This window comes from Cyprinus carpio, chromosome A3, assembly GCF_018340385.1.
Source record: "Cyprinus carpio isolate SPL01 chromosome A3, ASM1834038v1, whole genome shotgun sequence".
Classification (NCBI taxonomy): domain Eukaryota; kingdom Metazoa; phylum Chordata; class Actinopteri; order Cypriniformes; family Cyprinidae; genus Cyprinus; species Cyprinus carpio.
In genome coordinates, this window is record NC_056574.1 from 27,425,230 (window position 1) to 27,497,318 (window position 72,089).

The following is a 72,089-nucleotide window of genomic DNA, read 5'->3' on the forward strand; positions in this document are numbered from 1 at the left end:
TTCAGCAGTCATTACTCCAGTCTTCAGTGTCACATGATCCTTCAGAAATCATTCTAATACATTGCTCAATAAACATTTTGGTATCACTTTACAGTAAGGTTCTATTTGTTTAGATTAGTTAACATAAATGAACAATGAAAAATATTTCTAAAGCATTTATTAATCTAAGTTCATGTTAATATCAACAATATATATCTGATATCTGTTAACACTATTTAATGGACATGAGCTAATGTGAACTAATAACAAACAGTTGTATTTTTATTAACTAACATTAACAAAGAATAATAAATACGATAACAAAAAAACTGCTCATTGTTAATGCTAGTTCTTAAAGTGCTATCAACATTTCTTATTATTATCAGTGTTAAAAACAGTTGTGCAGTTTAATATTTTTGTGGAAACCCTGATTTATCCTGTCTATTCAAATGGATCAATCTCAGTGAAACTATTTGTGAAAAATAGAAAAACTGGATGCTCTTCTTTTCATTCCATGCCATCGTTCAGAAAAGGGGCATCAGATGAAACTAAGAAAAGAAGCAAGAATAAAGCACTGATGAAGCCTGATCCTCTAGAACGTAAAGAGAAGTGAACTCGACCTCTGCAGGCCAGCTCTCTTCCCTACTCTCCTCTTACTGACACTGCAGTGCTTTCATCCTTCATCTTCACATCTCTCACGTCTTTCTTGCGGTATTTCTTTGCTGAGGGTTTGATTTGTATTTTGTCCCATCTGTCCTCTTCTTGATAAGATCTATTTTATCCTACATTTCTCTTAAGTTATAAGTATAATTTTGACATTTCTCACACAGTACTCAAGCTGAGTAAATGCTGGTAATGTGGAGAATTGGAGGTTGGGGGATTGCGTTGTAGATTTCGGCACAATTTGTAACAGCTCAAAACAAACACCAATCATATGCATTTTTTTTCTTGCTGATTACGTTTACATTTGTGATCTACAATTTTTCTCTCCTCATCTTACATTGTTTACATACATAATGAGTGTGAATCACTGTAGATTTAGTGATGACGTCAAACTGAACTTGCCTGAACAGTAAGAGGCAGCTGTGATTATGTTTCTGGAACTGATGGCGGTCCGGCCACCCTGATTCTCCCAGACAGATTGCCTTTCTCATTCATATCCTGTTTCTCTGTGCTTTGGTCTCTCATTCTTTTGCATGGGGGATATGTAAATCCATGGGGGACAAATCAGTGGGCGTGAAATCATATCATTCATAATTCTCTGAGGATCAATTGAGCTGGAATAACTGAGCGAAAGTCACTTACAGTTTGATGTCAAACCACCTTTTAAAAAGTCCATGCTGTGTCAGCTGCTGAGAATGGAATTAAACTTTCAAGCTACTTATAGTGATATGGAGAATATGAATTACATATCGGAGAGCAAGCTGATATATTTTCTTTAAAGCAATGGTGCCCTCTTCAGTTGCTATAGGTAAAACACACCTTCTTTTTCAAAACGTGAGAAATGTCTCTGCTGAAAAAAAGCCAGGATGCTATGAGCGCACATATAAATATACTCATAACTTTACTAAAAATAAAAACTTCAACCAAACCTGAGAAAGAAAAAAGCTGGCTTCTCAGAAAGTATATGGAAGACGAAAGTCAGGATGTTATGTGAACATTACATTCAGATGTGCCTTTATGTCTATTAAGATTCCTTCATCTGGATGCTGTTTGAAGGCAGCACAGACATACACTGCCTTATATTTCACAATTCTGAATTAACTTTTGGTTGAAACTATAAAAATGGCATCCGATAAAATGGTTGAAAGGGGGAAAATAATTTATAACTACTTTTTTCAAATTATCTTTTAATTTCTATAGAGATATAAGCATAGTATTAACAAAACATTTACTAGTGTCATCTCTAAAGCTCAAACCTTAAAGGGTGCTGAGCAGCGAAGCAGTAAGACAGCTGTTAGTAATTTCAAACACAGCCATTGAAAATCAATTGGACCATTTTCTCCAGAATGGCTGTAGTAACAAAACTCAACACAAGATGGAGCTAATGACCTTTCTACAGTAACCTGTTCATTACTGGCATGCACAGTGTCTCCTCATTGAATTATCCGCTGTTTCCTACACAGCTCACTCAAATGACATTAGCAATGTGAAACAAGATAAAGCCACTAACGCCCTCAGTCCTGATCCCTACACTAATGCAGGCTCACAGACATACACAAACAGAGACACTATCTCTTTCAATCACTGATACACACACAAACTCTGCATGACTTGTAACATCATCCTTATGCATAATTACTTCTGAATACTGCAGAGGAGGTTTATTTGGTGACACAGAAAAATGAGTCACATTTTTAAAAAAAAAGTTCACATTTCCCTCCAAAAAAATCTATTAATATACAAATATATGTAAACATATTGCATATCAAAATTAAACATTTTATGACCAATAAAAGTATAGAAAATGTGACATTTACGCATATTTTCCCCTTCAAATTCTCATTACAGTAATGCATTTGAATGTTTGACGTAAATATATTTATTTCTTTTGGTAATTCCTATTTTCAATAGCCTGAATGTGAAAGTGTTTTTAAATCAGCATATATATTAAAGGCAAATATTTAGTTCTTTGATTTGAGGGTGAAATATAACCTGGACATTTTTCTTGACAGGTTTCATGACAGTCACACAAAAACTCTCACTGCAAATAATTATGAATAGTGAATGTTTTATCTATTAAACATTATGTTTGTGGAAACGGCTTATTTGGGGGAAAAAGGCTTAATAAGTTTGTAGCTTTAATCTTCTGTGTGTGGGCATGCTTAGAAACAGCAGGAAAGTGACCTTTGACCCTCTAAGGTCACTTCACATCCCCTGTCAGATATTAATATTGGGCATTAAAGCAGTGTGTGCGTGAATGATTAAGTAGTAGTATGCTCTCTTGTTGATGGAGCGGCGAGTGGGCAAAGGGTCAAATTCTCTGATTGAAACCCTGGAGATTGTGTCACAAAACGGGAGGATTGAAAAGCAAGAAAGCACATTAATAGAAAGAGGGAAAAAAGACAAAAGAGAGGGAGACTTAATGATGTTTAATTAGAGGGAAATTACCACCCTTGAGTCCACCACCCAAAAAACAACAAGACATGAAATTAAATTATGGCTCCTAACAAACATGTGACAGTCGAGCAAGTGCTCTCAGTTGGCTCTAATGCAGGTGATCTGATTTCATATTACAATCACATCGCAATACGCACAGTAGGTCTTCTCCTAGGGCCAATTACCAGTTAGGTGGAGGGGAGAGTGTTTTGGTGACAAAAAAAAGAGAGAGAGAGAGAGAGAGAGAGAGAGACTAATAACCCAAAACAGATAATAGAGGTGCATCGATGCAGACAAACCAATAAGAATAGCCTGTACCTTGTGGCAAGGTGCCGCTGGCATCAGGGTTAATAACCTGTGATGTCCCTGCTGTCAGCACAGTGTGAGAAGGACATGTTCCTGGAACAACGTGCATATCATTCACTTAATAAACCAATCATACATTTACAGATATAGGTTATCCAAAAACATTCAGAATAACAATTCACTCACAATTTACTCAGTGCAGGGGGAAAAGAGGCAATGAAAGCGAATGGTGACTGAGGGTGAAAGAAAGCAGGTTTGAAATTGTATGAGGACAACAAAAAAAAGAATTTTAGTTTTTGGGTGAACCATCCTTTTAACTATAACCCTAAAATTAATGGCTACTGATTGGTCAACAGGAATGTTGTTATAAAAAATACTGATCCTGATGCATTTACCAAGCAATGCATCGCTGTGGATTTTTTGACATGTAAAAACTCAAGCTGATTATTTTGACATAATCATAGCTGTTTTGGTGGCCTAGTAGCTTTTGGTTTAAGAACAAGAAGGAAAGAAGGGGTTGACAAGGTGAAGGAAGGAAGGAAGGAAGGAAGGAAGAAAGAATAAGAGTACTGTAGGTGAAAACCAAGCGGCAACCTCCCGCTCTCTCTTGTGAAGCCCATACGGAAGTGACTTAAACTGTAATTCATCGACTGGCCACTAGAGGCTGGCTGCAAAAGGGAGTCAATCCCATAGACTCCCCATGTTAAAATGCCCAAATTTACAGCAGAAAAAAATACGTTTACAGCCTGGTTCAAAAAATTATTTTGGTCTATATAGCTAATTTTGCCCTTCATGACAACTGTGAGGGGGTGAATTTTTTTATAACTCATCCGTTTAAATTATATTAAGCATTAAATTTCTGCATAATTAAGGGCGCGGCCACTGGAGTGACAGGTGGATTGCCGCTACTGTCACCGTCGTCGAGATAGGTGGGCATGGTTTCAGCAACCAGCTCCCACCTTTTTGCTAATTTTCGATTATATGGGAGTGATGCGCTGCCAAGATGGTCAGCTCCGCCTACTTTTGGCTTCAAAAACGCTCTTCAGAAACCTATGGGTGACGTCATGGACACTTCATCCATGTTTTTATACAGTCTATGGTGAAAACAAGAGATGGGGGATGCTATGAAGAAAGACAGAAAGAGGGAGAGAGAAACTTTTTTGACTTTTAGAGACTCATTTAGCAATTTTCTATTTAATATTAATAACCATTACATCTCAATTTATAAACAAATAAATATATAAGAATACAAATTTATTAATGAATTTTTTTTTTAAAAAAAAGGTAATTCGTCAAAGTAAAAAACACAATTACACACACAATTGCAAAGATCCATCAATATCAATTTCACACAAAAACTGGTTCAGGTTCACTCCCCAAAAATAATTAAATGTTTCAAGGTCTTTAACCATTTGATAGTAGGCATATTCCATCATTAATCTTGACTTGACCAACCCTTTAAAATTGACATTGCATCAGTTGACCCCACACCATTAATTCCACCTTTACGTGATAACCATATTGCCATCTTTGCTTGGCCAAATAAAAAAATAAGCAAAACATGAATCTCTTTTTTGCTTTTATTATACTTGGATAGATAAAAAGCATGGGTGAGAATACGACTGCGCACCATTCTTTTATTTGAGCCAAAATAGCCACAAGTCTTTCACAATAAAAAAGAAATGAAAAACAGTTTCTGCAATACCACAAGGACACCCCTCCCCACCTGTGGATCAAGGTGTGCTCTGTATCTGTTTGTAGCTATTAAACCATGCACAATTCTCCACTGAAGGTCTCCAGACTTTTTCTTAATTGGAGGTTTGTACAAGGTCCTCCAGCACCCCTTAGGGGAGGTTTCTGAACCGAGATTCTCCTGCCATTTGGATTTCTTAAGTCCTTCTAAAAAACGAATATGTGAAACTTTGACACATGTTATGTAAAGTGCCCTTTTCCCAGTTTCACAAAAATGTTTTAATTCTGGAGTCCTGAAGGTAAGTAAGGCCCCCTTCTTCTCTTGAAAAACATCCACAGCAGGTGTAATACCCAACTCTGGGAAATGGACAACAGTATCCTCATCAGCTGTTTCCAAAGCATGTATAAAATCCTTGGGTAAACATTCAAAAATTATGTAACAGTCTCTGTGTCAGGCGAACTGACCTAACAAGTTTAGAGGACAGCATTTCAGCGTACATCCATCCTTCTGTAGTTATTAAATTTCCAAATTTTGTAACTCCTGCATTCTTTAAAGCATTTCTCAAAGATGATGACTTTAAAAATTCTGAAACCAAAACAGGATTATGCAGTAGGGGTTCCTCTCTAAGCCAAAGGACTCGTCCGTCCATGAGATTCCTTGTGATATTTAACATTCTCCAGGCTTTAAACATTAAAAGATAAAATGAAGTAAGTCCAAACAAGTCAACATTTTGAATGTTCATAAGTTCATCTAGCCCCATCCCTCCTGCTCTTCCCAGACCAGCATACATCTTCTCCATAAAGAAGCCTTTTTGCAGTCTAAAGTCCAAAAGTCATTAATCTGCTTTTAATATCCACCAGTCCTTGAACACCTTCTTCTCTGGGTAAAAATAATGCAGATGCTTTTAGCCGGTGTTGACTAGACCAAAAGTAGTCTACCAAACGTTTTAGAATTTTTTCCACCAGTTCATTAGGAGGTTCCTGGACAATCATTTTGTGCCACAAGAAGAGGCTACAATGTTGTTGCAGACCAAAACTCTTCCCCTGTATGATAGCTGCGGTACCAGGCTTTGCCATCGAGACCACTGAGCACACACTTTCTCCATCAGGCCTTCCCAATTCTTTCTTCTATATTCCTCTCATCCTAAAATAAACTTTGATACATACATCAACTTTGCACTGTGGATCGCTGAATCAGCTTTCACTGTGGATGAAGTGGAGTCCAGCCTAATATCCTCGGCTAATGTCCGTACTGTGCACTGAGCGCTCTCTAGTCGGCATCATGACATGCCCCTTACTGCTGATTGGCTACACGATTGTTTTGGTACTTAGCCCGACTCAGTTTTCTAAAGCCTTTTTTTAAAAATACATACCCCATGCTTTAATAGCGCTCCAAACATCTATAAAGTTAAAGGTTTTTATTATATCACCTAATTCAGTAGGTGGTTCCTCTGCATTCCTATCAAGCAAAAAATCAAGTGTACAATTCCAATCCCCTTCTAAAATTAAGTTACTATCCTGCTGTTGTTGTCTTAGAAACATTTTCAGATTAAAAGTATTAATTATGTCTGTCTCATTATTAGGAGCATAGATGTTAATAAAAACAAAGAAAAAACAATTAATATCAACCCATTAAAAACTGTCAATAGTCTACCTTGTTCAATTCCTTTCTTAAATTTTTACTTTAATAGGAGAAAAAAAAAATGCTGTTCCTGCACTCAAATTGGTCCCATGAGAAAGAACACATTCATTTTTCCACCACAGTCGCCAATCAACCACATGCACATCACTGAGTTTCTTGTAAGAAAATCGCATCTAAATTTTTTAACCTGATGAATTCTATAATAGTGTCAGCCTTCTGTCCCTCATTCCATTAATGTTTAGGGATCCCACCCGCAAAGTTTCCAAAGGAAGAGAGATTAAAAACAAAACAGGAAAAAAGACAAGCCATAGTTAATAATTAGATTTTTCCCCTCTTTGCCCATCCTCTTCCCGCTTTTCCTTTATCCTAATAGCGGTTATGTACTTTTATTTAATTTTATTAATCTGAAACGTTTCTGCTGCGACAACTCATCATACTTACCGATTCTTGCCCACATTACAGAAGCGAAAACTTATCCAGGTCATGAAAAAATAACTAACTTCAACACTTTTACCTTTTGTTTCATCAAGAAATTCATTAATTTGAGCTACAGTATACAAGTCTTCCTTTGTCACTTTTGACATCTCTAACCCTTCTGACCATTGATCAGTACCTGCTTTCTAAAAGATAAGGTATGTTTAAGTGATGTGTTTTTACAACACAACGGGATCGTTCTGAACGGATTTGCAATTTTACCATATCGACTTAACTCTTTAACGATAGCGTCATTTGAGACGAAAGGTGGCACACCTGATATGGTTACTTTAGTTGCTGATGCCACTAAAGGAGCAACGGGCACAAACGTTTCATTAATCCCAAAACCGTTAAGTTATTTCACTAATTGCTCTGATAAAAAAAAAAAAAAAAAAAAAAAAAAAAAAAAAAAAAAAAAAAAAAAAAAAAAAACTGCCTTATTCATTCGCGATGCTGAGAGAATATTGTCAAATCCAATCAATTCTCCCACCACCACGAGCACATCCTCCACACTCACGCACCTGCACCCATTACGCAGCGTTAGGTGCGAGGTTACCTGAATCAAATTAGTCACCATACCAGCGCGCGACAAAAAGCCGCAAACGGTTTAAGGGAAACGAACAACAAAGCTCCTTGATATTATGCTTAAGACAAAGCCAAAACAAAGAAAAGGGACTGAAAGAAACTCAGTTTGTACACCGGCTGTCCAACTACCACGCTCCACTCGCCCCACCATACTTGCGCATGCGCACAGAGAGAGAGAGAAAAGTGAGGGAAAGAGTGCAAAAGGAAGATTGGGGGCTCTGGCGAGGGAGAGAGAAAGAGAGAGGGGGGTTTAAAACGTCAGCGCGTGTAGGAGCCCTGCTGCCAGTCTGCATGTACTGATATGTGCGACGTTCGAGGAGTTTGCGCTCCGGTCAGGCTCGCGCACTGGGATCCTAACTGTCACCAGCACATAAAAGCGCGGATAACGGTGATGATTCCCCTCACACAGCAACACGACAAGGAGCTAAGTGTACGCAGATGGCAGCGAAGAAGTGTGCTGTCAGTTTCCAGACACCTTTGGATGTGACGGGCTCCAAGCAGTGGAGCTTACCGTGACAGACAGCAGGTGGGATTCCACTAAGAGGAGAGCTCGCGCTTGACTTTATGTTGGACATGGGAACGGGTCTCGACTGTTTTGGATACGGTACCGGAGGAACCGAATCTTCTTGAACGGAGAGCTGTCGACAGATCAGGACATCGACGAGATGCGCTCCGACCACGGCTTCATCCTGCTGCTCCTCAACGGGACAGCGTGCTTGGTGAGCGGCTGGGGGGTGATACTAAGGGGTGATATTAAGTTTTAGCATTGCGTTTACTGAATCGAACGGGGTCTCTGTCAACGGTTGAGTGGTGCGCTTCGAGTGGCCGTCACTTGTGCGTAAGGGTCTTCCCGCCGTGCGCTCGCGCTTCACACTTGAGGGCGGGAGTTTAGGAAGCGAGCTCTGGACAGACCCGCGCGCTCGAGCGCTTATTGACTGTTTCTTGAACGCCACGGTTCGCTTCGCGCGCAAGGGGTCCCATGCCTATTCTGTGTATTTCGTGTGAAGGAAAGAGAGGGGAAAAGGAGAGATCCAGTAAAAAAAATAAAATAAAAAAATCAGAGGAGTCATGATCCTAATTTTTCAACGGCCACCAGTGACAGCTCACCTGGTGCCCTAGGTAGATATGACAGGACCAGGACAGAGAGAGAGAGAGAGACTAAACCGAACACACAATGTAACAATGTTAAAACTTGTAGAAAATATTTTAACAGTGTCTATTTCTATGTTGTTTTTACACAGCAGTTTTATTACAAGTAATTCAAATATGAAACTTGAGTTTCAGACCAAAAAATCACTAAGCAAATCACAGATTGAATGCTGGCCTGGAACAGTGTGTGTGAATGGAACGGAGCACCTGAGAGTTTGAGGTTAATCCACTCCACTGGTTTTCCATTTTGCGGCTTCAACGATGATGGAGCGAGGAGGGGGGAAAAACCGCTCTGGAAAAATGCTCTTACTTATGAGAACTTAAATCCGCACCACTCACATACACTAGTCTGCAAAGACACAACCACAGACAAGTGGTGGTCTGATATAAACCTGAAGTTAAAGAAGAGTAAAACAATTATATAGTTGCTCACAGTGCGAGGAGACAAATGTTAAGATGCCCGACCTTACCTACAATTTTAAATAAACCAAAGCAAAAATTTTGCATTTTGAGAAAACGTTTACATTTCTAGAAATAAGATTTTACAGTCATATGTAAATTAAGGCAAATTATTTGCGGGAGATGTGACTCGATTTACAGTAACTAAAAAATATTTGGATGTGGGTGAATGGGTGATTTCTGCAATCACAGAACCACAGAACAATATAATAGGAAAAACAATTTAATAACAATAAGAACTATTATGAATAATTTTACTATTAATATTCATGGCACTTCTGAGAATAAGACTCTAGCAATCCTATAGACCTATAGATGTTTTATCAAAGAATGAAGAATACCTGGGAGTAGGCTGTCCTCTGTGTTTAGAGTCAATTGTTGTCTTGGCACACTGTACAAAGCCTTACACTGCCCTTGCTGTACCTATGACTGATTTCAATGGGTAAACTATGCCAGGGTATCATTAGTTTAACTTTAGAGCAAAGGTTGTGTACGGCTGCCTGTTTTTCATGCACCTGCGGAGGGTGTTATAGCAGTCTACATTTAATCCCCCTCTAGCAGTCTCTGTGTTACAATTATCTGCTGTGTAGCTGGAATAATTCATGACTTCTGCTTTGACATGCTTTAATCCTCTTTTATTCTACAGGGATACAAAATACTGTCATTAATGTGGCAAACAAAGAGAAGATGGGAATCAGAATTTGAAATCTAAACAAAAAACAAGCATTGCTTTATTTGCAGTTTAATTATGCCACATACTGGAACTTTCAGTAGGATGTTGCATTAGTACAAATCCAGCTTCCTGCTGTAAAGCCTCCCATTTGGCTACTAACATTTGTCCATTCGAAAGGGGGCGGACATCTAATAACCATGAGAAATCTTCCCTAGATTAATTACAAAACACCTACTTTGTAATTAACTGAGAAGGGGCTACCAGAGAGAGGAAATTTAATAAGGTCACATTCCCTTCAATCTGTAACCCAAGTTTGGATTTGATGGGGGTCAGTCCTGAGAGAAATACACAGCACACATACCAGGGCATCGCCAATCTTCTGGGCTTGACAAATTTTAATAAAGAATAGAAACAATCTTACAGAAATGCATCTGAATGAAAGTGATATTTTTTTTTTCCTAAGTGATATGAAAAAATACAGCCAAGAAAAGAAACGGGCTGAAAAGAGCAGACTCATAAAATTACAGGTGAAGGTTATAAGAAGTTTTATTAAAATACCATACAGTCTGCCTTGTGTGGCTTGCAGAATGCTGTCTGTGCATACTTTCAGATATATAACCATTCTTTGCATCAGGAAGACACTAATAACGTAATTATCCAATTTAGCTTATGGCATTAGGTCATTTATCTGCAACATTACTTAAAACCTGAGGGAGAGTCAGACGCAAGAAAATGGCTTACGCATTCACACACCTCAATTGGGCATCATGGGTAATTAATTTGCCGTGTGACAGTGATAAATTATAGAGCAATCCATGAATTATCCCTTATTAAACACTATTATGCAGTTATTATTAATAGACATGTAGAGCACATTAATAATCAACCTTAATTTTCATCAGCTTTATTGAAACTAAAGGGCCTGCATTAATAAAGCCTTCAAGCATTTGCCTAGTTAAACAAAGGAGCTTTCATTTAATCTATGGCCTGTGCCATGAGGTGACTGAATTTAGCATCTAAGAAAATCCACTGATCAACAGATGTTTATGAGGTTAGAAACTTCTAAGTCCTGGCCACATACATATTGCAGAGTTAAAATTATTATTTTTTTTTTTTTCGTGTCTGTGTGTGTGTGTGTGTGTGTGTGTGTGTGTATCAACTCAGTCTTGCAAGAAGTAAAACAACAGGCTCCTCTCTTCCACAGTATATCTGATTTCTCCAAATATTTAGTCCTTTTTAACCCCGCCTCCTTTTTTTTTTACAATCAACTGCAAGTGCGCATTCAAATCTGCCTCCATCCAATCAAAAACTGATAGACTGAAACAAAGAACTATGCCCTACATTTTTTTTTTCCTCTTTCGATTGTGTACGTCACCATATGGAAGTAAAGTCATTACCATAAATAAATTCTGTGCATAAACAACAGGTATAAGAACTCACATAGGGAGTATTTTGAATGTACACTGAGCAGATCTGCACACGTCAGTTAACACAATATAAAACAATTAGTAACCAAATATAAACTATGCAAAATATTAACAATATAAAATGTTATCGATATAAAATACAACACAACAAAATAAACTATATAAAAAAAGTACATGCATACATATGCGATGGTCATCTATTCTGTCATCTATCCTGATTGTGATGATTGAAGTAATTTCTCCACAGAACAATGTCATGCAGTCAAGAGCTTATTGCAGGCAATTACCACGTTAAACGTGTTTATGCTGATGATATTGGCGCAGCATCATTCTCATTATGAACTCATTAAATTAATACAGTTACAAGATGTAATTTTTCAGAGCAGGCTGTCCACTTTCTACACAGTCATGATGGAAAATATACTACACACTGATAAAATCAGACAAATCCAGTCCATCTGTCTGGGCGTGTGCAGTAAACTTTGGTTCTGGAATACACAGAAATTATAAAAAAATAAAAATAAAAAAAAATCACACACTTTTCTTAATGTGCATGTGATCAATATTGATGAAAGTTGTTTGTGTTTTCAGTTTAGAGAGACGTTTCTGATTGGACAGTCATACTTCTTAAACTAAATCACACACACAAAAAAGCCAGAATAGAATAGACACAAAGCCGTTCAGGAGAGTGTTTCGAGTATGACTGTCACTTAAACATTGTTGCTTGATTTTAAGCTCTTAAAAAATCTGTTTGCATGCCATAAACGGACAAATATTCTATGACTCACCTGTTAAGCTACGCACCTCCTCTGTCCCTCACGGTCTGCCGCCTTGTCTGGTCAGATTTACTGTACAAGTAAACTTTGAAACTCTCCCATAGACTGACCCACAGTTACTGTATCTTGAGACAGAAAGAGGGCATGTTATAATAATAATGTTTAATTTATATAGCGCTTTTCCAGAGCTCAAAGCACTTTACAAATCAAAACATAAACACAACAAAAATACAAAAAACAATACAGTGTATGTATCAAACTTCACAGAGAATCATGTTATAAGAAAACGGATAATCCAAAGTGAGAAATATATGACCAAGAGTCCATGCAGCAGGAGCAGTAGTGTAAAATGCAGCAGCCAATAGTCCCTCATGGAGCGGCACACCAAGCAACCAGAGTCAGGCTGCACCTCAAACGCCACAGAGTCCAAAGGAGTGCAAACTCCAGGACCCCGAGAGGCATACGGGAACACTTGGCTTGGCGTCCTCCACAGAGCCTGAAGGAATGCAGAGCAGACCCCAAACGGCAAGCGGGAAGACCAGACAATGCTGTCCACCATGCCGCAAAACACTCCTGTCGGGAACGCAGGCACTCCACTTGCAGCACCCACACCACAAACACCGGCAGGTAGGCAGGCCTGTGGGTTTAGGTAGGCCGGATGAAACACTGTAACAAAGCGTCATAGTGGGGCACGCCACCTCTGCGCACCAACGAGAATCAGAAAATGAATTGCCCAGTTAAAAATCAAAGTGCATTTATAAGTGTATAGATGTAAAAGCACATTTAAACAAGACAAACCATACAAACAGCCCAGTCTGAAGCGGCAGCCAAACGTGCACAGTGTACTCACTCAGACAAACAAGACAGAGAAACCAAAGGGCAGTTTAAACACTGCGGTCTACCTGTGTCCCGAATGTTAAACACTGAGGATTTTATGCATTAGCACAGTCTGGCTGACCCCTGGAGGAGCCCATATTCTGTACTGTTGGTTTCCCATCTGCCTCCTTCCCAGAAATGGGCATCATTGACATTGCAGGATTTCCCCATTGAAGATAAGCTGGCAAAAAAGCACAGGACAGCTAAAATAGCACAGCTTTTATGCCTAGATTATTGGTCCCTACTCTTAACATCCAATTATATCTCAGTTAAATGCCATTATATAAATATCGAAGCACTGCTTAATTGAAACTAACTCTAAGGTAGTGAGTGTGCTTGTATTACACTAAGCATAAAAAAGCAAGAAGTGGATTCTGCAGTGGTTTCTCTTCATTGTAATTAGGGCTATGACCTGAGCCAGAAACACACAACACAGATAATGCATTGCAAGAGCATGTGCCCTTGGGTTACTGTGGTGGTTAAAAAAAAAAAAAAGAAAAAGACCAAAAAAAAAAAAAAAAAAAAAACCTTCAGTACTCAAGGGGGCGACAGAGTTACCTTTGTCATGTCATGTCTGTGACATTAAACTAGATGTGTTGTTGTTCAGGCAGACAGTTATATCATGACAGTAGATGACCTGACATAGCAAACTGTCGTTTGAAACAGGTCATTTATGGCAGTGGTTCCCAATACTGGTCCTGGAGAACCCCCAACACTGCACATTTTAGATGTCTTCCTATTCAAACACCTGATTCAACTCATCAGCTCATTAGCGAAGACTCCAAGACCTCAAGTGTGTGTCAGAAAAGAGAGACACCAAAAACATGCAGTGTTGAGGGTTCTCCAGGACCAGGATTGGGAACCACTGGTTTATGGTAATGCCTGATTTACGGCCATTGCAAGAAAGCTGAGAAGTAACATGTACTTGTATTGTATTATGAATTTTTGTTTGGAAATGCAGTGATACCTGAAATTTTGTGTGGGATGAAGCATCTGCGTTCATGTGCTCAGATATGTTTCTGGCCTAAAAGAGAACCATCTGCTTGAAACAGATAGCATTTTAAAACCACTGACATCACAATCATGTTTCCTCATAGATAAACATAACCAGACAGAAATATCATGTGTATGACAGGTAGAGTAAGACAATAAAAGTGTCATCACACATACAAATATTCATAATTTCAATAACACTACATAATGTTCTTTACATTAACATTGGTTTGTGCATTATGAATTTTCTTTATTAAATTTGTTAAATTATGTATTTAAATTAAATGTTAATTTATACCATTTTGTTCAGTGTTAATGTTAGTTCAAAATGTGTTAACTAGTATTAATGTATACAACTTTTAATATTAAAAATATATTTTACATGTACAAAATTACCATTAACTAAGATTAATAAATGCTGTAGTTTTTAAACAAAGCATTGTGTGTTCAACTACATGAACTTGACACAGTTTACAAAATGTGCATAAAGAAAGATTCATTTTTTTTTTACCCTTTTCTGTCTTTTCATGTTATTGCTGATACAAAAACACCTTCAAATTATGCTTCAAGGTTTACCTCCATCATTTTAATTAATACACAGAACAATCAGTTTTCATCTTAAAGAAATGAACTGACTTGGAAAGCAGGACAGATTTGTTTGTGTCTGAGGAGGTTTTACACTTCAAATAGTTTCCCAATCAGAAACAGACTTGTAAAGGGGCAAAGATGAGTTTCTTCTTTATGGACGCAGTGCTACATTCAGTTTATTTGACATCTGTCAGCATCTGTGAGAGTAGACAGTACTAGCAGAGCATTGCAGTGACCTCATCAGGGTGTGACAAAGGCATCTGCTGACATCATTAGGGTGTGACATAGGCATCTGCTGGTGAAGCCTTCAAGGCTGGATGAAAACGGTTATATTGTTTTCTTATTGTTCCTCCATACGGAAGTTCTAAGCGGCCATGCATTATAATTTTTTTTCTTTTTGTTTTCTCGTTATAACGACTTAATTTTCTCGTTATCTCGACATAACGAAGGTCGTTTTATCGTTATAACGACTTAATTTTCTCGTTATCTCGACATAACAAAGTTCGGTTTCTCGTTATAACGACTTAATTTTCTCGTTATCTCGACATAACGAAGTTCGTTTTCTCGTTATAACGACTTAATTTTCTCTAAGAATTTACAAAACTGCGCAAGCAGGTGGCACTATAGACCTGAATATAACTGATGGGGCGTTGTATACTATCCACTTTACTGTACGCGGACCTTCCTCGTGATCGCTATAATTTGTGCAGTCTTGTTTATTACTGACATTTAATTAATTCATAAATGTTAAATGCTTGAATCAATATGAATATTTTGTGTATTAAGTTCCTGCTAGATGCATGAGTTTCACCAACGCATTCTGTTTCATCAAAAACTGCTTACCAAAACCAAGGTTGACATCACTGTATTCTGTTTGCACCAATATATATTATATTTGTGCTTCTTTTAGGCTCATGATTAATTTAAATTTAATTTTAATTTAATGATTAGGTAGTTAATAAGCGGAGATGTTCTGTTTATCTACAGTAGGACGGGATTTAACGATGTAGGCTGATGTGCTTCTTTTCCTTATTACTAATCTTTATTGTTAACCATATTGATGAGAAATGTGATGTATATGTAAAACCCACACACTAATTTAACTCAGTTTTGTTCTGTAATGTTGTAATGGTTTTTTTCTACACACACACACATACACTACACGTACACATGAACGCTCTTTTCAAACAGAAGCTTGTAACACACATGATATCTGCCACATAATGACTACTACAAATTACAAATTATATATTATTTTATTTCATATAAAGGGAAAATTAAAAGTGAGTTTAATCCAAGCAGCTCTAATGGTGCGGTGTTGCCATTTAAACATGTTAATTACAAAAACAAAACGTTCGTTGTACTGTCTCTGGAAAAAAATCAACAGTGATTGATCAGCCTTTATTTATACAGTATTGTAGACGTTATTATTACCTAGGCGAAGCAAAATTTGCTGAAATATAGGCTACAGTAAGAGCGCCTGCATGGCTGTCCATCAGATGCCTGTCAAAGTTGAGTTCGTTACTATAGCAACAGTAAAACTTTCATGTCGTTATAACGAGAAAACAAACTTTCGTTATGTCGAGATAACGAGAAAATTAAGTCGTTATAACGAGAAAAAACGAACTTCGTTATGTCGAGATATAACGAGAAAATTAAGTCGTTATAACGAGAAAACAAAAAGGAAAAAAATTATAATGGATGGCCGCTTAGAACTTCCGTACCTCCATGGTGTCCACTTCAATTTTAATTCTTGAAATCTAAAATCCTTAATTACTAAGTGAGCTGTCAATTCAAGGATTAGCTCTGAGGCTGCTAACAAAGACTGTCTAAAAAAAATCAAGATTAGTATGGGGCTTTTCATTGGCTGATGTCTAGAGAGCAATGTATACTGATGGCTGAACTGATTGCAAGAAAAGATGTACACAAAATTACTCAGTTTAATTACCCCCCCCCCCCCCAATCAAAAAGTCAGTAGGATTTTGATCAAACGTACTGTAATGGGTGGGGGGGTTGGGCTTTAAATTCAGCCTTGATTTTTGCTAATAGATGTGGAGAACATGAAAGTGGTTGGTGTTCCTCAGGCTTTCCTGAATGATGTAAAACATTGGCGTAACAGCACTAAAATGATCATGTTCACGATATTTTTCCTTTGAAATGGAATCACTCCAAGAGTCCTCCCTTAATACCAGACATGACTTTTCTTACTAGAGAATTTATCAAAGGAGTCAGTTCAACAATTTCATTCCCCGCCCTGCTTTTTCTCCTGCTCTCTGTGTCTCTCTCTCCCTTTCTGATTCTCAGTGCGTTCCATGAATGATCTTAACAAGTGCAAATGGGGTCAAATACATGAGATCTAAACTGCCTGTTAGAGCCTGTCCTATAGTGCTATGGAGAATCCCATTACTTTGGGCATCAGCTGTGCTCTCAGCCGTGGAGGAAGGGAAAGAAAACAGATGTAGTTTAGGTTGGTGTTTGTGTCTATGACATACAATCAAACCTCTCCCATTAGACTGTCTTGCACCGCTGCCACACATAGCCTTGTCGGATCTTACAGTGTCACTCTTTATCACCAAGACTAAATATGACAATTTATACATCATTTTTACAGTTTTGATTGTTTTCATGCTCTCAGCAGATGATAATTAATAGCTCAAAATGGAATGTTGTCTGATTTTTTTTCTCATTGCAAGTGTACACATTTAACTTAAACAATATTTTAATTCTTTTAGTTTTGTTCATGGTTTTCTGAGGATGCACAACCTTTGGCATCAAAAACAAAAGATATAGAAAGTGTTTTTCCTTTCAGTTAACCTTAAAAGTTAATTATACACTACCATTCATAAGTTTTTAAATGTTTTTGAAGGTCATTTCTTATGGTCACTAAGACTGTTCAAATATAACAGTAAAAACAGTAATATTGTGAAATGTTATTACAATTTAAAAGAAGTGTTTTCTGTTTGAATATATTTTAAAATGTAATTTATTCCTGTGATGGCAAAGCTGAATTTTCAGCAACCATTGCTCCAGTCTTCAGTGTCACATGATCCTTCAGAAATCATATATCCTGATTTGTTGTTCAAGAAACAGTTCTTATTATTATCACAGTTGAAATCAATTGCGCTGCTTCATATTTTTGTGGAAACCATGACACATTTTTTTCAGGATTTTTTTTTATTACCCTGTGATCAATTCAAGTATTGTTATTTTTTTTTTTACTTACTGACATCAAACTTGAACAGTACTGTAGGTACCATTTTGAATTTGTGTTGCTAAGCTCCTGTTACAAAACAACAGAATGTTTCATTAATTTTTTTTTCATTTAGCACTGTTTTGCTCTTCACAACCCAATCAAAAAGTGTCGCAACCCACCAACAGCCCCTTAATCAAAGAACTTTTATGAACAATTATGGCTCTGCTAACACACCCTCTTTCTCCATTCCCAGCCCACCTCACTCTTCCCTAGCCCATCTATACCTGCCTCACCTATCACAGACCAGATTGTGCTGATTTGCACCCATACACACATTCTCTCTGTCAATACGGCATAATGCACAAATTTGATAGCCAATTCAGGCACCGCCATCACACTGTGAATACCGAATTAGCCCTCGCTCCACAAGCATCACTGAACTGAACCTATCCAAATTATTTCAGATGTTCAGTTCAAGTGGGACAGCCCATGGCCAAAAATGACACAGAGACAAAGGTGAGGAGAAGGAAGGAAGAGACCAATGTTTGTCCAGCAGCCGGGGCTGAGGTCATGGGTGGGCATAAGGTTCTGCTTATTGGGCTCTTGTGACCCCATTGAAGCTGGCATAAATTATTCATTAAGAGTCAATCGGCTTGTTTCTTGTGAAATTACCTTTCTCTCCCCTTTGTGTTCTCTTTCTCCCTTGCGCCTCTTGTCTTGGTGTGGAATAATTAGTTCTAAGGGCAGAGCCGTCTGCAGATTTTAATCATGTAACAGAAGGAGAAATCTCCCAGCGTGAGCAGATGAGGTCTGTTGCAGAGAGTGAGAGAAATAAATGTGTCGGTGAACACTCAGGAATCTGAGTGGGATCTGGGGCCTTTAATTAAAAATTGATGTCATATTAGAGATGGAGATTTCAATCCAACAGCCTGAGGAAACACAGGAGCGCACGGCACTTATTGAGAGACTGAGAGAGAGAGAGAGATGGAGAGTGAGAGCGAGAGAGAGAGGTAGTTTTCATTGCACCTCTCTGCTTCCCATCCTCTCCCTCAATTATATGAAGTGATTTAGAAAATGAAAATCTCATCTCATACATATTGTTTTCTGCATAATATTCAAACTTAATTTGACACTCAGGTTAACAGTGCAGTGTTTCCGCTGGGACATAACACATTGTGTGTGTGTGTGTGTGTGTGTGTGTGTGTGTGTGTGTGTGTGTGTGTGTGTGTGTGTGTGTGTGTGTGTGTGTGTGTGTGTGTGTGTGTCGGTGTGCAGTACCTTGACACTCAGAGGCTCAGAGGAGGTTATCATCCGAATCATAGCACTAAATTAAAGACATATTGTCGGATTTATTGACATATACTTGTCAGTTACCTTGATTAATTTTCTACCTTCCTCTTTGGAGATTTGTAAAGAGCACGAGCCTCACTTGTCAATATCTTTCTTTCTAAGATTCATATGCAGTGGCTGGTGTTACTTACTCTATCTGGTTGACAGAAATGCACTGGAACAGGGACCTGCATTTTTTTTAAACACAGTAAATAGTTTTATGAAATAGAGGACATCTAGAAAAACACAATTGCCAGAAACTGTCACAGTTTGGCTCAATATGGCAAAATAGTAAGACTTTACAATAATATTAACATGTGTTACTTCATTTATTAATGCTACTAAAATAGTATGTTAAACTTGGATGAATAAGTGTTGTAATTTTAAATACACCACCATTAAAAAGTTGCAAAAACAAATAAATTACTATTTTTAATAATAAAATAATAATAATAATACAGTCACAAATTAAACTGATCAAAAGTGAAAGTAATTTTTTTGAGACTTCTTCCACAGAAAGCAAAGAAATGTGATAAGTTTACTGATTTTGCAGGTAAAGACATTAAAATGTAGGACCACTAGGGGGCTGGGGTTAGAAGACGACTGACTACGTAAAATGGAATTGCAACAAATTTAATTTCCATAATGTGATGCATTATTTAATTAAACAAAATTCATTGACTTTATTTTCACTTTGGACTATCAAAATAAATATCAGAATATCCCAGGGTGATTAAATAAAAATGCAAGGTGAGCCTTGACTTTATCAATTAGGAGACTGGTTTGTGAAACGAAAGCTATGAAATTACTGGTCAATATTATTCTTCATCAGTGCTGTTTTATTAGGAAAAATATAACACACTCTGGTATAGTGTGCTCTGTAAGACAGAAGACATTTCTACAATAAACCTCAATTCCATGTTGCCTTATTGGACATTTGAACAAACTGCCATATTCTTTGTTTCAGAACAAAATTTCAGTCAGTGGACACAGGCTCTTCCCTTCAGGAAGGTTTACATTAATCGCAGTGCCTGTTTCTTTAAACGACTAGGCAAAAACATGTACCTCTTTTTTTCAGTGCTATCAGTCTGAAACTCTGTAATTGTGTATCTGTCTGTTCTACTATTGCCAGGTGAGATGTGATTCAAAGGGCCAGAGCTGGCTTCACACTCTCACACACTCGTTATGGAATATTTCAGCCCTCTTGAGGCCATAAGGTTGCTGTTTTAAAAGGTTACCCACAGCAGACTGAAATCCTACCTCTGATATGGGCTTATTTAAATCCATATTAAAAAATTCCTTTCAAAGATGGCAAGTTATTATATGCTCAGTGTTTTTTCCTCTCAAACAATCATTTTTCATAACAATATGAAAATAAGCATACACATTTAATTAAAAACTGTTTGAAACTGTTTTTACCAAAAACCAAAATGTAGGTATATTATTTTCTGCATTTTACACACAATTTCTTATTTCATGGCTGATCTGACTTTTTTTTCCATTTATGACACCCTAGTTTGTGACATGTATTCAATTAGAAAGCTACCATAAACCCCATTACTCAATTGTAAAGCAATTACGAAAGCCATTATTCAACCTTTTCAGACAAGACCCCATGGAATACAGATCCTCATGGCACTGAAAACATTCTCAGATTCTCCTATGGATAAATCAGCAGAATCAGTGATATATTCCCAGATGCAGTCACTTGAGCTCTGCTGAGTAAAATGGTGCTGTCGTCTCTTTAATTGGCCTCAGTAGAGCACTGTAGCTGTCCCTTTAAGAGGTAGAATGTTGTGCCAGTCTGTTTTTAATTGGCTGGGGAGAAACTGTGTACCTGTCTCTTTAAATGCCTGTTTATTGCCTCTGGAACTGTCAGGCCCACACCGGTCATCTCCCGACTCTTCTCTAAACTGCCTGCATTGTTCTCTTTCTCCCAGCTCCCACTCGCTCTTCTACACTTGTCTGTCTCATTCTGGCTTTGAATGTCGTCTGCCTGCTCTCCAGATGCCGTCTTCATTATCGGAGGTGCTGTACCTCCAGCTCATCCCACCTTCTCTCCAATTTTTCACTCCCTCTGGCTATGTTCGGAAAGCCACACTATACTGTCTTTGCAGTATGTGCACAGTATACAACTTTTCTGGTGTGCAAACTGTGCAGTATAAACGTAGAGTACACTATTTGCAATTGCATTACTTTTTCTTCACTATATTATTTTTGGTTGACCTTTTTTCCAATTTGCATTTATTGTACATTTATTAATTTAACAGTTGCTTTTATCCAGAGTGACTTACAAATGGGAAATACAACAAAGAGATTCATCCACTTTTTATCTTAAGGACATTGATAGGAAAGGAAAGCTAGAGGGGTAAGGGACCGGAAAATGACTTGAGCAAGTATATGTTCAATTTATTATAAGTGACAGTGAAGATTTTTCCGTTGTTACAAAAGATTTCCATTTCAAAAAATGTATCATGGTTTTCACAAAAGAATAACTTTATTCAACATTGATAATAAAGAGAAATGAGCATCAAAATATCACCAAATATTAATTCGGCTTTGCTATCAGGGATAAATTACATTAAAAAAAAAGAAAAAAAAAGAAAAACACTACAATAGATTGCCTCTGGAGCTGTAAATATATAACAACAATAACAAAATTGTAACAATATTTTAGAATATTACTATTTTTCCTATTTTTAATCAATCATGAAATCATTTTAATCAAATAAATGCAGCCATGGTGAGCATAAGAGATTTTTTTAAAAACATTAAAAAAATCTAATCGAGCACAAATTTTGAACACTAGTGTACATACTGTAATGTGCAATACTCTTGTATACCAATATCTTTATCATCTTTTTGGTTCTTCACTTCCTTCAACTCCTTCTTCATCCCTGCTTCCAAAGCATGAAACCATTAAAAAAAACATCTCTTTCTGTCGCCTGGAGAAGCACCTAAGGCTTGTTTTCAATAACTCTAAATGAGTCACAATTACCACAATGTGCTTTTAGTTCTTGTAAGTTTTTAGAAAACAAGTTCTGCAGCTCAAAGCAATCATAGCCATATACTCATTAAAATCCAAATTTACTTGGGATCCCATAAACAAGTCACTGGTGCATAAAGAACTCACACAAATGAATACTCTATGAATAAATGGGATTTAGTGCGATCAACCCAGTGTGCTTTTACCACACATTGTTATATTAAAGATAATCTAATTTAAAGGTGTCTTGTCTTTCCCCACCTCTGTTTATCACATCTAGTCTTTTCTTCTTTCTCAACCCACCATAATCCACATGAAAGTTGAGTGTAGGATTAGAGAGCTGGACAGTCTAGACAGCCGTTACACTTTCAGTCCTGCGTATGCTACCAACGCCTCCAGCTGCGGTCTTCCCCTCCCATGAGTGTTTCATCTGGCAAAAAACATACTGTGTTATTCCACCCGCAGTGTTTAGAATGGCTCAGCTGCCTTGCACCATTTACTTTAAATGGTATAAGGAAGGGAATGAAGTCAAAACCACATCAAGTGTGCAGGAAGAGGAAATGGTTGATGTAGTTACAGATCTTATTAATGAAAGACAGAGGAACATCCCTGTCAAGAGGTGCAGAAAATTACAGTGAGATTGGATGAATCATGTCCTTAATTTCACATATGGAGGGCAAAGAAGTTATAAAATCCAATTCATCTCATTCAGAGATGCTTTCCTTCGGTTACTTGATATATAGTGTGGATAATAATATCCTGTCAATTCCCTTCAGTCGCCTCCTTGTTATTTATTTATGGTTGGAAATTTGTCAACAGAACCCTTGAAATAAAGTTTCCTTGACCATAAATGAACAAGGAAGTCTTTGTTTAAGGCCCTGGAAGCACTTTTTATACCTGTCTCTTCACTAAACAGTTGCACCACTTTTTTGTTTGGTATTAACCACCCTCAAAAAAAGAAGAATTCTCTCTTTCCTATCTTTTTTTTTGTTTGTTTGTTTGTATTTTAATTTTTCTGCCCAAGCACGTGTACTAATCTAGTCTTCTAAACTTGGCATTGTGTACTGCAAATACAGTAAGGTTGAGAATAAGTAAATTTATCAGCCATCAAAGTTGCTATTATTAGCAAAGTTACTGCTTTTAAAACAAGGAAAGTGTATGACGTGATAAGTAATTCATTGTTCCTATTTTACTTTCACAAACATTTTGTGACATTTCTAAAATCTTAGCCTTTCTGTCTTGTTTAGCTTTCCACTTGCTCTTGATGAGGTCAAAGCTTGCAAGCCTGTTGGAGAAAACTGGCCACAGATCAATATGCGAAGTCAACCATTTCCCAACATATGAGGAGTAAATGACAGATACAGAGAAAGAGAGAGAGACAGATGAAAAATGAAATTGAGATCAGGTTATAGGAATGAGGGTAATGGTGCGGTTGGTCCTCCTTACCCCTCCTCTCTTGAACCCGCCTAACATTCATCCTCTCTTCTGTAAGGAAAAAAAGATAGAGAAAGAAAATGAGAGTGAAGTCTGAATAGATTAAAATCAATATGTCTATCTGCTTTTGATTTTTGTTCATTATTAATCTGGGGCTGAGATGCTTCTCCAGGGAGATATGGGAGAAATGGGATTTACTTGCAGGGCCTCCTGTGTGCTGTTTTCTGAAGGTGGTTTTAGCAGAACAAGTGAAAAAAAAAAGCACAGAAAAAGAAAAGGATGCACAGAGATGAAGAACTGGGACCTGATTGATTGATTAATTGCTCTTACTGGACATTATGGAATTACTTCTGCCTTCTGGAAGAAAGTGACAACACTTGACTGATCAGAATAGTGTATCCAGACTAGAGTGTTTACTCCTCAGAGGATGATGGGATGAAGAACAAAGCTTTTAGTTGGTGAAAACAACATTGCATCATTCAGTACAGGGACACAGCAAAGAGCGCGTGTGACTGTGTGTGTGCGAGCCATTTATAAGCAGTAGTTGTTTTTAACCCAATATTAGATATAAAAAGAAATGAGTGTTTTAATTTTTTTTTTTTACAAACAGATCTGAAATTAACTGGAGACTGTGAAATAGACTGTAACATAGACTTATCACACTACAGTCACATATATGTCAGTGCTATCCACAATCAATACCATAATTCTGACCGACAACATGGGATAATGTACAGTTAGCTAGTCATTAAATTAAATTAAAAATAAAACTAAATAAACCCTGACAGGGTAATTAGAAAGTGCTAAAATAAAATAAATAAAATAGACTCTTTCGTAAAGTTTTGGTAGAATTCAACAAAAAAAATCTTTAGCCCATACTAATCCCGGAATGAGTCTCAGCCGACAATACAGTATGTGCATTGAATAGATAGGCTCGTCAAGACATTTATTTCTAACTTTGAAATTCTAAGCAGAATATTGCAATTTAATATTTATACTCCCAATTAGCTGGCATGACATTCATGCAGGACCCACTCTGCATAGCTGCTGAGCAGATTAGCAGATCCGCAACGGAGCTAATGTAGAATTATTCAGTCTGAAAAGGCGTTGTATGCTCATCAAGGCCAGTTATTAATCCACGCATTCTTTTATAGAGGCACAAAGAAGTCCACACAAGATCCAAGCAAAGTGACTGAGAGCCCGGAGAAAAACGAGCACGACTACAGAAGACTGAATTAGCCAGAGCGTGTTGCGCTAATCCGTACTGTATAAAATCTGCCTTATCAAGATTGGAGATAGGCACTTAGAGTAAAGTAAAATGAGTATCAGGCATGAGTAAGCCTGATTAAGCCAGAATAAGCCTGCATAAGACGAGATGAGATGGGCGTGAAGCATCAGAGTGGGCTGAAGGATCAGGGTTGAGACAGGGCAGCATGCATTATGGAAGAGAGAGATCCTTAAGCTCAGTGGATCAGGCCTGTCCTGACAGTGAGAACAGACTCATACACACACACACACACAAAGATAGGCAGAATCTTCAAAAACTGACTATGACCGCATACATTTACTCTGAGGGTGGACTGGCATATATTCTGGTTGGAATATACTAAGGTTAACCTGCTGATAAATAAAGGCAGGTTTCAAATAAGGTCTCTTAAGGCACTACCTTATTCTCTTCTTTCTTTTCTTCTATGATTTTCCTTTATACATTCTACATTTAAAAACCACCGTAGCTACCCATTCATAAGAAAAATCATACATCTCTTTAATATCTCTTTAATATCTCAATTGGGTTTAGTAGACAATAAGAATAATTGGGGGGCATAATAGTAATACAATTTTAGTCCTGAGAAAAACACACCAGTAATTTCTTTAGGGATCTCAACAATGTCTCAAACTGTGCTCAATTTTGCCAAAAGAATGCAATTAAAATCCACAAATTTCGATATGAACATTTCACATCAAAGTTTTCCCAAACCAGATATGCTACCCACAACAGTTTTACAGCTCTAAACTCTTATTATATATCAATATTCTCATTCATGTCTATGTCTCCTAAGGATTTTTGATACTTTAATGTCCATAAAGTCTTGTGAGCAATGAAGGATCAATATGGATGAGCAGTGATTTTTATTTTTTGTACTTGCATTATGGTTGCTTAATCATTACAAAACTAGAAATGTTCAATTCAATTCAATTCTTTTTTAGAAGAAGTTCTTTTTTAATAACTCAAATGAGATAAATCGATTTGTAAATTTTTTGCATTGCCAGTGAAAGAATAAAAATATATAGGAGTAATACAGTGTCAACAAACTGTAAGAAAAGAAAATGGTGGGGGAATAGGTAATGGTAATTTTCTGCCAGGAAATGTTTACGGACATTTTTGTAACTCTAACCCTAATCCTAAAACACAACACAATGCAATGTGTAATTCAAAATAGAAGTAAACACATGTGATTTATTTATTTATTTATTTATTTATTTATTTATTTATTTATTTATTTATTTATTTTTATGGATTTTTGCAGTATGACCTGGTGGAACCATAAACAACACTTTACACAATTTATGTAAATTATATAAAAAAACACATAAATGCTAATTTATTTGTCTTTTGACATTTTATACTTATTTAACTACAAAAAAGCATGTAAAGCAAGTAATGATAGTTAAATAGATTAATAATTTTTCATCAACTGAAATTCATAATCTAAACAAATTTGGTTTGCTAACATCAATCAAACTTGTCAACATTATAAAACAAATTCACCTTAGAGAATCCAAATGAAATAAAATAAAAATGGCTTCCCTTACCAAAAAGTAGTAGCAAACTTTGAGTACACAACTATTTGCCTCTATGTTTGTAGTTTTTCTGCAATTATACTTAAAGTGAACTTAAAGGTATACTGATAGTTTACTAATTAAATTCTTTGTACACTTTGAAGTATAGTCTCAGTAAACTACTTGTTAAGTATACTCATAATTTTTCCTTAAGTGAACTTTACATCATACTTGAAGTATAATACTATGTCCCTATTTAGGTTTTAATTTGTATATACTTTGTTATATGAATATCTCAACATACAAAACATCCAAAGCTCTTCCAAAGCTCTTTATCGGTCGACATTTTAATCCATAACGTTACAGTTTTGATACTGTTTCATGTCAGATGATCGTGTTACATGTGTTGTTTCTTTTTCTTCTGCACTTGTGTTTTTTTTTTTTTTTTTGGGGGGGGGGGGGTTCTCTAGATGTGTACTAGTGCCCTCTACCGTATAACAATGAAAACACGAATTATATGAGCACAAGTATATTTCAATATATTTAGAATTTTTGTAAGTATAAGTCAAGTATACTTAAATGTACATAAAATGTAAACCAAAAGCATACTTTTCCGATTTTTAGTTTAAAAGAAGTATACTAATAGCACACTTGAATAAACTTATTTTTCGTAAGGGTTACTAAATCTGTGTCCTCTCTTTGAACCTACCCTAGGTTCAGAGACACTTCACACTTCAGAGGCAAGTCTCAGTTATATTTTTATGCCCTGGAACAGATTGTGTATCTATACACAATGTGACTATGTGTTATGTAAGATGCCATCAGTTGACTTGGACACCATTGAAAGTGGGAATTAATTTTCTTGGTTGTGGTCCATGTCACCACAACTCGCAAGGTCTCTGCAATTCATAAACCTGGAAGTGAGTTCTGTCTCTGGCGAAGTCAGAGAGCTTCTGTACCGCATAAGACTGTTTCCTAGAATTGAATGTGTCTTTTGGGGGAGTTTCAGCTTTGAACCTGACAGTGCGGATACAATGCAGCTCAGGCCCATGGCTCAGAGAAACAGACCAAACAGAATTTAGAGCTCATCAGATAATAAACAATACATCAAAGCATTGTTCTCTGACACTCTGCAACACACACACAAACCTGTGAAGAGTCACATCCAACAGTTTGATCTAAGGTATGAAAGCTCTTGTTGGATTATCTGTATATGAGTTGTTTCAAATAGATCATTACCATTTAGTAATTACCAGTTACACCCACTCTGGGGCTCTTCACCCAGCCATGAGCCCACGTAGCGAGGCATCTCATCCACCTCCACAGCTCTCTATATACAAATAATGAGACAAACACACACTATTTTATCTAACAACATCCTACATGCTTTCTGCACCTCCTCCATTCAACCCCAGAGCTCTTCCTCTCTCTGTTGTATGTTTCCTGTGTCTGTTCATGTCTAGCAGGTCCTTAATAAATAAAATATTAAAATACATTAAAATTCGTTAATTAATGCTAATTTGAATACAAGTTTTTTGTGTTTCTTGAGAGTGAAGGAGTTCAAATCTCTCTCACTCTCACTCAGTCAAATTAGCTTTGGGAGTCCTAGAGATCTCCTGTAAAAAATAGATAAGCCATAAAGGGATCAAATAATTCCCACACAATATCTAAAGCAATATCGTAAACCGGTGAGTGTAGAGTGCAGGTCAGACCACAGAGATTAATTCCTGTTGACGGTAGTCTAATGTGGCCTGGTCAATTTAGTGAGGTGTCAATGATGCTTTGCCATGGGTGAATGTTGATTCAAGTGCTGAGGATGTTTCCCTTTTAGCTGTTCTTTTTCCTCCTTTCAGTTCAGTCCTTCAAATTATGCTGTATTGGAAGGCGAGCACTGCATTAATATTCCTCTTCTTTTAATTGCAGTGTTTACAAGGCAGACCTGTACTGATATTCCTCAAACATGCTGTTTTTCTTCATCTTCTCGATAATTTTATGCAATCAATTCAGCTTGAACCATTAAACAGAATTCAATAACTTGACTCCATTCAAACTTTATTTTATAGATTTCAGCCTTAGGTGCTCTGTCAATTTTGGCTTTTATAAACTTTTTTTTTTTAAATTGAAGATTCATGTTCAAAAGTCTCCCTTTGCAATTCAGTATGCAAATATCAACAACATCATTGCTGTCTGAGATTTTGAATTTATTTGAATCCATTCACAATCTAAGACAGCAATGACTTTATTGCATTATTGCCTTACTGAATTGCAAGTTCTCTTTCTTTGCATTTGTTTGTACAATTAATTGATTCATATTTCCATTCTCACATCTGCAAAAGACAATAGACATGTTACATGATGATTCTCATTCACAGTCAACAGAAAACAAGGCAGATGCTGAACATCATGACAACATCAAAGTTATGCAGAAACAAAGTCTTAAGTTAAGCCTATATGTAAATTGAAACACTATTCTTTTGCCGCCTTGCAAACACCAGTATTTCAATTAGGAAATGCAAATCTAGATCCTATTCAAATTCCTGTCTGTGTAACCTTCTCTCTCTTTAAATGTCACATTTTTCATCTTCTCTATTATACTTTCACTCACCAGCTCACTCTTGCTTCTGTTTTCTATCCTCCAGCTGGCTCTAGGACAGGAAGATACCCACTCATTATCTTCTTCCTTCCCCTCGTCTACGTCTAAGTCCTCCTCCTCAGCAGACTCCTCAAAAACTCTGGGGGTTCTGGGATCTCAGGGTTCGATTTCACCCCTGAGTCGCTGGGTAATGCACAGCCGTGGCCGTGCTGCCAACACTTCCACAATGGAGCTGCCCTATCGATCGCCAGTGCCCTTCTCCAAACAGGAATTTTGGGAAATGCTGGGCAGTGATCTCCTCAAATCAGACACGGATGCATCAGGGAACTCACGTGTCAAGCGCCGTCCACCAATCGTCAAAACAGGCAAATTTAAGAAGATGTTCGGCTGGGGTGACTTCTACTCCAACATCAAGACGGTGCGCCTCAACCTGCTTATCACGGGTAAGATAGTGGATCACGGGAATGGCACCTTCAGCGTCTACTTCCGTCACAATTCCACCGGTCAGGGGAACATCTCAGTGAGCTTGGTACCTCCAGTGAAGGCAGTGGAGTTCGACTTGGAGCGCCAAAGCGTGGTCTATCCTAAAGACTCGAAGATCTTCAACTGCCGCGTAGACTACGAGAAGGTGGACCGTAGCAAACGCACCTCACTCTGCAACTATGACCCCTCCAAGACCTGCTTCCAGGAGCAGACACAAAGCCATGTGTCCTGGATCTGTTCCAAACCCTTTAAGGTCATTTGTATCTACATTTCATTCTACAGCACAGACTACCGACTGGTGCAGAAGGTCTGCCCAGACTATAATTACCACAACGAGTTGCCCTACCTACCCTCAGGCTAGAGCTTTGTGAAGCAATGGACTGGGGCAAGGAGGACTGGTTGGGTAGGAATTGGTATACAAAGGAACAGTTATATTATGGATGTGAAGATGAATGTGCAATGCTGATTTGGGAGGGCTTTTTTAAAGGACACTGAAGTCCTTATCTAAAGACTCTTCAGAAACTTATCATTGAGCTGATATGGAACACCCCCTCATGACCTGAACATCAAAGGTGGTTCTCTAAAAGGTGAATGTACAGTATTGGATGTGCTGCAGTTGATGTCTTGAAGAACCTCTTAAGCAACCTGGCAAATGTGACCTGCAAAAACATAAATATGCAAAACCAAATGGTCAGGCCCAGGTGCTCAGGGTGGAAGTGTCCGCTACATCAGTCCGAGTCCCTGATTGGCTGCGCTCATCAGTGCCCAGTGTTATGGTCTTCTAATCAACACACGGGAACAAGAAAATATGGTGGTCACCACAGGGTGTTATGCAGAGGTGGAAGAGGTTGCTGATTTGGTATACACTCTTAAAAAATAATGGATCTTTTTTCTGTGGTTCCATGGCGTCAGTGGTTCTTTAATATCAAAGGAACATTTCCATTGCACAAATGCTTTTGTAGAGTGGAAAATGGTTCTTTAAATTATTAAAGAAAGAAAAAAAACTTTTTAAGAACAAATCAATGAAAGGTTTTTTTTTTTTTTGGGGGGGGGGACTGTGGATCTATGGCATTGCTACAAACCCCCTTTTGAACCTTTACTTTTAAGAGTGTAGCTTTTTTTTTCCAAAAACAAACAGCTAACACAAAATTACCACAGCATGCCTCACTGACACTTTTTCACCTCTGTATATTTAACACAAAAACAGTAAAGGATGACACAAAAAGAAAGCCAGTGCTGTAAATGCAGAATACAAAAGTCTAAGAGAAAAATTACCAGATTTCATAAAAAGATAAAAGCCTCCCCTGCCTAATATCAATGAGAAAGAATGAAAACAGGACAGGAAGCACTTTAATTAAAAATACAAGACCGAAAAAGAGATGTTGAGTCTGCATTGAGCCCAATTTCTCTATTGTTCTGACTGTTAGGGAAGAGCAGAAAAGATGTTTTGTTTGGTCAGGATTCCTGACTTTGTGCTGTGATAACTGTTCTGCTGAACGCACGATTGCTTCGTCCTTGTTTGAACATTCCCTTACAGTCAGCCGGTTTATCATTGAGAAAAAAAAGAGAGAGAAATATTATTGTTAATTTTGTATAATTTATTCATACTACACTGGGAGAGCTTGCATTACATTCTGAGATTTACCTGGCCAAGGACTTCTCTGGATGTAAAATTACCACATTAGATGAACAGTATTCAAGCTGACCTTCAATGAACACACTGTTTATCGATAATTATTGTGAAGGAAAATCAGTTATATAAAATTCAAGTGGATTCAGATAAAACATGGGCAGACCTTTTATGTTACCTGGCAAATCAAGACCGAGCGAAAACAGGCCAGGTGAACTTAAGTCGTCAGGGGAGAAATGACAGAAGAGCAAATACAGAAAGGAAGGATGGAAGGTAAAAGACAGCAGTGGGAGTTATGACGTCTGCAGTAATGAGCAGGTGAACATGACAGAGTGAAGAGGAGAATGAATGAGGATATGAGTGGGGGAAAGATGATGCACAACATGAGAAAATGAACAGGAGATGGACCGGGAACAAACAGATGAGAAAGGGACAGAATGAATATAGGGGAGAGGAAGAGGAGAGAATCACAGAAAAAGACTGAAAAACAAACTCAGGATGCTAAATAGAGTAACATAAAAGCACAATATGGAACATCAAAGTGTCGACTCACTGAGAGAGTGGGGGTGGGGGGCTTTTTATGAGCCCACAAAGGGGAAAAAACCCTCTTTGCCTGAAGTTAAATTCAGTACGGTGAATATCCCTGTGGGTTTTCATGCTATTTAGAGAGTTACAAAGATGGAAATATCCTGCTGGATAGATCAGTTTATCCATGTTTTTAAAATATATACTATGTATCTCCCTCTAATCTGAAATTAATTTTTTTACATACAGGCAAAGCTGCAGAATACCTTGACAATAGCCTGTGTACCACTGTCATTGTGTGTAGGGTACTTACTCTAATGACAAATGCTTAGGGTCCAAAATTACCTGACAATATCACCAGCAGGTCATCTGGAAACTTGTACAGTAGCATCATATTTAAGCTGGTTTCCATCTCTTGGTAAAACAGCAAAAAAACGAAAACCAAAAGACATCACAGTTAAATGTATGATGATGAAAAGTCATTATCGCCATTCAGCTTAACAGATGGTTTGATTTTACATCACTTATATCTGACTATCATTCTTACAGTCCGACTCAGTGTTCATTTTGTACCCTGTAATTGCTAAAAAAAGGTAGAAGAAGAGTCACCTGTGACTGCCATAACAGGTCTGTGTCTGATCTGTGTAATTGAACGTTTGATCCACACTTTGATGCTCTGATCTGTCTCTGTTGCTTCCTAAACCATGTAGAAATGTTTGGCCAGACTGGTCATAGCAAATTTGCCTCCGTCTAATTCTCAGTCAGACACATGAAAATAAAACACCTCTGTCAGTGCTCCAGGCTTTGCTCAGTGCAGCATGTCCCGTCTGCCCTGCTGGTGAACTGAGTGCTGGGGCTCACAGCTCTGTGCTCTCTTCTCCCTCAGGTGCTGGTTTGGACTGTGCTTCCTAATCTCCTGCAGTTTAACTACACTACTGCCTGCACACAAGTGACACACACACACACACACACACACACACACACACATAATGGTGTAATTGCTCAACATGCAGGAATCTTTCATTCTTTTTTTATTGGTTCTATTTTGTTTGTATTCTTTCGATAATTCAACTTCATTTTGTGTCACTCATTCTCATTCATTCTTTCATTTGATCATTCTCTTTCTCTATCAGTCATTATTTTACTTGTGTTTGCTTTTTAACATTAATTCTTTCTCGCTCTCTTTTGTTTGTTCATTCATTCTTTATCTTTTCTTTGTCCGCTTTAACTTGTCTTCTTCCTTCAATTCCTTCATTTTCCTCCCTTCCCCCTCTCTCTCTCTTTCTATTTAAAATATAGGGAATCTTTCTTTTTTGCTCATTCCTTATATTTCTTTTTTTGTTCACTTCCTTTCATTTGTATGCATCCCTTTTGCACTTTCTTCTGAGCTTCTGAGATTTTGTTCTTTTTTTCTCTTTTGTCATTACTTTTTTCCTTCAATCCTTCCGTTTTTCACTTTCTTTCATTCACTCTTCCTTCCATCTCTCTTTCCCACTCACTTTATCTCTCTTTCTGTCTGATCCTCAAGAAAAATCTTCAGCAAAGCCCTGGTGGTTCCCTTCACTCTTCTCATGGTCGCAGGATGTTTTGGAGCCCTCCTTTATACTGCTCTCACACTTAGCTAACAACAGAACATTAAGTGTTCCCCTGATGATTTCATACAAGAGTTTGCTGACTATAGTGTGTCTATATTAAACCGCTGAACATGAGCACAAGAGGGCTGCACTAAAATGTACAGTTTAGAAATCAATTCTAATTTGCTTCTAATTGCTTTCAGGTAATGGTAGCACTTTGAATGCTACTTACCCACAAAGCTGGCTGCAAATCTGTTTATACAAATACACAACGCAGTCCCCTACAGGAACAGATACCATTATATCCTGGGAAAATATCTCCAAAACAACTCAGAATCTCCCTCTGACTGCAGAAGAGGGATAAGGAGACTACACTGTCACGCACTGCTGGGCGTTGCCAAGGCAAGGATAAAAGTTGAAGTGGAAGAACTCTTCAGTTGTCATAGCGACAGGCTCTTTGGCTGGCCTGTCGGGCTTGGATGGAGCATCGGACACCTGGTCAATCCGTAGAACCAGAACTGAGCTAGCGGCCTCTATAAGCAACAAATTGTACAATGAAATGTGGTACAACATGTACTGAACAGACATATACTGCACATAAATATATAAATAAATGAATATTTATAAATATATATATATATGAAAATATATATATGAACACAGATATATACAATAATCCAACTCCCTGGAACTGGATGAAGCTGTATTACATGTCAGACATACAGTGGACTTTTCTCTGGTTCATTTGAGGTTTACTGTTTATTTCTATATTTTTACATTGTTTATTTTACGTGTGTGTTATGTTGATATAGTGTATGGATGACAATGGTGGCATTTATTGTGGTTTTCTGACATCTGACAAAAAAAATAAAAGAATAAATTAGAGGAAAAGCACTGAGTTTGGCTCCCGAGCTCAGAGGGCTAAAGTGACTGTCGTCTCAGGTCTCGTCTTGTTTTGACTGCTGATTGACAGAGGGGATGACATGTGCATGACATGAAAGTCCATGTTATTGCTCTATTTGCATATGTGTATTCAGTGCCTATGGCAAGAAGCGGGGAAAACAGGAGGCAATAGTCCACAGGGACACGGAGAAAGAGATGGAATGAGAGAGAGAGATGACAGAATTACTGAAACAGTGGAACTATACAATAAATTGCACTTGAACAGTGTCACCGTGAACCCAAAACATCTACTGCTACAAAGTTTCTTTTAATTTCTTTTCGTTCTTAGACATAATTCGCATCAAATATGTCCAGGATCACAATTAAACCTGACATTCCAGAGCATGAAAATTAGCTTGAATAATATTGTTGTAAGGCAGATTGATTACATCGTTGTATTTAACAGCAACTTCAGCTACCCCCTCTGTTCTTTTTGTCTTTATATATATAGTTTTATGTCCCTAAACACCCTCCACTCTCTCGTTTTTCTCATTCTTTTCTCTCATCTCCCAATCCGGCCTCTTCCACAGCGTGCCTAAGGATAACCTTGGAGAGAGTGATGAAACCGCTCTAAATTGGGCTGTGTGCTCCCGCTCAACCCAAAGTTAATAACATAATTCAAAACAAACCAGCAGTGACTTCCCACAGCACATCACACAGCAAGCAAGAACAGAACAGATAGAAAAAAAGCATGAAGAAAGACGGATAAAAAAAGTGAAAGATAAGTGGAGATAAACAAGTTTAAGTGGTAAGGAGTAAAACAAATACAGGAGGTGAACAAAGAAAGACAGTGGGCTATTGAACATAATTTAAATATTTCATCAGTAAATAATCAATAAATAACAGAATATCAGACTGCTACTTTGGGTTATTGCCTTTGCATAAGCCAGCAGTTTTAGGACAAGGCCTACGATCATTAAATTAATCTGCATTCAATCTGATGATAAGAGAGCAACTGTATGAATGAGCAGCCTTCAGAAACTGAATTTGATGTAATACAATTTTGTTTCTGGTCACTTCCAATTCTTTACAGACATCATTCATAAACATTTATTGAAGAAACTTAATCAATAAGCTGTTATTAAAATACAATCAAAATTCATCAACCATTCAAGTTTAAAAGCAGCCATACAGAATTCCTAATGCAGAGATGTTGCTTATTATTTATTACGGTCTTATTATTTGTTTTCTAGTGATTCAAAAACAAGTAAGATAAGATACTATTTTCCAAATATAAGCAAAATTGGATTCAGCCCTAAAGGGATAGTTCACTCAAAAATGAAAATTCTGTCTTTAATTTTCCCCTTATGTCATTCCAAACCTGTAAGACCTTTGTTCATTTTCGGAACACAAATTAAGATATTTTTGATGAAATTCAATGAAATTTGATGAATGTTTTAATGATTAGTTAGTTAGTTATAAAGCACATATAAAAAACAACGACAAGGTTGACAAAAGTGCTGTACATTAGAAACAATACATAAAAAGAGAACAGCAAAGTAAAATACTCACAGTAAAATTCATTTGTTGTTAAGTCAAAGTGACCTGACATACAACCAAGTTTGGTGACCCATACTCAGAATTCGTGCTCTGCATTTAACCCATCCAAGTGCACACACACAGCAGTGAAAACACACACACACACACACACACACACACACCGTGAACACACACACCCAGAGCAGTGGGCAGCCATTTATGCTGCGGCGCCCGGGGAGCAGTTGGGGGATTAGTGCCTTGCTCAAGGGCACCTCAGTCGTGGTATTGCCGGCACGAGAATCGAACCCACCTTAGGGTTAGGAGTCAAACTCTCTAACCACTAGGCCACGACTTCCCTCAAACACAATAGATAAACACCATAGATAAAAAATAAGATTTAAGCTTTGATTTAAACATAGAAAGAAATGATACCGTTCGAACTGACATTGGTAAGCTGTTCCATAGTTTGGGTCCAACCCTTGAAAAGGCTCTGTCCCCTCTATGTTTAAGCTTAGTCCTGCACACAGAGAGTAAACCAAGATCACCAGACCTAAGTGACCTAGTTGGGTTATGAGGAAGTACCAAAACAGGTAGCCTGGAGCTAAGCTAACAATTGTAAACAAAGACTAAAATTTTTAACTCTATTCTAAATTTAAGTAGCCAGCGTTAGCCAGCACAGAGACATCAAGATGAGAATAATGCAATCTAATTTTTTGCTACCGGTCAACAGTCTAGCAGCAGCGTTCTGAACGAACTGTAAAGTGACAGATGTCAAAAAATCAGTGTATGCATATCATAAACAGAATGTTATCATGCATTATTGTGGACATTATCATTATTATTATCTGTATAGCTATTGTCCCTGGTCTGAATGGTTAAATTACAAGTCACTTGGAAGTATACAGACCAATAAACAATAAAATACACAGTTTGAAAAGTATAAACACAAGATTAATATTATGCATGTTGGCATGAAACAGAATTGCTTACTGACCTTGAATGTGTAGAACTCTATCTAGTCTTCAATAAGCAATTGATAATGCATAACCACATTTTTCATTCCACCTCAAAAAGTGCTGCCAACTCAAGAAGTTTGACTGAAATAATAAATTCAAACAATAAACAGGTTTTAATGAATAATTCACTGAAGGATGTACAAATATACAGGCTTCACATTTCTGCTTTCAAACCTTCTAGAATCACTAGCCCAGTTCATTTTCATTGTAAGAATCTTTTGGTTGGGAGGGATCTGTCTACAATCTGGGACATGTTAAAAATATTTCTTGTGGTATAGAAATTACGGTACAAATGGTGTCGATAAAGATCAACTTATATTCAACCTGGAACATTTCTTTAAATGGATGCATACTTACACCCAAAAATGAAAATTCTGTCATAATTTACTCACCCTCAAGTTATCTCAAACCTGTATTTTTTCCTCCTGAAGGCAACATTTTGAAGAATGTTAGTACAGTAGCCATTGACTTCCATTGTATTTTCTTCCATGCTATGGAAAATCAATGGCTACCGTAAAATGTTTGGAAGATGTTCAAAATATATTAATTTGTGTTCAGCAGAAAAAAAGAAACTCATACAGGTTTGAGGCAACTTGAGGGTGAGTAAATGATCACAGAATTTTCATTTTAGGGTAAACTATCCCATTAATATAAGACCATGCAAGAAGACGCTAATAAGTGCTGTTATTTGTAAGTATTCAGATGAAAACTACAGACTAGTCTAGTCTGTTATGAATTTTGACCTGAAGGAATAGAGTGACAAATCTGGCTTTAAAAGCAGATCATGAGAACACAGAATCTTGTGGACTGAGTGCTATTTTTCCTTTGCCATGAGTTGTTGGCCTGATTTTCATAGAATCATCAATATTGATATGCTCTCTCTAGTTTATGATCCAACTTGAAGGATCCACAAGGTTCATGAATACTCTAAGAAAAAAGGCATCAAACAAAAAGCAAAAAAGAAAGACAGAGAGAGTGAGCAGGATGAGTAGGAAGATGAAGACCTCCATGCTTATGAAAACCATTTATTAGAGCGGTTACCTGGAAACCAAAAGAGTCCAGAGGCTAGTCATTAGCATAGCTCTGCTCATCAAATTCAAATATGTGTGAATATTTTTTTCTGTCTTGTTCTATCAGTAATAATATTTTGCCTAAGAATTGTGGGCAGACAACAAAATGTTGAGCACAAACATTTCGGAAGGGTTTCCATGTATGGGCATTTTAATAGCTTCTCCAGATCGCTGTGACGCCGGGAAAGTGTCAAGACAGGGATAGGTGACTGTGACGTCAACAACAGAGATTAGCACAGCCTGGGCTTACAAAGATAAAGTCACTAGCACGCAGTCCAACTGCTACTCAAAGCCCTTCCTCAATACTCAATATTTACCCAAACACACACCAGAAGATAGAGAAAGAGAGAGAAAGCACAGCATTATGTTTTAGTTGGCCAGAAAGTGGAATGGAAGGAGAGGAAGACCAAAGACTCGATGAAAAAATATGAGAGGCCGAGAGAGAGAGAGAGATCTGGTGTGAGACAACAAAATGAAAGAGCATCTGCGATGCTGTTAGGAATAAAAGAAAAGAAACAGCCCCAGGGGCCAGAATAAGATGACATGAATAAACTAATCATTCTAATTTAATTAGAATAATCTCCCACAGACCTTGCAAAATTAAATTAATGGCTAGATTATGCAGTACAAGTACAATATCCCATTGCTCTGAAAACTCGAAGTCTCAATGGATGTAATAGGATGAATCAAATTGTAATGAAGAAGATTTTAATCTTGCCGTCAAAAGATCTGAAACCTTTTTAAACCTAAAAATCTTTTAACAGATGGTTTAGAGCAGCACATAATAATTTCTTCCAACATCCTTGTTGGATCATTTCTAACTTGGAATTATTTTTAACGAATTTTGAGGAAATAGTGTATACAATAATAATCTCATTAGATTGTATTATGTATTTATTAGCATTATATTAGCTGAAAGATGTAGGTTGGTCCAAAAAAAAGAAAAAAAGTTGACTCCTTGTAGAAATGTAGATTGAGAATATATAGCTCATTTGAGAAATGCTTGACTGACTCCTTAAAGGTTTCATTCTTTTTTTTTTTTTGTACAGCAAATGTGTTTTTGTCTACAGTGGTACACTACCTTTCACCTTGAGTCAATGACTAAGTCTGTTTTTAATGATCTGGCTTGACAAAATCTCCTCCAGAGACTACTGAGGAAGCCAACCAAACACATAAAGTCATGAGCAATTCCTGTATCCAACTCGGAAACTTTCAAATAAATAAAGGATTATATTGGTCTTAGTCCAGAAGCTGAAAATACAATAATTGTGAAATCATTATATTATTTAAATAAATCAATAAATCGATAAATAAAATAAGCAATGAGAGGCTACACACAGATTACAGCGATTCTACAACATAACGGGTGTTTCTTGACCATGATTCACATTGGAGTTCAAAAAAATAATTTTAAATCCCAGCAGCAATGATCAAAAGTAGTTACATTTATTATTATTATTACTTTAATAATAATAATAATAATTTATTTTTTTCAACCAAGTAATACTTCACTAGCATAACTGCAGGATCTTTACAGCTGAATGTAGTAAAGATGAATGAATGTAGAATTTGCATGGCTGGAATGATCCATTTTTAAGTATGTCTCCTGACACTGAATTAACTATTTTAATGCAATCTGCCTTTATACTCACCTGGACAAGCTTTACATTGCATCAGACGGAACCTATGACAGCGCTGCAATCTCACACCCCACACCTACATGCCTCCAGACATACAAAGCTAAAACAGGCATCGCGAGTCGATCATTGTGACAACAGTAGAGATCTCTTTCTCTCTCTCAGTGGGGCAGCTGTAAAGGACATCTCCACTTCAGAGTGAGGTGCTGTGAATCAGAGGCAGTGATTTAAATTCACTGACAGGACTTTAAATACCAGCCAGGGATCATAGCTGTGCCCTTTGGCAAAGTAATTATTCACTCGACTAAAAGAAGCCTAGGTGTGTATGTGTGTGTGTGTGTGAGTGCGTGGAAAGAGACATACTATGAATTTTGTATCTGAGTGAAGGGATTTCTTTTGAGTATGCACTTGTTTAAGGGTGTGCTTGTTTATAGGCAGAGGTTTATAGTGCTCCATAATGAATGAATGTTTGTGAATCACTCTGTTGTGTGTGAAGCCTCAGCAGTATACAGTATGTTGTAACAGAAAAAAAATGGGAAGAAATTCACGACCAATCAGACGTTTGGGGTAAGTAAGTTTTTTTAATATTTTGAAAGAAGCTCTAATGCTCACCAAGGCTGCATTTATTTAATTAAAAATATAGAGAAAAAAGTAATATTGGGAAATATATATATATATATATATATATATATATATATATATATATATATATATATATATATATATATATATATATCTCAATATACTAATAAATGCCTCTTTTTTTACATTTGAGCCCCGGCCTGCGAGGAACTCTTTGCACGTCCATGAATGAAAGAGAAAGAATGAGTGTTGGAGAGCAAGCAAAACGAACAGCAGAAAGAAAGAACGAACAAACAAATGAAAGAATAAAACTACTGAGTGAAAAATATAACAAAAATGAAGGAAGGAGGGAAGGAGGGAAACAGAGAGAAAGGAAGAAAGGAGAATGGAAGGAAGAGAGGAAGAAAGGAAGGTATGAAGGATGCAAGGAAGGAAGTAAAAGGTCAAGAACAGGAAAGACAAATCATTCACTATACAGAAAAAGAAGGACATATGTTTTTCAAGGGAAAGATACAGAACACATAGAAAGACACTACCTGAAGTCAGACAATATCTGCCTCCTCATCCCTCTTTTCATCATCAATCCATACATCTCTCCATCTTGTAAGCTCAGTGTCTCTTTGAATAAATGTCTACAGAATGACTACACATTTAAAGTGACCCTTCTTTCTTTCTCTCATCCTCTTCTATCTGTCAGCCACATCCTGTTTCTTTTGTGCTATTTTCTCCCCACCCTTTTCAGGACACTCCTTTTTTATTTACCTCTCTTTTGTTCCTTTCTCTCTCTCTCAATTATGAAATAAAGTAGCATAGTTTCAGTAGTAGTCAGAAAAAGTGACAGCCCTACTGCCTGATGGGAAGTGACATTTATTGGGAAGCCGTGCTTCAGAGAGACACGTGACAGTTCCTCAGGGCACCACTTCCTCCACTCATGTCTCTCTCTAGCTCCTCATGCTGTCTTTCTCTACTGTATACTCGTGTAGTGATATATAGATTTATTTTTTAAGAATTCTCCTATGCTCACCAAGGCGGTATTTATTTAATCAAATTACATTAGAAACACTATTACTGTGAAATATTTTTACAAATTAAAATAACTGTTTTCTATTTTAATGTATTTTAAAAATGCAATTTATTCCTGTGATGCAAAGCTGAATTTTCAGTATCATTACTCAAGTCTTCAGTGTCACATGATCCTTCAGAAATCATTCTAATACGCTGGTTCTCCACATATCTTACTAATAACAAACAATACTAAAGACATTCATCCAAACAAACATTTCAATCAATTAATTTTTAGGATTCTTTGATGATTAGAAAGATCAAAAGAACAGTATTTATTTGAAACAAAAATGTTCCATAACATTATAAATGTCTTTACTGTCTCATCTGATCAACTTAAGCTTTTAATTTAGCTTCTAAATAATAAGCATTTTACATATGAGCAACTTTAGAGACATATGTTTACAAATCTGTTTAGGCTTATAGAAAATTGGATGAATAAGATGAATTTATTGTATTTAAGGAATGAGAATTATTTTAATAGGCATATTATATTTTTGTTTAACTAAAATTTTGTCTCTATACATTTATCTTTCTATTATATTGTTATATTGTTGAGATGTGGCTAGGTTTAGAGACTCAGTGCCTCAAAACAACACAACTATATAATTAAAAAAATATATAACTATACACACGCTTTTAAGCTTTTGATGCTGTCAACACATCCATGTTGTACATTGTATACAAGGTATATCCAAGTACAGTATATAAAAATGTATGTATAAATGTTGCCTGCAAGAACTACTGGGGCAGAAAAACAGGCATTGTTCCAAACCTCAGTAAGCTGCCTAGCTGCCTACACAGGCAGCAGCATAACCTCACAAGCACCTGATTTGAACACTCTGCACAGGCAGCAATTCAGCACAAACAACCACACAGGAGACTCAACTCAGAATTGATTTCAAAGGAGTTTGACATTAGCACGTTGTTAAGCCTACAGCACAATTCTCCAATAAGCATAAGATATATAACACACATATTAGGTGAAATAATCAATTTTTAATTACACTGGACTGTTTGTTCATCAATACTTTTAAGTATTGAATGAAATGCAAGTTAATTTATAATTGACATTTCTCTCGCCTCATCCTTCATTTTGAACTTATTTTTCAACTGAGCTTGTCCACTAAGGATGCAGCAGTGCTGACATAGAATTTGGCTAAAATGAATATCTTAGAAAACAGGAAAATTAAGTTGTGTACCCTGTTGCCATCACGTCAGGGACATGCCCATGAGACCTTATAATGCTGCCTCTATAGTTTAGGAACAGAGCAAAAATGTCAGGACAAAACAAAAGACAATAGAAAGGAATGCATAAAGAAATGAAAAAGTGTCTTTTTGTGCTTTTTTATGACTTAAGCAAATGTTTCGCGTTTATTTTATTACTTGCGCACACAGTAGTACCTCAATTATTTCCCTTATAGCTGCTTCAATATGCCGACTCAGCTTCCAGTGTATTTTTCTCTCCCCTCCTTCTCCTCCTCCTTCTACATCCCTCAATCAATCTTCATTTTCTCTCACTCTGCACATCCCATCCTCCCTCACCATTTTTCCTCCTCTTTAATGGGCGACCGTCAAAATCCCTCAAGTAAAACGCTCCTTGTCTTATCTCTCTCGTCTTTCCCCATTAATTCCCTCCGTTGGTCCTCCTTCCTAATAAACAGAATCTCACATGGCACCTTGGGATGCAGGGCCAGCTCTGTCTTAATAACCACACAATGCTGTGCAAGAATGAGAAAGAAGGAAGGATATGAAGATGCATACAAAAGATATGTACAAGTAAAATGCTCATGACAGTCTTATGTATATTTGTAACTTCTAATGAAGCCGTAAGAAACCACCAACATGCCTGTCTGCAAAAATGTCACCACCTGTGATAGCCACAAAAAACTGCAGCACATGCTGAGCTCTGTGATGTCAGTATGGATCAAGATGTCTTGACAATCTCTGAAAGTGACATGACTCATTTTGAAAATAAGGTGAGTTGTCATAGGCTTCATGTGAAGGTGTGAAATCACATGGACGAGGAGAGATGCGTGTGAATTAGAGAGAGAAAAAGAGAACATTTGGGACAGCAAGACAGCGGGAAAGAATTAAAGAGCATATTAAAGGTTTTTTCACACTGTCGCTTTCTTTCAGATGTCTGAGAGCTCCTTGCAAGAAATTGAGTGTTAATGTTTCATATTAACTCAGGCAAAGTTGACTCACACCCCTGACTCAGAGACAACAAGATGCTGAAGTCTTTATAGATAATAGATAATGATTCTCATAAACTTTTATTGTATTCATATCTGATGAAATAATACCAAATACACAAATACAGTCAAACTCTCTAACCACTAGGCCACGACTTCCCCGCTTAGGAACTACCTCTTGTGGGGAGCAATGGGAACATGGAAGTAAGTATCCTCCAAGTCTACACTCACAAACCAGTCTCATTTCATTACAGATTGAAGAACATAAACTGTGCGCAACATTTGAAAAGGAAGACAATTTAGGAACACATTGATGCATTGCAGATCCAGAATTGGCAGATTGGCCAAAAAAAATATTTTTTTTGAACAAGAAATTATGTTGATAAAAATGCATCCCTCAGTCTGAGAGGGGGAACTTTCTCTATGGCTCCTTTCAACAACAGCAAATCAATTTCCATGGAAAGTGCCATTGATAACTTAATTCTATTTTCTAATAGTTCAGAAATGTTGGGGCCAAAAAGTTGTCCCAGTACAATTGGTAGTACCCTCAATGTCTTCTTACAATTTTCAGGCAACCTTGCCTGAGGAAGCCATACCTGACACTGGGCTGGTAGCAGGGTCACCAAAAGTGTCCCAAGTTCACATGTCACATGATCTACAGCAGCTGGCAAATAAAATTCTCTGCTCTAGTTATCTAGGCTATGGACTCATATGCTTCAGTACTACCACACTGAAGCATATGAGTCAATATCTTATTTCCAGGTGACCTAGACCTAGCCCAATAGAGTCATCCTCAGACATTGAGGCAAGAGTGTGGGCTCCCTTTGACCTCCTCTTAGACACATTGGAGCCTGTTAATGCAAAAGAGAATTCAGCCAAAGTCCTTGCATGGTGGCATCGTAAACGTACTAAGCATTTTGCCTGAACAACACATTAGTTTAAGCAGGCTGAACAGATTTATCAAGACCCAAAACAAGGCACTGCCATCTGCAGAATGTCATCAGGAGAAGACTGGCCACCGCTTGAACTACCAGCAGCAGACAGGTTGGAGAGAGCATCATGTGGGGGGTCAGGCTGCATGGCAGGTTCCACCAACTCTTCATCAAGGAAATGTGAATTAGATGCAGTCATGGAGAGTGTCTAAATCGATAGTATTTGGGGGTTGGAAATCACTCTCGTTCACTGAACTGTTTTCAGTAAGCGCGACTGATACCGTGGGTTGTAAAGACTGAAGACGTTTCATCTCTGCCATCTCTGATAAGAGATTAGCAACAGTCTTTAACAATGAACCTTTGAAATTTTCTGTCTGTGATAAAGATTTCTTCTTGGTCTGGAAAACAACATAAAACCTTAAACTTACATTGACTATCCATATTAGCAATATAAACAACACAGGTATGAGGCTGGACAATGGATTAAACTATGTGGGGGCTGTGATTCGCTATTAGAAGGAATGAAAAACAAGCAAACATAAAGCAGCCTGCGAGAAGCAGGGACAAAGTTTTTTCTTTGCAGCCCAGTTACTAGTCTTTCTAATGGAGCATCATCCAGTGTCTTCTCTCCTTAAGAGTTGCAAATCTGTAGATAATTTTGTTACTGTCCAACTGCTCAACAACATCTTTCTCTATTGCCATACCTGCCAGTTGATGGAGCTCTACTAATAGTGAAACTGTAAGTTCATCTGCATCAAGAACAGTGTTGTTATTACCTCCATGCTGAGAAATGTCATGTAGCTTTTTGGATGCAAAACTATTTTATTGATTAAGTCACGGTGCAGCACTGACAAGTTTCTGATCCCACGTGTGCGCGTGAGTGCGAGTTTGTATTGTGTGTGCATCAGTATAAGAGAAGGAGCAGGAGACAAAAGAGTGCTTTTCGTAGATAATGAAATGTAATTTCCTGTGGAAACCATTTTGGAAAAAAATTAACATTTTGTCATATTGTTTGTTATATTTATTTGCTTGGATGTCTTATTGGGTTTTGGTTCTGAGAATAAATAATTATTTCTCCTTATTGTAATTGGGCCTCCCGGGACGTGCAAGCATATGGCATGTGCCTAGAATGCCTATGCATAAATCAGGCCCTCCTGCTATGTGTCTTTAATCATTTCTGTGCATAACTGCATGGTAATGTAATGCCACAAACCACAATAATATGTTTTTAATTAAAAATAATATTTTTGAAATGAAAATTACATCCTGATCCGTTTTCTGAAGTATGCGTTCATGGGTGTTAAGCACTCCATTTTAGCTGGAAGCAAACAACTACAGTGTGATGAAGGGGTGAACGCAATGAAAATGTATTACAGTGGATGAGAAACTGTCCTGTATTGTTCCAGCAACATTATGTTAACTTCATTTAAGACAAAGAACTGCACAGATACAGGTGTCATGACAATACACCAATAAATGCACACACCTTGTCCCCTGCTTCTGAAGTTCGCTCTGCTCGGCACCGCTGCAGATTGAAGAACATCCTGAATCAAAGCTGACTAAAAGACGGGGCAAAGCCGATGACTGCATCAGTTTTCATATGAGATTTAAAGGGGACTGAAGCGATCATGAGTTAGTGTACAGATTACGAAGTTAAATCACAAATTTTTAGGGATAAAGGCCCCCTAAAAAGTGCCTAGTGACGCCCATGAGCATAAGCATGCAATAAAAAAAAAAAAAAAAAAAATATGAGTAGAAAATGTCAGAGAGCACCAAAAAAAAAAAAAAAAGTAAATATAACCAAGGAGAACATGATTTTATGCGCAGGTTGGATCTTTTTTTTTCAGCTTTGTGCAATATGATTTTAAATGTGTTTAAAGTTTTGATTCATGCTTATTATTTTTTTGTAATGCGTTAAGTTTTTTATTTATGCTTATTATTTTATTACCATTATTTTATGTATATATGTTTGCTATTCTGAAAATATTGCTTTCATTTTTAAATTTTGTGCAGTATATTTTTATTGCATTTTTACATTTTGGTTTCACGCTTATTATTTTTTATCCATTACTACAATAAATTTGGCGGAAAATTAATCCCATAGATATGAAGATACTGGTGGAAAATACAGATTTTCCACATTACCCAGTAAGATTTGAAAACGGAAATGAACCAAAGGTAATGCAACAAGTACAGAGTGAAAGAGGTGAAGAAGGGTTGAGTGTAATTGTATTCACAGTGATATGAAGCATACACCCATTTAGACTCCACACACACACACACAGCAGTGCTCATGCATTATAAATCCCTCATACATGCCACAGACTGGTGATCTGAAACCGAAACACTCCAGTTTGAGGGATTAATAGTGAGATCACTGATTCACATCAAATAATGCACTTCTTCACACTACATGCAAACACACACACATTTGGTTTACTATCCTTGTAGGGACTCTCCATAGACGTAATAGATTTTATACTGTACAAACTATTTTCTATCCCCTTACACTAACCCTACACCTAAACCTTCCCCTCAAACAAAACTACAGGCATTTTTACATTTTCAAAAAACTCATTCTGTAAGATTTATAAGCTTATTTCTCCATCGAAACCTCAATTTAAAGGTCCCCATGGTGACACGAGTTTTCTTTATTTTCATGACTATGAAAATTGTAGAGTCACACTGAAGGCATCAAAACTATGAATTAACACATGTGGAATATACATAACAAAAAAGTGTGAAACAACTGAAAATATGTCATATTCTAGGTTCTTCAAAGTAGCCACCTTTTGCTTTGATTACTGCTTTGCACACTCTTGGCATTCTCTTGATGAGCTTCAAGAGGTAGTCACCTGAAATGGTTTTCACTTCACAGGTGTGCCCTGTCAGGTTTAATAAGTGTGATTTCTTGCCTTATAAATGGGGTTGGGACCATCAGTTGTGTTGTGCAGAAGTCAGGTGGATACACAGCTGATAGTCCTACTGAATAGACTGTTAGAATTTGTATTATGGCAAGAAAAAAAGCAGCTAAGTACAGGAAAACGAGTGGCCATCATTACTTTAAGAAATGAAGGTCAGTCAGTCCGAAAAATTGGGAAAACTTTGAAAGTGTCCCCAAGTACAGTCACAAAAACCATCAAGCGCTACAAAGAAACTGGTTCACATGCGGACCACCCCAGGAAAGGAAGACCAAGAGTCACCTCTGCTGCGGAGGATAAGTTCATCCGAGTCACCAGCCTCAGAAATCCCAGGTTAACAGCAGCTCAGATTAGAGACCAGGTCAATGGCACACAGAGTTCTAGCAGCAGACACATCTCTAGAACAACTGGTTAGAGGAGACTGTGTGAATCAGACCTTCATGGTAGAATATCTGCTAGGAAACCACTGCTAAAGAAAGGCAACAAGCTAAAGAACACAAGGAATGGACATTAGACCAGTGGAAATCTGTGCTTTGGTCTGATGAGTCCAAATTTTAGATCTTTGGTTCCAACCACCGTGTCTTTGTGCGACGCAGAAAAGGTGAACGGATGGACTCTACATGCCTGGTTCCCACTGTGAAGCATGGAGGAGGAGGTGTGATGGTGTGGGGGTGCTTTGCTGAAGGCATACTGAACCAGCATGGCTACCACAGCATCTTGTAGCGGCATGCTATTCCATCCGGTTTGCGTTTAGTAAAATCATTTATTTTTCAACAGGACAATGACCCCAAACACACCTCCAGGCTGTGAAAAGGCTATTTGACCAAGAAGGAGAGTGATGGGGTGCTGCGCCAGATGACCTGGCCTCCACAGTCACCGGACCTGAACCCAATCGAGATGGTTTGGGGTGAGCTGGACCGCAGAGTGAAGGCAAAAGGGCCAACAAGTGCTAAGCATCTCTGGGAACTTCTTCAAGACTGTAAGAACACAAAATATGACAAATACCTCTTGAAGCTCATCAAGAGAATGCCAAGAGTGTGCAAAGCAGTAATCAAAGCAAAATGTGGCTACTTTGAAGAACCTAGAATATGACATATTTTCAGTTGTTTCACACTTTTTTGTTATGTATATAATTCCACATGTGTTAATTCATAGTTTTGATGCCTTCAGTGTGAATCTACATTTTTCATAGTCATGAAAATAAAGAAAACTCTTTGAATGAGAAGGTGTGTCCAAACTTTTGGTCTGTACTGTATATTGTGGTGAGTATCCCGGTTTCAGATCAGGGTCGCCCTGGAAACGCTGCTCCCACACTGATCACATAGTCACAACACCTGAGCATGATGAGTGGCACACCTGGAGCTCATTCCCACCGCCCATAAAAGCCAGGAGAAGAGGCACACGAGTTGAGTTGCAACGAAGCTCCAGGCGAAGTTAATGCTTCACAGAATCCGACACCACCCCGGGAGAGGGATTTTCACCACAGCACTCCACCCCATGAGCCTTGCACCATTAATCCCACCACTCATCATAACACATTTTATAAATAAATCACAACAAATCACCCCCCAGAGCACCTACCATCAGTCCTCATTCCCCCTCTCAACAACCCCGCGATATATGGTGGAGAATGCAGGCATTACAGGTGAATTGAGACACAGAATTATGAACGCCAGGTTGCTTTAACAATCTCTGTGTTTCATCCAGGAGAACCGCTCTCTCCCAAAAGGATAAATAGAGGACATCATCCACCGCCTGACTGAGCTCTTGGCCCACCAACAGCAGTTTACCAAGTGATTGGCTGCTCGACAGGAGTATACTGACTGGGTCGTGGAACAACTGCTACCCAGCATGGCGGGGCATGTGCCCCTCCTGGGATCGGCCGGCAAGGCTCACCAGTACCTCGTCAGATTAACTGAGCACGACGACGTCGAAGCTTACCTCCATACCTTTGAGGTTATCGCGGCCTGAGAATTGTGGGTTCTGGAAGAGTGGGCCCACATCATCACCCCCTTTCTCACCGGAGAGGCTCAGCAGGCCTATTATGCCCTGCAGGCGCCCAGGAATGAAAAACATGACGAGCTTAAAGCCGAAATTCTCGCCCGGGTGGGCCTATCTCCCATATGTGCAGCACAGCAATTCTATAAGTGGACCTATGACTAATGGAAGACAGTGAGAGCGCAAGCTGCTCAACTTGCCCGACTGGCTCACCTGTGGCTCCTCACCGGTTCACCTACCGCTGACCAGGTAGCGGAGAAGGTCATCATCGATCAGCTGTTACGGGCACTACCCCTTCCGCTGAGGCGCCCAGTCAGTATGAAGAACCCACAGGACATCGCCAGTCTTGTTGAAGCGGTAAAGCTGGCTGAGGCAACAAACGCCCGTGAGGCAGGGGAGAGAGCGGTCTTGGAGCCCCACGGGGTGATGGAGCAGCATCCGCTCAAAGGTGCATCGCGACCAGTCAGCAGACCTGCGGTCCCTGACCTCGTCGATGAGCCAATGGCCACTGAACCCCCAGCACCGACGGCTCGAGCCTGGATGGCCAGGTGCTTCCTGCACCAAGAAGGACCTTCCCCTGGGCCCAGCCGGATGGTAAAGCTAGATGGGAAACCCGATCGAGCCTTTTTGGATTCTGGAAGTTCAGTCACCCTAGTGCAACCTACCCTGGTAAAACCAAGGCCCGAAACAGAAGTCACAGTTGCCACTTACGTGTGTGCATGGGGACACCCGCTATGTGCCGGCCCACACGGTTCGGATTTTAGCGGTCGAGGTGGGCATTGTGTGAGACCTCCCTGTACCGCTGCTCCTTGGACGGGACTGGCCAGTGTTCAAAAAGCTCCTCTTCACTCCCAAGACACCGGGCCATACCGCCTGGAACAGTAGTGGTAGTGGACATGGATTCGCAGTTTTCGGCGACCCAGAAAACAGAGCTTGAGACCCTGGTCAGTAAGTTTAAGAATGTGTTCAGTCGTAGTCCGGCACCAGCCCTACCGGATACCAGAAGCTCGCCGGCCAACTATAGAGGAGGAGGTAAAGATGCTCCAACTGGGAATCACCAAACCCCCCTGTAGCTCTTATGCCAGCCCAATAGTGATGGTACCAAAGCCGGACAACACCCTCCATTTCTGTAATGACTTCAGGAAACTCAATCAAGTCTCCGCCTTCAACAGGTATCCCATACTGCAGGTGGATGAGCTCCTGGACCGGCTAGACAAGGCTCGATACATCAGCACCTTGGACCTCACCAAAGGATATTGGCAGGTGCCCCTCTCCCAAAGCTTCCGGGAGAAAACAGCTTTCAGCACTCCCAATGGCCACTGGCATTACCAGGTGCTACCCTTCGGCCTACATGGGGCACCAGCCACATTCCAGCGGTTGATGGACATCTTGCTCCGGCCCCACCAAGCCTACGCCACGGCTTACCTGGATGATGTCATCATACACTCGGAGTGCTGGGAGACACACCTAGAGTGAATACGGAGGGTGTTGACAGAGCTCCGGCGGGCTGGCCTGACTGCCAACCCCAAGAAGTGCCACCTCGGCCTCACCGGAGCAAAGTTCCTACGGAGAAGAAGGTTGAGGCGATGAAGAAGTTCCTACTTGAAAAGGTCATGGTGGTGAAGAAGTTCCCACGTCCCGTCAACAAGACACAGATACAAGCGTTCTTGGGGTTGGTGGGCTACTACCGATGCTTTAAACCTAACTTCTCCTCTATAGCCTGCCCCCTGTCAGACCTTGCCAGGAGAAGAGGCACACGAGTTGAGTTGCAAAGAAGCTCCAGGCAAAGTTAATGCTTATTCTTCCTTTTTCACAGAATCCGACAGCACCCCGGGAGAGGGATTTTCACCACAGCACTCCACCCCATGAGCACCGAGTGGAGACTTCCACCATTCATCAGAGCACATGTGATCAGTGTGTTTCAATAAATCACCCTCCGGGGCACTTACCAGCAGTACCAAGTCTGTGTTCTCATTCACCCCGCGACAATATACACACACACTTTAAAAACACACCTTCCATATATTTTGCATTACTATGTCACTTTTGCACATAAATGTTTACATTTAAAGTTGAAAATACAAGAATTAATATTTATTATAATATGTATGTAATATTATGTAGTAAAATATGCATATTGTATACAATTCTTCAAGGCTCTATGTCTTGTCACTGATCAAAAAAAAAAAAAATTAACTGAATATTTGACGAAGTCAGACATTATTGCTTCCACTGAAGCTCAAGCTGCTCTTAGAACAGATTTTACACAAACTTGAAGAGTTTATGGACTCTTGAGCAAAAGAGGGACAAATCAAATGGTAGGACTTTCTGAAATTCATGTTAATTTTTTCACTACAACTTGTCACTCTGTTGTACTGATGATGTAATTTGTAACTACAAATATTGTCGTAAATTTAAATTTATACTAAAAATCCAAAATACAAGCATTTTCACTCGTGTGGCTAAATTCTGTTGCCAATTCACCTTTTACTGCGATAATTTAGGGGATTTATTCCCATATTCTAATGTGGTTGTAATTCCTGAAACCAGTGACAATCAATATCATCTGCAATGAACACTCATAACCAAAAATCAGGTTGCAAAAGAATGGACAAACAAGCAAATGAGAGATGATGAGGAGGAATAGGGGACATGAAATTGAGAAAAACGAGTTATCGAGGGATGCTAGGAGCTGGTTAAAGGATGAAGAGCATTGGGGGAGGCCAAGCACGTTTTATGAGGCCCTTAACATTTAGCTGTCCGTGTCTGTCTATTACAGCCAGAATATCCTCCTACACACAGATCATCCATCAAATAATAAAGAGAGAGGGATGGGGAGAGGGGTGACAGGTGAAGGAGAGAGGGACAGGAAAGTCATGCACAAAAAAAGATTGGTGAAAAACTACAAAACAGAAACATAACAAAAAGGACAAGTGGGAATTAATAAAATGGATAGCACTAAAAGAGTGAAAATGAGGAGCAATAACAGACAAAAGTTTGTTCACTTGTGTTTTTCAGGTTGTCAAAACAAATTTTGATCATATTTGCAGACAGACATTTTTTATATATATAACTGCAGTCTGGCTGCGTTCTGTGAAAATGAATGACCGAAAAGCAGTCAAAACACTCTGCAAACAAGGAGAAACTGAGACACAACGAATGCCACAAAGAGACAGACAACAGTTTGAAAAATGAGCCTGAAATGTCAAGGACAGATAACACCAATCTGCTTTCCAGAAAATAAAAAAGCAGATGGGCAGAGAAATGCTAATGTGGAATATGAAAGAAGGAAATTTTGTTGCTAATTGTTATTGTGGGTTTGCAATGAGACAAAGGTCGACAAAAACACTGAACACAACATGAACTTTTTTTTTTTAATCTTTATTTAGCAAGCATGCATTAAATCAATCAAAAATGACAGTGAATACTTTGTCACACACACACACACATACACACACACACTTCAAATAAATGCTCTTCTTTTGAACTTTCTATTCATCAAAGCATTCTGAAAAAATGTATCACGGTTTCCAAAAAAATTTATAAATAATAATAATTACTGCACAACTATTTTCACTTATAAGAAATGTTTCTCAAGCCCCAAATCAGCATATTAGAGTCATTTCTGAAGGATCATGTGACAAACAGAATACAGTTATCTTAAATTCTATTCTAATAATATTTCTCAATATCTCAATTTTTACTGTATTTTTATTAAATAAAGTCAGCCTTGGTGAGCATAAGGGACTTCTTTCAAAAACATTTTAAAAAATCTGACCAACCCCAAACTTTTAAATGGTAGTGTATACTTTTTGCACTACTAGAGGCACCCTGAATAACTGCCAAAATAATGACCACTTTCAAAGTTTCAAACACACCAATTTGCCACTGTTCAAAACAGGTAGACTTGCCCCAAATTCACGCCATTGGTTGAATATTACACAGGACGGATATTAGCAGATCAGCTATAGATAGCGAGAGATGGCAGATAAAAAAGTGGAAAATTTTGGAGGAACAAAACATTAAAAAGAAGGGTTACAATCAGGCAAGAGGTAGGACGTGCATAAATATTGAAGTGATGAATGTCATTTTCCACATGAAACGTTGCGAAATCATTTAACACACACTGTTACCAAACACATTCAACCTGAATTACCATAGTAACACACATCGTTTCCACATGGATTTCGCTATGTATGTACATGTGGGGCGGAGTTATCAAAATAGGGGCGAGGTCCTGTTGTTGTGCTTCTTTCAAATATCAACACTGTTTGGCAAAATTCGCTTAGTGCACCTTTAAATGTCATAAATCATAACATATAAACATCAGCAGCAAAATGCATTACTGGGCTTTCTGACACTTACAACAACAGCAACAACATGAAGATGAAAAACTGACTGTTACTGGGGAGAAATCAGCAGGAAGAAAAAAACACAAAATAACAGACAGACTGAATGAGACAGGAAAATGATGTTTAAATTCTCCAACTTTTACAATAGTAACAGAACAAGTGCAACTTTATCAGTTTATTTTCTTGAGTTTATCATTCACGTGCACACCTCTCTTGTTAATTGGTTTGTGAATGCTGTTATGTCGACAACCCCACAAATAAATCTATAATGAAATGCATTGAAAAAGACTCAATGAGCAAGAGACAGAGAGAGGAAGAAAGAGAGAGAGACTGTGAATAAGTAACCTTGTGTTCTCTTCAGCACTAAGTCCCTCTGCTCCATCCCTCTATCCCCAGCAATTAATCATCTGATAGTGAGCTTACTCAAGTGTGCCTCTGCCCCCTATTCTAATTAACCAGAGAGAGAAAGGAAGAGAGGGGGAGAGGATGGACAGATCGTCAGTGAAAGAGGGAAGGAGAGATGCAGGCTGGGGAGCAAGTAATTTGATGGAGAGATGCAACAGAAAGAGAAGGAGAAAGATGACAGGAGCACCAGCGGATGGGAAGATTAAGAGGGGCTGCCACAGGAACAAGACACCGTGTTGCCACCAATGGCAGACTATCAAGCATACTAAACAGACAGCGTGTGTGTGCGCGCTGTCTCCTTTGCAGAAATGCTGATGGTGTCTGGGGGAAGGAATATTTCAGCTGAGGGTCAATGGTAAATAAAGATGTCCGAGATGATGACAAGGTAAAATCCCTTGAAAATTATGTTTTAAATGTGTTAGGTTTTCAGCAATTCAAGTTGTTTTAATGTCTTTTTAAAATTTATTTTTTTATTTATTTATTCAAAACCGTTTATACATCTGTGAGAAAAGCATTCAGATTTGAAAACTAAAATGTCAAGTAGGGAATCAAGAAATTTAAATATAATTATATATATTAGATATATTTATATATATATATTATTCTTGGATATGTGTGGGAGAGCGTATCTTAATATGCTCACAAAGGTTTTCTTACAAATGTAATTACTGGAATAGTTACCTAGAAAATATAGGGTGAAATCAGACCTTTTACATCATAAATGTTTACTGTTTTCTTATTTTAATGTTTTTAAAACAATGAAACATATTTCCAGGATGAAATGGAACATTAACATTGTTGGTTTAAAAACAATTTTGAGTATATTTGGCTTGGACTAGCTCTTATGCTGGAAAACGAATCTTTTCCCAAGGACTCCATCAGGTTTCCCTCCAGTACTTCTGCACTCATTTTACCTTCTACCCTCACAACACTCTATTTACAGCTGTACCACACTCTTTTCATTTCTTAATTATGGATTAAATAAAAATATTTTTATTCACAGTACCTTTAAAATCTATATGTTCTTTTAAAATAATTTTTTCATTGAGTTGCTTGAAGCTTTCAACTTCTATGCCATAATATTGACTGAACAGAAGCTGGACCATCCAGATTTTTACTTTATACTACAACCATCCAGATAAATAACAATCCACAACATACACCAATTTAACCATTTCTGTGTCTTCCAATTTGAATTGGTTGCACTAGAGGTGACAGAGGAATAAATACTTATGAGATCATTTTTGGGAATTTTTACAGTGGTGTAAAACAACGAAACATGAAAACATCTAATTGAGAACAGCAATGTTTATAGAACAGCAAGTCAAATATATTTTAATGTACTTTACCAATGATATAGATCATACAGCCACAGTGAGAACAAGCACAGACTGTTAATAATGCATACAACAGCACTATGACCTTCACAGGTTAGCATCTTGTCTGCCAAGTGTCGCTGTAGAAATGAAAAGGAGATGTAGAAAGGAGTGATGGCCATCAGAGTGTGAAACTGCCACATCGGCGCAACCTCCCCATAAACCTCCATCTTCTGTCTCTTCTTCATTTATGAGACGAGTGGTAATTTATGGCTTTATTTACGAGGGGGGTCGGTGGACAGATTTAATATTTTAATTCTGTTTTATTGCTTGAGCAGGGAGGAAACCCAACAAGGTTTATCACCACCCATCGCTACAGCGACATGGTGATGGACAGGCCAGGGTGAGACTGCCAAGAGTAGGAATGAGGCTTGGAGGGAGGGATAAGAGAGAGAAATGTACAGTACGTGAACAGAATCGTCCATTCCACCGCGAGATGACCTGCCAAAATATTCAATGCTTCATACCTTTCTCTCCTGCTCTCCGTCACATACTATAACTCTTGCCTTGGCTTACTGGGACAAGAAGGTTTTGGCCCTGAGGCAGCAAGTCAAGCTCTTGCTCCAGGGAGATTCATGGTTCACACAATCGACTCGCAAACAAGCAGAGAGTTGATTCACAGCTTAAAACCATCGACTCAGGGCTAATATCAGAATCGATTCATGGCTCCCTACTGTCCAGACTTGATACAGGAGCTGATTCATGGGTTTAGTCAGTTGATTCAGAGTGATTTCCTAAAAAGAAACTGCAGATTGTTCAAAATGTTGCATAAACAGAGATTTAGAATGAATAAAATCCCATTTACACATCAAGCAAGCAGAACACTAAAGATTTAGTAGCGCTGTGCCAGATCGAACAGAGGAATTTAAAACTGCTGAGAGACGAAGCAACCGTTCTGTTGTCGCTCAGAGCATGAAGTCATTTAAATTTGAATAAAACATCTACAGTTAAAAATAAATGTTTTCACGTATACTCATTTTTCAATTCTTCTTCTTAGAATTTTCTTTTGTATCCTAATTTTTCATATTCATAAGAAAGATGAAATGTGAACAGACTCAAAATCCTAAAGTTATTTGTACCAAACTAACATAATATTAAAGATCCATTGAAACTGCCATTTGACTAGACACAGGTTGTGTTGTGTAGGATGAGTCCTCAAAACTTTTGGTCCACTTTCCTGTAAGAAAAAGACTCTATTCTTTTAAATGTGTATGTCGTCCTTTTTTTTTCTTGTCAATTTTGTTAACTTTCATTATAGATTGCCTCAATACATACATACTGTACTATTCAAAAGACTAGGGTCAGTAAGAATATATATATTCTTACCGACCCCAGTCTTTTGAATAGTACAGTATGTATGTATTGAGGCAATCTATAATGAAAGTTAACAAAATTGATTACCTATACATGTATATACAGTATATATATATATATATATATATATATATATATATATATATATATATATATATATATATATATATATATATATATATACAAACCCGATTCCAAAAAAGTTGGGACACTATACAAATTGTGAATAAAAACAGAATGCAATGTGTGTGTGTGTGTGTGTGTATATATATATATTGTGGCGGGGTGAAGTAGGACACGACACGAGGATGAGGGTAAGTTCCCCGAATGGTGGTTTTTATTAACTGAAAAGGCGGTGCGGTGAGGTGGTTTGGGCATTCGGTGCTCGGCGTCTTGTCTGTGAGATGCTGCTAGTGCAGTGTGGGTCCGTGCTTTCCCGTGGCGGTGGGGCTGGCGGTCACACGCTGCTGTCTAGGGGCAGAGGAAAAGACAAAGTTAGCCGGCACTTGTGGAGACATCTCTCACCTCTGTGCCCGCTTGCGGGGTTTAACTAGGCAGCGGCTGATGGCACGCAGGTGTGGCCGCTCAGCCCGTGATGAGTAGGCACAGGTGTGCCTGTGCTGTTGCCAGGGCAACGCTGATGAGTGCTCGGGACACGCATCACACCCCCCCCCCCCAAGCGTCATCCTAGTCCTCTGGAGCAGTGGGGAGATCGGGGGAGGGCGGGGAGTGGAGCCTGACAGACCTGCGAAAGCTGACCACAGGCGGGAGAGTCCGTCGGCGTTGGCGTTGGCCGTCCCCACCCGATGTCGTAGGGTGAAGTGGAAGTCCTGGAGCACCAGGAACCATCGCGTCACCCTGGCATTGGTCTCCTTCGCCCGGGCCATCCACTGCAGGGGGGCGTGGTCCGTGAGGAGGGTGAAGTGGTGGCCGAGGAGGTAATAGCGGAGCTCCAGGACTGCCCACTTTACGGCCAACGCTTCCCTCTCTACGGTGGCATATCGTTGCTCTGCGGGGGTCAGCTTTCGGCTGATGTACATCACCGGGTGTTCCTCACCGTCGTGGCCCTGCGACAAGACGGCTCCCAACCCGGTGTCGGATGCGTCCGTTTGCAGCAGGAAGGGGCGGTTGAAGTCAGGGGCACGGAGGACCAGTTCCATCGTCAGGGCGGCCTTGATGTTCAGGAATGCGGCTTCTGTTTCAGAGTTCCACCCGACTTTCTCCGGCTGCCCCTTCCTGGTCAGGTCTGTCAGGGGAGAAGCTAAGGAGGAGAAGTTAGGGATAAAGCAGCCATAATATCCCGCCAACCCCAAAAAGGCCCGTACCTGTCTTTTAGAGGTGGGCCGCGGCGCAGAGAGGATAGCTGCCACCTTCTTCTCTTGCGGTCGGATCAGGTCGCGACCCACCTGATACCCCAAGTATTTGGCTTCGGCAAGGGCCAGATGACACTTCCGGGGGTTGGCGGTGAGGCCAGCCCGGCGCAGCTCCGTGAGCACCCTCCGCAGCCGCTCCAGATGGTCCTGCCAGGTCTCCGAGTGGATCACGACGTCGTCGAGGTAGGCCGCCGCATAGTCCTGGTGCGGTCGGAGGAGGACGTCCATGAGCCGCTGGAAGGTGACTGGGGCCTCGTGTAGGCCAAAGGGAAGGACCCGGTATTGCCAGTGGCCGCTTGGGGTGGAGAAGGCCGTCTTGGGTTTCACCTGCTCCGTTAGGGGGACCTGCCAGTAGCCCTTGGTGAGATCGAGCGTGGATATGAACCGGGCCCTTCCCAATCGGTCCAGCAGCTCGTCTACACGGGGCATTGGGTAACCGTCAAACTCGGAGATCTCGTTCAGGCGCATAAGTCATTAAAAAAGCGGAGGGTACCGTCGGGCTTCGGGACCATGACGATGGGGCTGGACCATGGGCTGTGAGATGGTTCAATTACCCCTAACCTCAACATCTCCTGTACTTCCTCTTCGATGTTGGGGGGAGAACACATCCGGAAACTGACTGACCAGGTGCTGCAGCTCCGACTTCTGCTCGACGAGAGCCCGTCGGTCTGGGGGTGGTACACCGTGGTGCGGAGCTGTTGTACCTTCAGTAACTTGCACACATCTGCCATCATCCGGGACATGAAGGGGGTACCCTGGTCAGTCAGTATCTGCGACGGGATGCTAACCCGGCTGAAGAGGATGAAGAGCTCCTGGGCGATGGCCTTGGTGGTTGCCTTCCGAAGGGGGATAGCCTCAGGGTACCGGGTGGCATAGTCCACGATGACCAGGATGTGTCCGTGCCCCCGGGCGGACTTTGGCAGCGGCCCCATCAGATCCATCCAAATCCGCTCGAAGGGCACCTCTATGATGGGTAGCGGTATCAGCGGGCTGGGGGGAGAGGTCCGAGGCGATCTACACGCATATATATATATATATATATATATATACACACACACACACATATATACATACATATATATATATATATATATATATATATATATATATATATACATATATATATATATATATATCTTTGCGGAAACTGGAAATTCAAGGAAGGATTAAATTAATGCATTTAATTAAATTGATCAAAAGTGACAGTAAAGACTTATAATGTTACAAAAGACTTCTCTTACAAATAAATGCTGTTCTTTTGAACTTACTAATCATCAAAGAATCCTGAAAAAAAATATATATTATTATATTGGTTTCAATAAAAATATTAAGCAGCACAAGTTTTCAACTTTGATAATGGTAAGAAATGCACCAAATCAGCATATTAGACCTGTGACATCGCAATAAATTACATTTTATAATGTATTTAAGTAGATTATTTTTTTTTCAAATAATATTTCACACTATTAAATTTTTTATGTATTTTGGAAAAAATATGATAAATGCCACATTGATGAGCATCAGATACCTCTTTCAAAAATAATAAAAAAAAATTATAGACCCTAAACCTTTGAACAGAAGGGTACGTGTACTGGAAAGCAATTCTAATAAACAAATTAAGAAACTGAACCCATTCAAATAAAGAAACACACCATTTTTAAGGTTATTAAACAAGCCTATACTATATATACTTACATCTACAGACACACAGCCCATCGCTTTCACCATTCCTCAAAACAGCAAAACTCATCAAAATAAAAAAAGAAAAGATAGCAGTGCCAATAAGAGAAATTAAATATATATATATATTTTTTACCATTCAGAAGTTCCCTCGCTCACGTATCAGACATCATGGGATGTTTGATTGCATTCTTAATGGAAATCAATAGAAGGTTTTCAGCATTCTTCAAGTGACTTTTCTTCCAATCTACAAAATGTCATTACATTTTGAGGCCTACAATTTCAGCAAGGCTTAAAAAAAAAGGGAAAAAGTATGAAAGAAAAGTGAAACAAGCAACTGAAAATTTGGAGAAGCAGGGATGTTAGACGAGACTCTCTCTCTCTTGCTCAAATTTTATCACCCAGTCATTAAGGAGAGAACAAAGCTGGACAGAACAGTGAAAGTTAAACAAACCAGTGTGAATTAAAGAAGTGAGAGGTCAGGTGACCCATGTAAATGGACAGAAATAAGATCAGACACTCCTCTCCAACTTTCCTCTGTTCCGTTTTCCACAGGGGGTACATGGTGGTTTATTGATTAGTTTGCAGTCCCATCAGGTGGTTCTGTTCAATCGATGAGTCTCTAACAGCCACCCTCTCCTCCAGCCCCAGGGGTTTATGGGAATGTTAAGAATGGCAGTTCTGTTAGAGATCCGGGTACCCCACAGATCCGATAGCATCCCCCTCCAACGAATACACGCAGAAATACAATACAAAAACAATCCACCCAAAAACAGCCTCACCTCCTGGGGAGTGTCATGGACTGGTTATTATCACTGTGAGAGTTGGACACACTGCACAGGAATGTTCTGCAGAGGGTTATTGGGCAAAACCTGCACCTGCAGAATTCTGCACAACACTATGCAGAATAGATTGCAACAATGGCCATCCATTTTTTTTTTTTTTTTTTTTTTTTTGGTTCCAGAAGTATTTTTTACATTAATTTTTTTCATTATGCAGAATTCTGCATATTTACTCCCAAAATCAGGGCAGAAAATGTGCTGTACAGATTCCATCTTGACCTGCTTTATAAAATGTTTATATTTAATCTACATCAATTTTAGTAAAATTAAGAATAAATCCAAGGAACATCAAATTTATCAGAGATTAACTCTACAAGACTGGGGTGAAAGAAAAAAAAAAAAAAAGAAAAGAAATGAGCTAGAAGGAGTGAAGGCCGTGAATCTTCTCCTGATGTTCCAGGAAAAGGGTAGACGGACACAGAAAAGATGTGCTCTCTTCCCCTGGGTCACTTGAATAATTAACCAATTATTAATTAAACCTGTTTACTAAGAGAAGACTGTGACAACAAGACGAAAGAAGAAAGGAAATGAGAAAGAGACCCAAACTTACCACAAATGGAAAAATCAGAAACCGCAAGGGACACACTTGTTTAAGCTGACCTTTACTTCTCTCGTCGGCTCCACAGGAGCGTGTGTGTGATTCAGAGCTCTGGTCTCTTTAAAAGTTAAACAGAACATAATATCTGTAGACGAGGGACAGAATTCAATAAGGGAAAAAGTAACAAAAAGATACCAGCGTGGATGTTATTTATTAGATGAGTCAGCAAAACATAGTCTAAGATTAGGTTTCGGCTCTAAATGTTGCCTGCCTTCTGGAAACACACACATACTGATGCCTACAGGGGCCATGAAATGTAAACTCCAAAATTCAGTGCTTACACTAAAACACTATGTCAAAGAACTGGATATTGTCAGAGTAGGAGGTAAACAAGGGACAAGCTGATCAAATTAAAGATCCTTCACAGCATGAGGATTCAAGCATATGCATGAACACTCTTTTTCTCAAATGCCTCCAAATCCTTTGCTCTATGCTATTATGAAGGAATTTCTTTTTTATTGTTTTTTTTTTTCTTTTTTTCATAATTCTTAATCCAAATGTAATTACTTTCTCCTTCTCTAAGACTTTTCCTTTTTTTGTTGATACAACCAAGGCTGCAAGCGTGGAGAAATATAATAGTCACTAATAATATCATAGGCACCATGTTTAACGTGAATGCTCAGTTTTCGTCAAATCTGGGTGGGGGGGTGTGGGGGCTACTGCTTCATGTCACTCTGCAGAAGTTAAAAGGTTTGTAAATACTACAGTATTTCAAGTTGTCTTTTCTCTTTTTAACTACTATGCAGTGTTGGGCAACACCATGAAAATGGTCCATATTACATGCAGTTTTTTGGAAGCCATATGTTTTTTTTGTTTGTTTGTTTGTTTGTTTGTTTGTTTTTTGACATTTTTTAACTCACAAAGCTGCAAAAGACCCTAAATATAGTGCACATGTTGCACGGAATACTGCTATGATATGATTATTTCTTTGAATGTGGATAGACATGGTCAGGCTCCACTGTGATAGTTTCATTACATGGTGAATTTCCACATGAACGTTTTCCACATAAGAATGAAACTACAGTATGAATACAAATCATGGCAGAATTTTTATTTGGGGGTGCAATAAAATGCAATAAAAAAAAATGCAAACTTCCTGTCTAGGGTAAAACTCTATTCAGTAAAACAGAATTAACAGAGTTTATAAAGCTAGAAATAAAATAAAACATAATGGTCAAACTGATGTACAGTACCGTTCAGAATTTTGGGGTCAGTAAATTTTTAAAATAATTTTATTTGTGACAGTTAAGTAATTTCTAATGTTACAAAAGATTTATATTTCAAATGTACTATGCGTCCACAAAAAGAATAAGCAGCACAACTGTTTATAATATTGATAATAATAAGTAATGTTTCTTGAGAACCAAATCAGCATATTAGAATGAAAATTCAGCTTCACTATATATTTGATTGCAGTTTTGGTGAGCAGAATAGACTTCCAAAATTATCTTGAAATCTTACCTATACCCTATAAATTTTTAAATGAAAGTGTGAGTAAAACGCATACAATTACAGCTTCTGTCTACTTTGAAATTCTGCCAATATTAGTTTTAATAACATAATTCAAATCAGCAATGGGACAGCAATGGTGTCATGAATTTAGCCACTTTAGCTAAAATCATGTTTTTATTTCTGCGTCCATATTAAACGTTACTAAGCATTATTTTTCAATGATCAGCTCTTTGAAACCTCTCTGGTAAGTCGCCGGTCATTCAGTGTGCATGCTCACGAACCTTAACTGCCTGTAAAGAGGACATCAGTTTACAACAATGCTGGGAATAACAGGTTATTAATCTGTCATTTTCCCCGGGCGCCGCAACATAAATGGCTGCCCACTGCTCCGGGTGTGTGTTCACTGCTGTGTGTGTGTGCTCACTGCTGTGTGTGTGCACTTTGGATGTGTTAAATGCAGAGCACAAATTCTGAGTATGGGTCACCATACTTGGCTGTGTCACGTCACTTTTTTTCACTTTAATCTCCCCACAGCATCACAGACAAACAAATCTAATCCAGTCAATCACAACACACACATACAAATATTAAAGGGGTCACATGATGAAATTTCAGTTTTTCCTTTCTCTTTGGAGTGTTACAAGCTCTTGGTGCATAAAGAAGATCTGTAAAGTTGCAAAGACTAAAGTCTCAAATCCAAAGAGATATTCTTAATAAAAGTTAAGAGTCAACCACACCCCCCCTAAAACGACTCATTCTAACACTCCCCCACATGTCTATGTCACAATGTGGGAAAATTTGCATAATACCGCCCAAATGTTCATGCAAAGAAAGAAGGTGTTACTTGGATTCTCACTGTTGTCGCCGCTGTGTTTTGTTGTGAAAGCAAAGCTACTTTGTTTGGCCTTCCAAAAGAGGACACAATTAGAAATCAGTGAAGTTTTATTTACAACACTGTTCCGGAACATTTCAACCCAAATATTCAGATGTGTGCAGTGCATATTGCGGAGGACAAGGACTTTTAAGCAGTGTAGAGTAGCGCTTGTTGTTTGTAACTTCTTTGATCACAAATAGAGACATGGTTTTACGTTTACACAGCATGAAAAACAAAACAACTAAAAAAAAACAAAAAATAATTCATAATAATCAATAATTACCCCACCACATGAAACAAAAAACTCCTCTTTAATAATTTTTATTGTTTTTGTCTCGTCGTGCCGCACACACTCGCTTTTCAGAACGATGAGCTTCGTAAAAATGTGTTTCAGAAAGGCGGGGCATAGAGGAGCAACAATAATGTACAGTATGTGGAAAATAATGTTTTTGAACCTTAAACCACATAAACACATTGCATTACAACAAATACACAAAATAATCTTCTTTTCAGCAATGTCATATGACCTCTTTAAATGCAAATACATCCTTCTAATGCTGTCTCTGGAATCCTATGTCTTTAATTTCAACTATCTGCCTGAACTCTTCATCATCAATGCTTTCAAATTAATTGTTTTATCAGTCTTTCTGTTATACCTAATTTCCATTTATTTAGCCTCCCTCCACATTTCCAGTCAATCTCTCAGTTCATAGTGAGAAATGTGAGGATTTGCATATGTGAAACCCCACCTGTCATCAAAAATACAATTAAAAATTTGACCTCTGACCTCAGTGGAATATGAGCTCAGCTCTTTCAGAAGTCGCAGATCTCTTGCATCACTGAGAAAAAGTGCATTATTTCCACTGACATTTTAAAAATGACATTTATGATACTCATCTGTTTTGATTTATGCAACCTTTTTGTCTGCCGCAAATGACCGACTAAAAGAAAAGCCAAGGCTGGGCGCATGTGCATGCGAGAATGTGTGCGTGTGCGTGCTCCAGAAAACACAAATTATGAAGTTTATGATCTGACAGTCTGCTGAACAACTGGTGTGACTGTCACAGTTGGCTGAACCTGCTCATTGTCTCATTCACAGGCAGTTTTCTGTGGGCTGAATGGAAGCCCAGTCTCATTCATATAACAGCTGTGATGTCTCTCTTTAAAAACTCAAGCCTCAGCCACGAGCCTTTAGAACAGAGGTCACCAATTAGTAGACTGCGATGAACATCCAGATTGCTTCCATCCAGCCTGTGAAAAACTTTGCATAAATTAACATAATTATAAACAAACATAGTGCTTTTTCTCCACATGGAACATTAAAGCAATCTTTACACTGCAAAAGTGATACAGAAGCTGCTTTATATAAACTGTAGAGGCAGAAATGACAAAATTCACAATAGCAGAAAAGCTATAGTTATTAGCCCGATTTATTAGTCTAAAATTATCGAATCGATTAGTTGTGGCATTCTGTGGTCAAATGTTTTTGTATAATGACCACAAACATAAATATATATGTACTTGACCGTTGCCCCTGACAACCAGTTTTCTTACACTGTACTACTTCTCTCCACAACACTGCTCAGTGTTTTCTTTAAACAATCAAATAATTTCATCTCAAATAAATTTTTCATGTCTATTTATTTATATATTCCATAAGCAGCTGTGTAATAAGTGGGATACTGTACAGTTACATGATAGTTATAACAAAATAAACCTATTCAAGTACAAGACCCCTCCTGATGACTCTGTTGGGGTTTATTTTTGTTGATTCTCGTGCACAGTCAACAGGAAACAAGACTTTAATTAATTATTATGATAATGAAACCTTTAAAGTTTGATGCAGAATATCATTTACAATGAATTAATAAAAAATTGTCTTCTGCTCATATCAAATGTGGCAAAAAAGTGTAAATTTAGTATTTTTCAGTGTTTATCAATCTGAACATTTATAGGGATTTCTAGACCTCAATTGATCCTATCTTGCCAAAAATCTGAAGACATCAGACAAATTGTCCACTTTTCAATCAGTGATCTAGCAGTGTGGTCTCTCTCTCTCTCTCTCTATATATATATCTACAGTGTATATACTCTCTCTCTCTCTCTCTCTCCCTCAATATATATATATATACAGTGTATATATATATATATATATATATATATATATATATATATAATGCATTAAATAATTGAATGATTTAAAGGAAATAAAGAAAAAGAAAGAAGATCAGTAAAATAACTACTATTTATCGTAAAGTCATCCATTTGAACTATTTGCAAAAAAAAAAATATTTTAAAATATGCACACATTGGTTCCTATTTGTATGCCAGACAATGAATAAATGCGAAACTGCAAAACGTTTTCTTGTCTCATTAAATGAATAGCATGAATCATGTAAATAATTGCCTATATTTTCAATTCAAAACAGCAAAATGTAACAAAAAAGTCGAATGGTTTGGATTACAGGAGATTACACTCCGTCATTTAACTTTTCTATCATAAAACAGTTGTCAAATATGAAATGTTTTGCTGCTTACGTTATAAAACTGTTAAAAGTGAATTCCAATTCATGATTGGCTTCTGTGAACGGTAAAGCCCTTCTTTTATTTGATCGGTCATTTCAATCACTTTAACACTTATAGGAGCGCTTTTAGACTACTGAGCAGACCAGCCTCAAATTGAGCTATTTAACTAACAAGTCACAAAATTATCCAAATATTTTTCTTTCCTGATATACAAATCCTGAAATTCAATCATTGCAAATTAATTAACTACAATTTTGAGTCAAGCCAAATTAAAAAGCCTCAATCTCATAAACTAAATCAAAAACCACTACTTAAGACCACTGCATCTCATTTTCCGAAAGTGAAATCACTTCTGCAATGAATATTAGTGAAATGTTCCTTGTGTATTTCATTTCATGACTATGTGACATATTGGCTCTGGAAACAGTGTAAGTAATGACTCTTCAGACCTTTGCTGGAAAGAAAATTTAGAGACTGGACCTCTTTTCACCTGCTTAAGGATGTGGTAGGATGATGGTTCATGAGCTGAGGGAGTATATCTTCCCATAATCCCCTCCAAACACACAAGCTTTTGCAAACATGGCGCCCACATGTGTTTCCCTAAAAGAATTAAAGCATGTTTAAGATTGCGGTCATCTATCATCACGCCCTCGTATCACACAAAGATCTAAAAAAATTCCCAATCAAACCAAATTAACCTCGAATTAGTGCAGTGTTGGGAGCAGTGTTAACGAGCAGGAGCTGCTAATTGGCTGTGATTGAAGCAGGCTGGAGTGACTGCAGTTCCATTAAAAAGTCATAAAGCTCTACAAGCAGAGATGTCCCACTGGTATATCTGACCTCCTTATCACCGCATCATTCATTGAGACTGAGAGAACAAGAGAGATAAAAACAGAAACAGAGAATGAAAAGAACAATTTTGACAAAAGCAAACCAAGAATAAGAGCTGGAGACAGTCCATGACAGAGCATTTGCTCTATGACTTGGGTCCTCCTCACACATTGCCTTACAGGAGCAGCTAGGAAACTGAATATGTGAACCAGCTATGAAGTCAAGCTGCTCTTTTAAAATTTCTAATGTTAATTGCTTACTTGCACCAAATCAGCATATTAAAATGATTTCTGAAGGATCATGTGATACTGAAGACTACTGAAAAAACAGTTTTGCAATCACAGGAGTCAATTTTATTTAAAAATAGAAAACAGTAATTTTAAAGTCTAATAAGATTTCACAATATTATGGTTATTTTCAGTAACAGGATGTTTTAAGGACCAATTCTCACTACTAACTTGCTGCTTATTAGCATGCATTTTACTAGCATAATGGCTGATTATTAGTACCTATAAAGCACATTACTGTTTAAAAAAAAAAATGCAGCCTTTTTGAACCTTAGAGACATTTTGCAAAAATATAAAAAAGTCTTACCAACCCCAAACTTTTAAATGCTAGTGTGATTTAAAAACACTAGCAGAAATATGACACAGGAAACATTGCTATCTTATACAGAATAAATTCACATAATTTACTCCAAAATATTACAGTATCTTAAAAAACAAACAAACAAACAAAAGCAATTTCACAAATGTTCATGCTGAGATATGATTTGTGATTGTAGCCCATGTCTGTTCTGTTCAAGAGAACACATTTGATTGGCTGAATCTAAGAGAATTAGCACTGTAAACAACAGCATTAAATACATCTGCCCATCGAGTACAAGAGGGGATTATGATGGATGAGTCCAAGTGACTGTCACCAGATCTCTGGGGAGGGAGGGAAGTTTGGTGTATCATTTATGATATGTACAAGAGGTCCTGAGGGGCCCTGATTGCCTTCAGAGAGGAAAGAGTGTATGACGTAGATGTGAAAAAAAAAGAAAAAGACGTATGTGGTCAAATGGAGTGTGTGTATGTACAGATCTCATGTTCTTGGGCTGTGTGTGGGGTTTGCACCAGTGGATGGTGTAAGGCTGTTTACAGAAGGTCACAGATGAGAGCAAGGCAATTTGAGGCTGGAAATGAGTGATGTCCTCTCTCATTTAGACAGCACAGCAACCGAAGCCAGCTCTTCTTATGCATCACACATGCAAGTAGGCAAATCAACAATACATAATCTTCAAGGACAAAACAAAATTAAGAGATGTGGAGAAATAAAATGTAACGACACTAAAAGTATGGCTAAAAGTACATAGACACATTGGCTATTCAAGCTACATCCATTATTAACAGGTACAGAAAATTAGGTAAAGCAATCTCAGAAATGATCATGTAACTCCATTCTAGCTTTTTTTCTCTTCCAGCCTGACAATGTCCCTATGCACAAAGGGAAGGCCATAAAGAAATGATTTACTGAGTCTGACGGGGAAGAACTGGACAAAGCGCAGACCTGAACCCCACTGAACATCTTCAGGATGAACTGGAATGCTGACGGTCCAAAAATATGATGTCTCTTGCAATCCCATGTGTCCACCAGAACAAAAATGAGACCAAGAATGTCTCTTGTCCTCTGACAAACAATAGCTATTAGTAAATTATCGTTCACAACTCTAAACTAAAGGCTATTGAACAAGCCATTTGATATGTCCTCTCATCCACCTTATTAAACTGGAAATAAATTAACATAGGAATCAGAACTGTGCATGTAATCAAACAAATAAAAAGAATTTTAAACCAATTCCTTCCCTTATAGGAAATATACATGCTGAAGTGTTTTTCAAATTGCGCCAATTTAAAGAGAGAGAGAGAGAGAGAGAGAGAGATTGACAAAATAACACAATGGAAAAAATGGTGGAAATATTCCATCATTATCCACAGAGGGATATAATAAAAAAATTATTAAAAAAAGCATTCAACCAGTGTTTACATGAAAGAATAATATTCTATGGAATTATTGTGAAAATATTGGGTCCAAGAAATTAACACCCAAGAGCAGTTTATTAAAGTGGATTATTTAAAGAAAAACAGTCCCACATTGATTGACTCCTGTCAACCAATAAAGGGAATGTTTTGCTTTCTTAAAATAAGATACCACTCAATTATTCATTCATAAAGGAAGTAGTACAAAAATTACAGCTCTAGCTTGTGCAGTTAATGTGCTGCTGTGTTTTGTAATTTCAGAATGGAATGTTTTTACTGCGGCAACACAGTAACACTACGAGAAAGGTGTGAATGTATTTGCCCTGAGGTGGAGAAGAGGGAAGAGAAGAAAAGGGAAGAGTTTACTCTGCATTCATCATAGGAAAAGAAGAATCTATTGAAGAAAAACAGCCAATTACTCACATTTCCACCTGAAATACATCATATTACATGTCTTTTCAAAGATATAAATAGAAATAACATCAGTACATTTTTCAAAAATGACCTCCATTTTCGGCTGAAGTTGACCTATTATTTTACATTTAAAATATTTGATAAAATATTTAAACCTCACTAGGTGAATATTAATTTAAGCTTTAACCCTATAGATGACAAAGTAGGCATGCATTTTTCAGAAATGTCAGTCATATTCATCTGTTACAGTAACTATTTTCAACTCCAGCACAAAAAAAAAATAATAATAAATTCTACAAGAATGAATATCTATAGGCTTTCAGAAAATTAAAGTTTATTGAATTTATACCACCTATTTTAAACCCTAAACATAATAAATCATCTCTAGCTTACATATGTAACTATGGTTCCCAGAGGGTAACGAGACGTTGTGTCAGAAACTTTTTGGGAACACCTCTGCATGACAGTTTCTTGAAACGTGTAAAATCAGTCCAATGGAATGGCGAGGAACTACGGAACTACGGAACTGAACCAAGCTGGAGGGAGCTCTGGAGTGGAGTATGGTCTCAACAACCTCAGTTGAGAGTCTATGAGTTGGACTCGCTCAGAGGCCAAACATATAATTCCCTGCGGGGATGAATTATTCCAATGCCTGACTGAGCCAGAGGGTCCCTCCTGTTTGGAATCTTCTAAGGAGAGCCGTCGAGGAGGGACACTAGAACCGAAAGCCAATCTCGGGCCGCCCAGAATGGGGCTACTAGAAATAGATGGACCCCGTCCTGGCAGACTCTCTCCAGAACTTCCGGGAGCAGAGCAATCGGGGAAAAGGCGCACAGATGCAGCCTCAACCGTATCTGAACAATGTTATCCAGTCTGAGAGGAGCTGGATGTGAGAGGAAGGAACAGAGTGGATAGTGAGAAGTCTCAAGATGCACACTGATCCACTGCCTGCTCGACCACATTAGGGTGGAGCCTCCATTCCCCGGGCCTCAGCCTGTCTCAACAGGATGTCTGCTCCCTGATTTAGGTGCCCAGGGATGTAAATTGCTCTGAGTGAGTGCAGTTTTCCCTGAGCCCACAGGTGTGCCAACTTGTACAGTGAATGCGCAGCAACCACATGATGAGTTCTCAGGTCTGGAAGAAAGTGTTTCAGTGCACAAAACACAGCCAGCATCTCCAGGCAATTTATGTGCCATATGAGGTGGTGGCCTTCCCACAGACCTCAGCCCACGAGGGAGACGTCCATCGTTAGCGTCACGCGATGACAAGGAGTCCCCAAAACCGGGCCTTGTGATGGGAACCAAGGCTTCCTCCACATGTCTAAGGCATGTAAGCATCGCCGAGTTACCTTGATCATGTGTATCTGTATCTGTCCCGCCTTAAGCATTGCCCATAGCCCTGCTCATTCAGCCTCCTAATGTTAGAATATTTTGCAACATAAGGGCTGAAGAGCCAAACTGAAAATGGTTTAACCTATGGTCTCAACACCTCGGTGTGGAGACCAGGGAAAACCGGTAGGTCCCGATGTGGAGGTTGTGATTTAGCACACAGAAAGTGTCCATCCAATTTACTCTTAGGACAAACATCTCGCTTTTTGGCCAGCCAGTCAGTGTTTAACCTGGCTACCCTTACAAAGAAGAGGTTTATTCAAGTGTGCTATTAGTATACCTCTTTTAAACTAAAATAGGAAAGTATGCTTTTAGTTTACTTTTTATGTACTTCTCAGAAATGGGCTTTATGTGCTCCTAAGAAATATACTTAAAATGTCATTTAAGCATACTTGACTTATATTTACAAAAAGTCTAAATATATTTGAGCTATACTCCTTGAATCCGTGTTTTCATTATTATGCGGTTGAAGGCGCTTCTTCACACATAGAAGAAGGTACACAACTTCTGCACAGAATTTCCAAAAAAATACAAGTGAAGAAGAAAAAAGAAACAACAGATACTAACACATGTAATCTAACACAATCATCTGACATGAAAGAGCATCAAAACTGTAACATTATGGAATAAAATGTAGGCCGATGAAGAGGTAATAATTACAGTCAAGCTTTGGGGTGTTGATCGACTCCATCTGTGTTTTGATTATCATTCTGAATCCAATTCATAGTCTTTTTTCAGCTTTTTGTTCAAAATGTTATTTCTTTATTTTTTATTTTTTTATGAAACTTAACCACATTAAAGTGTTTAAAAAAGAATGCATGAAGCTAGAATAAAATGTTTTTTGTTTACAAAATATATACAAATTAATACCTAAATAGGGACATACAGTAGTAGTATACTTAAAGTATGATGTAAAGTTCACTTAAAGAAAACTTATGAGTATACTTGCAGTATAATACTGCTAAACTAGTAGTTTACTGAGAGTGTACAGTCGTGACCAAAAGTTTTGAGAATTACATAAATATTAGTTTTCAAAAAGTTTGCTGCTAAACTGCTTTTAGATCTTTGTTTCAGTTGTTTCTGTGATGTACTGAAATATAATTACAAGCACTTCATACATCTCAAAGGCTTTTATCGACAATTACATGACATTTATGCAAAGAGCCAGTATTTGCAGTGTTGGCCCTTCTTTTTCAGGACCTCTGCAATTCGACTGGGCATGCTCTCAATCAACTTCTGGGCCAAATCCTGACTGATAGCAACCCATTCTTTCATAATAACTTCTTGGAGTTTGTCAGAATTAGTGGGTTTTTGTTTGTCCACCCGCCTCTTGAGGATTGACCACAAGTTCTTAATGGGATTAAGATCTGGGGAGTTTCCAGGCCATGGACCCAAAATTTCAACATTCTGGTCCCCGAGCCACTTAGTTATCACTTTTGCCGTATGGCACGGTGCTCCATCGTGCTGGAAAATGCATTGTTCTTCACCAAACTGTTGTTTGGGTTGTTGGAAGAAGTTGCTGTTGGAGGGTGTTTTGGTACCATTCTTTATTCATGGCTGTGT

At 38.3% G+C, this 72,089-nt stretch overlaps 1 protein-coding gene across 2 annotated transcripts; it reads left to right on the top strand.

Annotated features, from left to right (window-relative positions):
* Window positions 1–7,834: 7,834 nt before the first annotated feature.
* On the top strand, window positions 7,835–35,281 carry LOC122137958 (neurexophilin-1-like). Of its 2 annotated transcripts, XR_006155173.1 has the most exons (3): window positions 7,835–8,496; window positions 29,081–30,104; window positions 33,450–35,281. XR_006155173.1 is itself a non-coding variant. In XM_042727579.1 (2 exons), exons 1-2 carry the CDS (start codon window positions 8,443–8,445, stop codon window positions 29,876–29,878), a joined length of 852 nt encoding a protein of 283 aa, XP_042583513.1. In that variant the 5' UTR covers window positions 7,835–8,442; the 3' UTR covers window positions 29,879–30,565. The 2 variants fall into 2 exon arrangements, 1 of the variants encoding a protein (XP_042583513.1); XM_042727579.1 differs by lacking the exon at window positions 33,450–35,281 and having other exon boundaries at window positions 29,081–30,565.
* Window positions 35,282–72,089: the final 36,808 nt, after the last annotated feature.

Excerpts from the sequence above, each read along its gene's own strand:
- LOC122137958 (XM_042727579.1), top strand. The coding sequence starts at position 8,443 with ATGCGCTCCGACCACGGCTTCATCCTGCTGCTCCTCAACGGGACAGCG. Across the intron at positions 8,497-29,080 it reads TCAACGGGACAGCGTGCTTG|CTGGCTCTAGGACAGGAAGA; the intron begins GTGAGCGGCTGG and ends TCTATCCTCCAG.